At 37.2% G+C, this 72,089-nt stretch overlaps 3 protein-coding genes across 3 annotated transcripts; all 3 read right to left on the reverse strand.

Annotated features, from left to right (window-relative positions):
- Positions 1-13,951: 13,951 nt before the first annotated feature.
- Positions 13,952-38,574, reverse strand: LOC135204478 (uncharacterized). The gene is made up of 7 exons (XM_064234656.1): positions 38,342-38,574; positions 17,948-18,143; positions 17,286-17,456; positions 17,001-17,165; positions 15,762-15,836; positions 15,403-15,552; positions 13,952-14,727 (listed from the first exon to the last, which is right to left on the reverse strand). Exons 2-6 carry the CDS (start codon positions 18,114-18,116, stop codon positions 15,410-15,412), a joined length of 723 nt encoding a protein of 240 aa, XP_064090726.1. The 5' UTR covers positions 18,117-18,143; positions 38,342-38,574; the 3' UTR covers positions 13,952-14,727; positions 15,403-15,409.
- A 5,470-nt stretch (positions 38,575-44,044) lies between these two features.
- Positions 44,045-48,966, reverse strand: LOC135204480 (uncharacterized). Its single transcript, XM_064234658.1, has 5 exons — positions 48,802-48,966; positions 48,517-48,681; positions 46,227-46,298; positions 45,836-45,985; positions 44,045-44,876 (listed from the first exon to the last, which is right to left on the reverse strand). The coding sequence occupies exons 1-4, from the start codon at positions 48,911-48,913 to the stop codon at positions 45,906-45,908; spliced, it is 429 nt and encodes a 142-aa protein (XP_064090728.1). The 5' UTR covers positions 48,914-48,966; the 3' UTR covers positions 44,045-44,876; positions 45,836-45,905.
- Positions 48,967-62,382: 13,416 nt separating this feature from the next.
- On the reverse strand, positions 62,383-67,835 carry LOC135204773 (kelch domain-containing protein 10-like). The gene is made up of 8 exons (XM_064234944.1): positions 67,523-67,835; positions 67,015-67,115; positions 66,163-66,405; positions 65,686-65,817; positions 65,177-65,281; positions 64,902-65,019; positions 64,087-64,226; positions 62,383-63,090 (listed from the first exon to the last, which is right to left on the reverse strand). The coding sequence occupies exons 1-8, from the start codon at positions 67,566-67,568 to the stop codon at positions 62,800-62,802; spliced, it is 1,176 nt and encodes a 391-aa protein (XP_064091014.1). The 5' UTR covers positions 67,569-67,835; the 3' UTR covers positions 62,383-62,799.
- Between the last annotated feature and the right edge of the window lie 4,254 nt (positions 67,836-72,089).

Below are 72,089 nucleotides of genomic sequence, written 5' to 3' on the forward strand. Positions count from 1 at the left end.
TTGAATATCCTTCGGGTCGTAATTGTCGGAAGTATGTCCCTTTTTGTAGTCGATTCCGACAGCCGCCGGAGCGTTCCGCATTAAAACGAGATTAACGAGAGATCGGTGTCGGTCGAAGAGTCCATGAAATTCCTTTCACATTGTAGGCGGTTGTTACTTGACTGTAGTCATCCGCAGCGACGAACGATTTTTTGAAGTTGCTGTGAAACTCTCGTACTGCAGGATACTGTAACCGGTTCCATTAATCAGCCTGCAAGTGAAATTATACTTGTCACAAGGGCAAAAGTAAATTCAGACGACATCCAAATACAGGGGAGGGAGAGAGCCATTTAGACCAGACTTAACCCACATGAATTCGCTGATATTTCGGAATTCAAAAGAGTCCGCTGTACAAACTTTTTTTTATCCATGGCATTAACAATGAGTGAACCTATCCAGGTCTATGATGACTTGTAAAAATATCCAGAATTATAAAAAATAAATAGATATCATTACGAATCTCAAAGAAAATTCGATATTACTGGTAGTAAGTTACTAGACAAAGAAGTGGAAAACGGAGCTAATTGTAAGATTGCCAGGCAACATAAGAGTCAAAGAAAAGATTAATCATGATTCTATGTGGCCCTAACAAAAGTTTCATATTCAATTTTCTCGTGCGCATCCTCTGAGGTTAACTTTTAAAACATTATTTAATAGGTAGGAGATGCAACGAAAAACCCACTATGTAACTAATTTTCTATATAAACTTTGGGTTTTTCAAGAAAATGTGACATTTTCCATGAATGTTTTACTGAATTGTAATAGGCTAATGTTGCAAGTAAATATTTCATATATACATATCTTGATACTTCCAAATGTCTATGAGGTTCAGAAAAAAAAATTAATTCATTTTGTTGTTATAGAAATTCTATTTGCTTATATTGTTCATTAATTTTAAAATGATTACAAGTCCTTAACTAATTGCATTACACACGGATAAGAATATGTTATGTGGCCTGTCATGTGACCTATGAACCACATGTGAAGTTCATGAACTAAGCATTCCTTTCTCCAGTCAATCTGCTTTTGCAAGCAGAGACGACACACAGATGAAGCCTGTGTAAGCAGATTATTGAGGTTAAAAGGAACAAATGCTGATACGGCAATGATGACGTCGTCACTTGGCAGGAGATTGCTCTCAGCCAGCTAAGAGTTACGTTACTTGCTGTAAGAGATACGACTTTAGTATTTTCAAATTGATATTTTAGTGTTTTAATTCTCCACCCGCATGAGAAGAATGTCTGAAAAAAAAAACAACAGTACCAAATTGAACCAATATATTAGTTTCATGTTGGCATTATGTTAAATAAATATTCCTTATTCAAACTATATGAAAAAAGGTTTCCCATACAAATTCTATATATATTATTGAGCCCTGTATAAAAGATTCATATAGGATTATTCCATAGATAACATTTTCACTTCTAGACTTCCTGACTTTAAAATCTCTTTTATTTTATTTTATTTATTTTATTTATTATTAGTATTTATTTATTTATTTATTTAATTTTTTTTTTTTCATTGACTACGAATATAAAATCACCGGTACAGACAATTATCAGTAGATTTTGGATATGTGTTTGAACTTTTAGCTTATTTGTCATTACTAAAGCGTTAAGTTAGAGTTCAAATCTTTACGCATATATATTTGGATATTTAATTATCTATGGTTACGTTTTGCTTATTGATTTTATCGTGATTCCTTTTTTATTATAATTTGTAACCCTTCCGACTTCTTACGGAGTGTATTATATTGACTCCACTTGTATCCATATTTATTTTATTTTTTTTATATTTATTTATTTATATATTTTTTTTATATATATTTGATAATTAATGGTTGGCTTGAATATGTGGAAAAGTGTTCTAGCGGCGTACCGTATAAGGCTACTTGCGGCATCAATTCTATAGATACAAGATATAAATGATAAAGGTATTTAAAAACCGCGAGAACCGCTATAATCCGGTCGGATCCAATATCACGAGTTGTAACTCGTAAGACATTGACACTTCCTATTTAATTATCCGTTATTCTACCAAACCGATTGACTCTGGGTGATAAAATATATTATTGGTTTTCTTAATGGAAAGGAATTCACACAACGTGTTAAGGAGATTATTATGATTTACACACCCGAGTCTGAGATTATTGTGTTGAATTCCATATTTACTGATTTAGCACTCATAAATATTCCTAACGCACTCAATTGCGGTGTTTTGTTTTGGTGCTATTAATTCTATATAACGTGTCAAGGAACTATTAACACTAAGAAGTGTTTATTCCTCTGTCAGACTCGTAATTCTGTTAATAATTCTACGTATATTCTTTCAAGGATTGATTTGGCACAGGATAGGCTCTTAAAACTGACAGGTATCCTAGTGTATCCCTTGTTTTCATGACACGTGTTACAATTAGTTATGTGCTTTTTATATCTGTAAGCATTGTAGGCCAGTAAAACATGGATTTGGCTTTCTGTGACATAGTAGGGAACCCTGGATGACGGAATGCAACCAGTTTATGACGATTGGTATGAAAGAGATTATTACTAATACCTGGTCGTTAGTCATCCGCTGTGTTCTTCGGGTTTTCCTCGTCACAGACCTACATATAATATTACATTTGATTACATTATTCTGATAAACATACTTTTAAATATACTTTTGCTTTAGGGTTTCTGCTCGAAGTGTTTATTGTTTTTTTCCTAGCCACTGACCCTGTTTCCGTTTCGAAGTGTTTATTGTTTGGTGTTTATTGCTGCTGACTCTGTTTCCGTTCGAAGTGTTTATTGTTTGGGTTATGTCTGTTGACTCTTGCTTTGTTCAGTTTGTAACAGTTCTGCGCTCCAACCCAGATATTCAATGCTCGCGATCTCTTGGTTAAGGAATTTTTCTTGTTTAGATACGGTTTTAACAATAGGCACGGATGTTTCTATATTTTTTTTAGTCTAATTAATGGTTCTTTGCAGTATGGTGCGGGATTGCGGGATAATGCGTCAGCTATGATAATTGCTTTTCCCAGGTAGATATCTTATCTTGGCTCCAAAGACCTGAATGATCATTTGTCACCGAGTTCCTTTTGGACTGTGATTAAAGCCTTTGAAAAACTCGGTAAAGGACTCATGTTCAGTAAGGACTTTATCAGGATAGCCATAGATTATGAACTTAAAATGTACTAGTGAGTTAAAGATACCTAGCCCTTCCTTGCCTATTACTGCATATTTACTTTCAGAGGGCTTTAGTTTACGTGAACAAAAAGCTATAGGAAAGAACTGTTATCATATTACTGAAGTAGTATCCCTCTTACCCCTTGGTCTGAGGCGTCTGTTGCAATAAAAAAAAATTCCTTATTTAAATCAGGGATTTTTAAGTTAGGTAAGCTGCATTTTCCGCTTTTAAGATATCGAACGCCTGTTTGATGCTTTTCAGACCATAATAAATCTACGCTCTTCTTCGTAAGATCTGTTAAGGAGCTGTCATGATTGAAGAGTTACATATTTACATACGATTGTAATACCCACTACAGCGCCAAAGTGCTGTATCCCCTTTTACGTTAATAGGTACGGAAAGTTATGAATAGCCGACACCTTACCATGGACTACTTTTAGACCTTGACCAGACACATAAAACCTAGATAAACATGTTCGGTTTTTAAAAACTCACTTTTAGATATTTTACTCTGAGATTATTTGTCTTTGTCTCTGTAGCACTAGCTCTACTTTATGTGAATGTACTTCTAAGGTATTAGAAAAGATTACAAGATCATCCATATAGGCATGTAGGTTATCCCCTAAAAGTCTCCAAAACAAACCTATATTGTAATTGGGGCGCAACGTAAGCCGGAGGCATACGTAAAAAAAAAAAAAAAATTGATAATGTCCCCTGAGTGTGCTGAAAACGGTGTAGAGGTACAATCACTTAGGTAATGGTATCTGGTAAAAGCCTTTAAGTAAGTCCAAGTTGGTGAAAAAAATTATTCTAAGCTAACAGAGATAAGATGTCGTCGGTACATCGCACTGGAAACTATCGGAAGTCGTTTCCTTGTTTAAGCGACAGAAATCTACGCAGATACGCCAAGTCCGATCTTTTATGGCATGACGTTTGAGGGAAAAATTGGGATTATATGGGCTTGTTTGATTTCCTAATGGCTCCTATTACTAACATTTTTCAACTGCGTCATTTACCTCTATTTTGAAATTTCAGTGAGAGTCTATACGAAGGTACGTAAATAATGCTTTATGTTTTGTCCTTAGGACCGTGTTTTGTGTTAAATTATATCCGTTTTTTGTTTTTTCCCAGAGATCACTCGCTAGTGGAGAAACTTCCTGGTATTCAGGTAAAAGATAAAAAAAATTTCTGCTGAATCACCTCTGCTTGGATGACTTTACGGATATTACTTTAGATAGATTATCAGAGAGATTCATCCACGACTGGTTGGGCGTGATTAAAAGTTAGCAACAATAAAAAATGCGATTTATTTATAACTTCCGTATCCACGATATGTATACTTTTAGGGCTTTGTTCGCGAAATCGTTATATTTCAGTGTCGGGAAGGATTAAAATTTTCATTTCCCAGCAAAGTTCTTTTTACAAGCACTAAGACATTCGAGGGTGCATGCTTTCTCGAGATTTTGCGTGCAAATTGTGCGACTGCGGTTGTGGGAGAATTCTGTTGGGTCATTTGAACAATGTTACGATTTATGAGACAAATGTATAGTTCCTTTATATAAGTTATTATTTGATTAACTGTCTCATTTTTGTTCAAACGGATTTTAATATGTTTGAAGGTTTATAGGATTTTCCTTTGATAAACACGCCTTATTTTGCAGGATGTAAGATAATATTTTGTATACCCCTAGATGAATTTTACAATTACACTAGATACAGATCAATGTTTTATAACTATAGAGGTATCTGTAAACGCTCGCTTATCCGGACTTCTCATTAGGGAAGTTCGAACAACAGACGGTGAGTCCGTAAATACAGGATAATACGTGTACTAATGAAATAAATCAAGATATTCTAATTTTTACGGCGCGTACAGTCGGGCTTTATCCACACTACTTATAATACTTACGTATTAAAAAAAAAACGAAAACCTGCTCTGATTACTTTATACGGTCGTGTGTTTCATAGGAAAAATCCTTTTTAATTCAAAAAGATATCGTATTGTATGAACCAACATCGCTTTTCCCCACTCTGCTAGAGTCGCTTATTGTGTGGAATTTGCTTTGCTTTGAAAACTCGGCAGATTTAACTGACCTTGACCGCTTGACTAGGTGACACAGTCACCGAGTTTGCTTGTTTGATTCTGAACGGGCTACTGTTTCTATTTCTTTTTGTAATAATTAGGATTCTTCTCTTTATTACCAGCGGCAACCGATATTGTGTTTTTAGCATTATGTTGCTGGTTTAGCATTATGTTGCTGGTTACGTATAAAGCAATGAATGACGAACTATTAGGAACTGAGCGATTACTAATAAGACAAGTTATCACTACTGCATACAATATTAACTGTTTGTACTTCATTCTTTGCTAAAATTTGAAATAGTGAGGGATCCTGGTCAGCGCATTTAGCCTGATGAAAGTTTTTTACAGACATGTTATTCCTTGCAATCCAGCCATATTTTTAAAGTTGAGTTGAGTCATTGAGGTTCGATATTTTATATAACTCAAAAAACTCAAGGCTAAAACTGCGATCGGGACTTTGCAAAGGAGCATTTATTGTCATGACCCGAAATAGTGTTACCTCTAATTTATATAGATTTGTACGGGTGTTCCACTTGTTTTTTGTGTGTTTTCTAATCCCTACGGTGCTTAACGACCCTATCCATGCATCTGTATAAATACAGACGTCCAACTGCGTAAACGCCATATTCACGGTTTAATATGATTTGTTACGTAAGGGATTAATAATCACCCAAAATGATAAAATTAACCATAAGTATATGATTATGATATTTCAGTAGAACTTCTGGAAACAGACACTCAAAGCAATAAAAAACTCGCAGTAGCGAATCTCCAATGATGTAGATAATTCTGTAAAAAAGTAAGATTAAGAATGTCTCGTAACTTCAGCCACAGGAATAACGAAATTCGACCTGCAAAGGAAAACACTCAAAGTTACTCCAAATGAATAAAAAATTGTACTTAGCTTGCTTTTGTGGGAAGTCACGGTGTTCCGATAACGACACACGGCCTTGGTCCTCCTTCTCTATTTAGCGGATGACCTGGTTTGGCTTCAGTTTCCCCCGTGCGCGTTGTTTCGATGATTCGAGCCCTTGAAAGATCCGATGCTGCAGACGCGTTCGGTTCGTTTCTTGGAGTGCCGGAAACGCTCACTAACGATGTTTTCTTGAATGATTCTAATGAGAGACGAAGCTTGCGTTGCCGTAGGAAAAAGACACGTCGGTTTTGTTTCTTGAAGTTATTCACTAAACAATGATACTAAGTTGCTTGAAGAATCTGTTGCTTCCGTCGTCGTGAAGAGTTCTTATTGTTTTCTGAAGTCGCTCACTAACGATGATACTATGTTGCTTGAAGAATCTGCTGCTTCCGTCGTCGTTGACTTCTTATGATACATGATTTATTATTCTGGTTTTTCTTCGTAGGACGTTGTAGAGTTCTTCTGGTACGCTGGCCACCAATATTAGGGCTTGTGCCTTGTATGATAAGGCGCCCTATGAGGTAACAGGTAGTTTAGACTAGCGATAATCTATACGCTAAGTCGGTTGGTATTGCACTTCCATCTTCAATGGAGTGTCTGGGTTTGTAGATCACTTACGAAGTCGGTATTATCTTTACGACGATGTGTTAAACTAAGGTTCGGCGAGGTTCTTGTAGAAAACATTAAGTATAAAAAAATTATATATTTCTTTCTGAAGTTTTACATGGTGAAGATCAGATATGATTGTACAAGTCTTCTAATAACGATAGCTTGATCGCTTCTGCCAATGATGATGGCTAATCCTATTCCTCTACATGATAAAGCTTAGGTAAAGAGGTACAGGTCTTCTAATGACGATAGCTAACTCTGTTCTGCTTGTCTACCATCTCTGTTACAAGTTATGAAGGAACAGACAGTAGTTCGAAAACCATATGAACATACATACAAATGACATAGTTTCATACGAACACACAATCAAATGAGACATGCGTACAGATCACGTAGGCGGTAGTTGTCTCAAGCATGGGAGGCTTGGACTAATGTTTATAAACAATTGAATGACTACAGGTGACGCATGTTATCTTAGTAGCCAATCATACTTATTGTATACGTCATCTTTAGCCGTCTCTAGTCTGATCACATTCCTGCAAGCAATCTTTTATATGGACTAACATTTCCATTTTTATTATGGTAAACACTAAACATATATAATTACCATATTTTTATTAGATAAACATATTACATAGATTTAATACAAATATATCCTTCACTCGGAATGATATACAAGACATGCTTATACAAAAATAGCCCCAGATAAGATAGCAATATTGTATACATAACTCCCTTATGGATTTATTTCCATAGGTCAGACTATTCGGAATTTCATGACCAAAGTCAGGATATCAGAGGATCATTCGAAACACATATATATAATATGATAGTATCTATAATATACCATGATAATTATATATATATTATATATATATATATATATATTATATATATATAATATATATAGATATAAATATATATATATACATATATATATAAAGGTTTTTGCCACGAAGGAAAAAATGAAAAGCGAGATAGCCAAGCACTTTCGGTCTAGTGCGACCCTTTACTCAGGCACAACTGATTGTACAGAGGAAAAACAGTCAAAGTAGGCGTAATATCCAAACTGACATTACAAGATTAGCAATAAGGTCGATTTCACTCTACAGATTGGCGATTTTTAGGCAGCCACAACTTGGAGGATCACACACGTGGTCAACAGATGATTCATCCAGAAAACAATACGTTTTGAAAAAACAAGGAGGAATATACAACTTATTACCATGAAATTTACAAAAATGTTCCCAGAAAAATTAATGAAAAGACAAAAAAAAAGGATATAAATATATCGAGCAAGAGAGAGAGAGAGAGAGAGAGAGAGAGAGAGAGAAAATAATAACTACGTATATACATGTGGGACTAATTAATTAGTATTTTATTTTAAGGTCCTTCATTAACATTTTACAAATATACGGGTCCAAATGGTACAATCCCAGACTAAGATTGAGGTTGTTTTTATCAGTGATTTGTATAATTGCTGATTCCAGTAAATTTCCTGAAACATAATCATTAGATCTAGCAATTACAGAGGTATCACCTCAGGTAATACAATGAGATTTTTCACTCAGATGGATAAACAGTGCATTTGAAGTCTGGGCTGTTCTAACTGAATACATATGCTGCTTAATACGTACACATAAATTTTTACTTGACTGTCCAACGTAAAAAGATGAGCAATCCTTACAAGGAATTTTGTAAATGATGTTATTTGTTACGGGACTATTCTTAATTAGCATATCTTTAATTGTATTGTTATAAGAGAACACTACATTAACATTAAACGATTTAAATATTGATTTTATGGTTTCAAATCCACGAAAGTAAGCCAAGCTAAGTCCATTTTTAGGCATTTCTTTTTCATTACTAGCAACACTATAAAACTTTTTGTGAGCTTTTTGATAACATAAATCAATTATATGAGGTGGGTAGCAGAGATCGTTTCCTATCTTTTTTATGTATTCTATTTCTTGGTCAAGATATTATGGACTCGTGATACGCAAAGCACGTAGGAGCATTGAAGAAAAAATTGAAATTTTAGCATTAAGATTGTGGCAAGAATGAAAATGTACATATGTTAAATTATTTGTGGGTTTTCTATAAATACTGAATTTACATTGGAAAGGTTCTCTATGTATTAATACATCTAGGAAAGGGATGACATTTGTTATTTTCAATTTCAACAGTGAATTTTATGGATGGCACTAAATTATTCAATTTAGACAATAAATCATTTACATCGATGCCAACAGGTAAGACTACCAAGATGTCATCTACATATCTGTACCATTTTAAGAGGACAATTTTGATATTCGGGAGGTGTCGTCTTTCAAAAAATTCTATATATAAGTTTGAAAGGAGAGGTGATAAAGGGTTACCCATGGCCATACCAAATATTTGTTGGTAATATTCTCCATTAAAAATAAATCTGCAATCACAAATACATAATTTAATCAATGAAATCATGTGCCTAACGGACATAGGCAATTCATGCAATACAAGTTCATTACTTAAATATTCTAGCACAAAGTCAATAGGGACTTTTGTAAACAAGGAACATACATCAAAACTGACAAAGATATCGCTAGGGTTTAGTATAATGTTATTTAATTTTTCCACAAGATCAAGAGAATTCCGGATGTGTGAATTAGATACAGTTCCAAGTAGCGGGGATAACCATTTATTAAGAGATTTAGATAGTTTATAAGCAATTGATCCTACAGTACTAATAATTGGACGCATAGGTTTGTTTTCCTTTTGAGTTTTGACTAGGCCATATAAATAAGGTAATGAGGGACACTTTACAGTTAACTTACACAAAAGTTCTTTTTTATCTTTAAGAATTTGTTTGGTATTGATATTAAAGTTTTTTATTACTTGGTCCAACGGATTTTTTGCGATTTTTTGTAAGATATTTCATCTGCTAGTGAAGTATGCATGCGTGATATGTAGTCAGTTTTATCCAGAACTACTAAACTATTGGATTTATCAGCCTTAGTAATGTGTAAGCTATTATTATTCTTCAGTTCTTTTAAACTTTTTCTGTAGCGAGCGGGGAAGTTATTTTCATGATAGGCATGCGTAGCACTATATGTCATGCCCTTGATAATGTCTAAATGATTTTGTGGTAGGTCACAGTATTTATATAGAGATGTCGCTATTGATAAAGCTGAGGGTTTGTTACAAATGAAGAAAGACAACCCAAAGCCTAATGCACGCACCGCATTATCACTTATTTATCTGCTTGATAAATTCACCACACAATCTCTCTCTCTCTCTCTCTCTCTCTCTCTCCTCCCTTTCTCTCTCTCTCTCTCTCTCTCTCTCATATCTCTCTCTCTCTCTCTTTCTTTGAGCTTGATATATTTATATCCTTTTTTCGTCTTTTCATTAATTTTTTTGAGAACATTTTTGTAAATTTCATGGTAATAAGATGTATATTCCTCCTTGTTTTTTCAAAACGTATTGTTTTCTGGATGAATCATCTGTTGACCACGTGTGTGATCCTCCAAGGTGTGGCTGCCTAAAAATCGCTAATCTGTAGAGTGAAATCGACCTTATTGCTAATCTTGTAATGTCAGTTTGGATATTAAGCCTACTTTGACTGTTTTTCCTCTGTACGATCAGTTGTGCCTGAGTAAAGGGTCGCACTAGACCGAAAGTGCTTGGCTATCTCGCTTTTCATTTTTTCCTTTGTGGCAAAAACCTTTATTTATACATAGCATCACGTTTTATATACTTCGTGATCAAGTTATTCATATATATATATATATATATATATATATATAATATATATATATATATATATATATATATATATATATATATGTGTATATATATATGTGTATATATATATATATATATATATATATATATATATATATATATATATATATATATATATATATACATAAATAGCCACATGAAAGGTGAAAAATTAGAGGCCAGGTACCCAGCGCTTTCGTGTATTGCGTACACTTCTTCGGGGTACAAAGTAAAATAAATAAATAGAAACATAAACAAGAAAATTCCACAGAACAAAGATCAAAGCCATTAACAAGCAAATTATCGTTACAAATTGTCACTACCAAACAACTAAGAATACTTTAAAAGTGCTTAAGAACTGAAACTGCTGTTAGTACAACAGGCTGTTGCTAAAAGGTGACATTGTATTTCCCTACAATTTTATAAACAAGGTAACTATCTAATTTAAAAAGACCTGAACTCAGATTCATAAGTTGATCGTGAAAATGCTTAATAAAGGCAGATTCAATTATGTTTCTTTTTACAATATGGTTACAAAATATTACCTCAGATGCATTTTCCCAGTTTATACTATGGTTAAAATCATTCATGTGTACAAATAAAGCACTTGTCGATTGACCTGGTCTTACTGCGTAACGGTGTTTTTGTACACCACATTTATCTTGAAATTTTTCAGTAATTTCTGTATGAAAGAAAGATTTACATTATATGGCAGTGTCAAGATATTTTCTCTCACAATAGGCTCCCTATTGTTACTGGAATAAAAAAAATATTTCTAGCTTTCTGCAAAGATTTGTCAATTAAAAACTTTGGGTATTTCAACCTATTTCCTACGTCATAAATTTTACAATTCTTGGAGTCTAGGAATTCAGGACTTCATATCCGTAGTGCCCTTAGAAATATGCTACAAAAAATTGAAAGTTTTACATTAACAGGTTGGTCTGAATAATAGTGGATATAAGAACAGACATTGGTAGGTTTCCTGTGAACATCAAACACAAAGCTTCTATCCCTTCTATGAACCAAAACATCTAAAAACGGTAATGAACAATAATTTTCTTCTTCAACGGTGAATATAATAGAAGGTACCAAATTATTCAACTTGTCTGAAAATATGTTCAAATTTTCGCACATGGGCCAAACACAGAAAATGTCATCAACATATCGAAACCAAAGAACCGCCTTAGGGGTACTTGGTCTCTACTTTTTCACCTTCCATGTGGCTATTTACGTATGTATATATATATACTATATATATATATATATATATATATTATATATATATATAAATATATATAATGATATAGTATATATATATATATCATATATAGATATCATCCTCTGTAAGTGGTGAGCTATTGTAGATTAATGGTGTGTTCTGTGGGGGGCTTGTTTGGAAGGCAAAAAAAAAAAAAAAAAAAAAAAAAATTAGTCACGGCATGGAAAGACGAATATAACGCACAATTATGTCTCCATGGATACACTGTACACAGTAGGGAACTCACTCTCTCTCTCTCTCTATCTATCTATCTGTATATCTATCTATCTGTCTATCTATGTATCTCTCTATCAATCTATCTCTTTTATACTTTGCCTTTCTCTTTCTCCATCTCTCTCTGTCTCCCCCCCCCTCTCTCTCACTCACTCTTTCTCTGTATAAGGACCATCTCTCTCTCTTCTCTCTCTCTCTCTCTCTCTCTTTTTATAGATGCCATAATTACCCCAGTCGTGATTGAAGACGATTTGGAACTGTTCCCAAATTAGTGGTTCCTCGTACCTCTGAATTATTTCGACTCCGTTCCTGAGAAGGATTTGTCCAGTTCTAGATTTTTGTTACACTTCCATTTACTGCACTTTCCTACTTTTTTTTAAAGCTTGGTTTGAAGTGTATGTAGTGTATATACGATATATCATCGTCTCACTGTATTGCTTGCATTTATTTAATTTATTACAATTATTCTTTTACATTCAGTTCAAAATGTATCAGTTTTATGCAAGGGGCGATATATCTATATCTATCTATCTATCTATCTATCTATCTATCTATCTATCTATATATATATATATATATATATATATATATATATATATATATATATATATACATATATATATTAAATTACACGCGAGTCTGTCCAAACCCACGAACATCAAATAAGAGAAATGTGAAAAGAATATCTAATATAAAAACATTCAATTGTCAAAAATTAAAAAGAATAATGTTTAAACAAATTAAAATGTAAATTATTGAGGAAGGGGAACGACGTCAAACACCTACTACGGTCGGGATGGTACTCAGGGAGGGATTCAGTAGGGAGCTATTTGTACGATGTAAACAAAGGAAATATATTCGAATTTGATTATTTTTTAGATTTATTTAATGATTGAATTATAATTCATATTAAATTTATTATATAATTTGTTGATATATAAGTAAATATGTGATTTATTCACCGTATTAAAATCAAGTAGAATTTATCCATTTGTTATCCGCAAATGGAAGCCATTCGTTCCGACGATGTAAATAAACAAGTCATTTATGAATCATATTATTTAATGATTTTTTTAAACATCTTAAGAATATTTTTGAATAAATATATATAAAATTTATTTTATATATATCAGTTAATATATAATTCACGCATAAGAATATTTTCATCATTACATTTTCTTAATTACGGGAGTTTCATTAGATTCTCGCTTGACTAAAATAAGCTAACACCAACTCCGCATCAAATTAATGATAAGTAAACACAATCAATGTATTCATATAATAAATCAAAATAAATCCATGATTAAAATACATAATAGTAATGTATTTCATTGCTGCGTTATTTCCCGTATAACAAACTATATATTCAACCAGAGATCCTATTTTGATTTGCTATCAAAATAATTATCAGTTTATCTATGGCGGACAAATAACTTCTCTCTCTCTCTCTCTCTCTCTCTCTCTCTCTCTCTCTCTTCTCTCTCTCTCTCTCTAAAGATAACATGGTCCTGTGCCAGAGAAACTATACCTATGTTGTATTTACTTTAAATCTAGTGATTATATACCAATTAAGTTCAGGATTTAAAAAATAACTCTCTCTCTCTCTCTCTCTCTCTCTCTCTCTCTCTCTCTCTCTCTCTCTCTCTCTCTCTTTAATTAAAGATAACAGACAACATCCTGTATCAGAAAAAATATATATATTACAGTTACTTCAAATCTAGTGTTTATATATTTCAATTAAGTTCAGGATTTTAAAAATAACTCTCTCTCTCTCTCTCTCTCTCTCACACACACACACACACACACAAACACAAACACAGCTAGGAATAGAACATAGAAGATAATCAAAAGCACTTATAGTTTTATATAGTTATTTATTTTTAAAAAGTGTGTCTATGTGTACGTATATTGTCACATTAAAATCAAATGTACACAAACAAACAGTTATGTTTCATCAACCATTGATTAATGTATACATTCTTTTAATAATGACTAATAACTTGGAAAACTGAACATGAAGGCTTATACTACAATCTTTGCTTGTCACAGGAAACAAACCATGCTTGGCAATACCACACAATTGCTTTAGATTTTATTTAAAATATGATATACATTTAATTCTAGGTAACGACAACTCTATATGACTAGAAAAAAAACTGTGCATTTGTTTAAGGAGAGGTCACACAGCACTAGGCCTAGTTATAAACCAGGGTGATGGCACGCGTTTTAAAAGTGAACTTATAGTGAAATAGGGATCAGAGATTATATTTAGCTTAGGATGAGAGCCACTCTGTAATTAACTGGAAATAAAACACACACTTAGACTGTTAAAAACTCTAGTGAAACGATCACACAGTGAAAACACTATTATAATTTACACAACACTGCGGTTGGCTTTAGACAACTACACACACTGTTGTAACTACAGTAAAAAAAAAAATGTAGCCCTGTATTCAATCATGAACTGAAACAAACATTATTAAGTTAAGTGGGTGGGACAACACACTCAATTCTGAATTAAAACAACACTATTAAGTCGAGACTTATTGGGCAAGACGATAATGAGACAGAAGGTTTCCGGTAGAAATCAGCATCACAGTTGGGTTCTAGGTTAATCGCAGCATGGGTCTAGGTTGTTACAGCATCACACAGGTGGTTCTGGAGGGGTAGAGGGAAAGAGAGAGAGAAAGGTGACCCTGTGTTAAAAATGACAATACAATACGTCTAGCTAAATATAAAAAGCACTAAAAATGGCACTAGATTAAAACACAGATTCTCCTTTCCCCCAAAGCCCGTTTTTGGCATTCTTTGTTCTTAGGTTTTCTTTTCTTGAAAAAAACCCAAGTCTTAGTTACAGAAATCTTCATCAATTTTCCTTCAGGGGTGAAGGTTAAAGCAGAAAAATTGGTTGTTTGAAAACAAAAGCTAGAGGTGTGGAAGCAGCTCCCAGATTTCATGACCTAACCTGACATAATGTAACCTTTCATAATTCTTGTGCATTTGCCTCAGCTCAGCAGAAGAGCTTCAAGATCTGCTATACAGCTCTGCTTTCAGGCACTTGTTCAGAGCAGATCAGCTTCCTTGAGAGTTAGAGGAACAGAGGAAATTGCTATACGCCTTGAGACTTTGGCTGCTGTGACCAAAACTCCTCTTGTGGTGAGGCATCGTTCGATAACCTCCTGAGGCTTAGTAACCCTAAGCCATAGGAGGTTATCGAAGGCTCAGGTTCTGGTGGCACCGACAAAATCTGGGCTGCTAAAGAGCAGTATCATCCCAGCACGGAAGAGTGAGAGAGAGAGAGAGAGAGAGAGAGAGAGAGAGAGAGAGACTTACCTTCGGACTAATAGAAGTTTCTTTCGCACACAAAGCACAGTCCATCGTTACAGATGTGGTCCTCAACAATCCAGGAATCCCATTTGAACAATGAATAACAGTTCTCACTCCCTTTCGCAGTTATGGTGCCTGAGGTCACTGACATGTTTCCTGTGGGGGGAAAAAAGATGGAAACAGTCTGAGTTCCAGTCCATAAATCTGCATATTGGTTTATTAGCATCAGCAGAGTTTGAAAAGAGTAACATAGGGTGGTCGCGTGGTACGTGCTCGGAGCTGCGAACCATGTTCCAATGTTGTTTCATGCTGTTGGTTTTTCCTACTTACTGTATGCACAAAGCAAACGACTTAATTGCACATACCATTGATATTCATCCACACTGGATTTGCTGTGGGGCCCTCTCGGTAGAGTCCGATCCAGTATCTCGTTACTCCCTCTGTCCAAAAGAAATGTTTTGTGAGCTTTGATTTACACGAAAAACGAGTGTAGTTTGAAGAACAAGTTGTATTCATACTTCTGAGAATTTTGCATCATCAAGTTATGGTTATTGGATATCTGGATAAGCAATGGTGAAGCCTTCGTTCCCTCCAGAAACGGCTGAGGCCTATATCCGTTAACCCCCTATAACGGCAGACTACAAAGACAGTTCAGGAAAAACTTTAACAATATGGTCTTCAAATGAGTCTAGAAAGCAATAAACTGTGTTCCATAGTCTAACAGTCATGCCAGAAGAGCCAAGAGTTGCTAGAAACAGTCGCCTCTTCTGCAAGCACTCGGAGATTGGCTTATTTCCGTTGAGTAAGCATGGAAGGAGGTGGTGTCATGCATTATGATGACATGTATAGGGAAGTTTGCCTATTGGGTCTGCAAAGTCCTGTTTACCAATTTGACTCTCGCTGCATTTGTTAACAAAGCGACAACGTAGCCGGAATTTTGATTACAGGAGTAGGGAGCTCATCAGCAAGCAAAGAGGTGCTCTGCTTTGAGAAGCGGGGCAGTGTAAGGACGTGGTCTGGCTGCCTTTGCGTAAACGGGAAGAATCCCTAAGGAATGGACAGCATATACCGTAATACATCTTGGGTAGCGATCACCTTTTGTTACATGGGTTTTCTTTTAGGTAATTGTATTAAATTTGGTGTTAAAAATGTTATGGAATGTTACTTTAAAGTATTGTGTTTTGTGTTGATACTTTAATTTTGGTGTAATTAGTGTTCTGTCATTGTAAGAGACTTTTCTTTTGATTTCTTTTAGGTGTTGACTGCAAGTTACGTACCGACTATTTTATCCTGGTCTATTTAATTGTTTTAAACGATGCTGTGTGTTAATGTAATGGTTACGATTGTTTATTAGTTTGCATTTAATTGTTAGTTAGCTATTATTTTGGTTCATGTTAAGTCTAAGTTTTTTTTTTTGTAATAAATATATTTTTAAAGAAAATTGTTTCCTTTCTGCAATAATTACCATTGTCTTGTGTGTGAACCTTTTATGAAGGGAACGGTCTATTTTACCCTAGTGAATTAAGCCATAACAAGCTTCAACTATAAAATTCACGTGACAGGTGGCCTAGTGCAGGTGTTACAGAACTGCCTCAGGGACTTACTAATCTGACGGAGGGGAGGCGTCACTTCTTTAAGCTTTGGGATGGTTTCCAGAGTAGCCAGCTGCCCTCCTTCAGCCTTGCAGATGTTCAGAGCTGCAGAGAAGTTCCTAACCACCGAGCAATGCTCCTTGTAGAATCCGTATTGGCCCCGTGTGTAATCAGGCTCTGAAAGGGAACACAGCTAATGAACAGAGAGTGTGCGTTGACAGACGCGTTATAGCTACATCACGAGGCATTTAGCTCTAAGGAAGGAGTAAAAAAATCTGGTGGTTTTCCTCAACTTACTGAACCAGTAGAAAGTCGTGGCAGAGGAAATCCCTTGGCCTGGTTCTTGCAGTTCCAAATGGCCAAAGTAGGTCACAGAGATGAGGCATCGCGATGCGTTGCTTTCCGCCATCCTGAGCCACGTGGTGCTCGTGCAGTTAATGACCAATTGGCAAAAGTTTCTACACTGACCTGAAAAGCAGGTGTTTTAAATCGCAGAGGTTATAGGTCTACAGGAACATTTCGCTCAAAGTGATTTTAGCTGGAAGTGAGAGCAGTCTTACTACTTTTCTCAGCCACAAGTACTCTGGAATATTGAAATGTAAACTTCACTAAGTCTAGATTAAGTAAAAACTCTCATCAAGTCTAGATTAAGCTTAAAAATCTCAGTCTACATTAAGTTTAAAATTCTCGCCAAGTCTAGATTCAAGTTAAAGCAACAGAAAAATCGTGAAACACTGAATATAAAAGAAAGGAAGTTGATATCATCATAAACTTTTCCAGATTCTATAACCAAAACCTCTTATTTCTAACAGAGAAACAAATTAGTTTATACACTTTGAACCTCACCACAAAATCTGAAGGTACTATTTGCAATTCATAGCCGTATTTTGTACTCTGAGAGAAGCCACAGATACAAAAGACTATAAACAAACAATAAGAAAACTGGTGTTAAAACTCACAGGGCTTCTCAACTGTGACATTGTGCTTGATGTACTGTAGTGGCATGACCTTCCCAGTGAAGATGGTGGTTCTCATCACGTTGTAGACACCGTCGACGCTTGATGTCACCAGGTTGTATAACATTCCCATGGAAAGCAACGTCACCAGGATCATTGATGCTGCCCTCATCTTGTCTGTCTGAAGATTTCTGGGGACCTGTCGAGGGGGTTAAAGATGGAAGAAGTCGTGTTTTGGATATGGCGTACGCGCCACAACAGAATAGGAAGGGGAAGTCCGTGCACGACAAAAGTGAAGCCCTAAGTATCGTGAGGATTCAGATAATAGTCTTTTTTTGTGCCCTAATCTGACCCTATCCGGAACATATCTCAAACACTGCCCTCCCACAATCCTCTATATTATTCCTTCAGGGCATCTTTGTCGTCAGGTCACCTATCACGACCAAGCTTCCTTGATTTCTGTGTCTGTTCACCTAGTTGGGTTGCACTTTCTGTGGAGGTATGGTCCACAGGAACCTTACCCCAAAAGTTATAATGGTGCACCAGAATACTAAGGCTTATATGCACACACACACACACACATAGACAAGGTGATTATAATCATATAGAGGCACCTGACCCTCATGATGAACTACATTTCCATTATAGCTGTTGTAAATTTATTTGTACATATACATTTTCTAACCTTTAACGAAGTCACTGCTAAGAGCTACAAAATAACTATACCCAATTTTCTTTAGTATAAGCTCTGCAGAAAAATTAATATTATATTTGAATAACTTGATTAACTTTACTTAGCATTTAAATTATTTGATAGATAGATTTAATAAATAGATTTAACTGTCCCTTCAAATTATTTAAGAAATTATTTAATTGATTTAGGGAGTGATAAGAACCATTGACCTGACATAGGCCTTTTCGGGGAGTAGCATAGGCCGAGCGCGGGTTTTTTGCGGGCCTTGTTCAAACAGACGGCAAGGGAAGAAGGGCGACAACTTGTTTCGTCGACTTCGCCTTTAAGTTTAATTTACGTTGTGTAGGGTTTTAGAAATTAATAACCCTTTAGATAATTGGTTTGTATGATCTCCTTTCCTGTTTGTACCTATCCTATCCCATATATCCTATCCGAATATCCTTGTCTGCAACCAAAACTTAAAACGGCCATTCACTGATCGGTCGGCAGAAAAATTCGGTAAGTACCTAAAATAACATTTCTTGTCAACGTACCAATTTATTTCCACGAATGTAATTAGAGGTCGCTGGGTTTGCTGATTAAATATATGGGATTTGTTTTAGTTTAGGAGTGAATTAAGAGGTGTGTGTCCAAACTGGGTTAACTTCAAGGTAGGTCAACATACTAAATTTCCAGAAAGGCTAGACCGCCGTTATTGGACGGCTGATTTGAACCAACGGTCATTTCGTTAGGAAGCGATTTCGTCTTTTAACGTTTAACATGCGTATTTAACTTAACTTACTTATTTAAGACATAATACACTGTTTTTCTTTACCTTAACTAAATTTTGAGCCCTTTTATGTAGTTAGGCTATTGTCATATTGGAGTTTGTGAGAATTAATTAGGCATAGACTCAGATTGAACCATTTTACAGGGGCTTAAATAATTACATAGGCGTAGTATAAAAGTTAGTCAAAATTAGGTCTGTCTGTTTATTTAGCATTACTATTTGGGATTAGTTTACTTTAATTTTACTCTAACCGGGTCGGAATTTATTTGAATTCTGGGACCAAACTGAACTGCCCTGGGAATTTTACGGCCTTGGTTTGATTTATTCATAGTCCCTATTAGATTAATTGCATTTACCTAAATTACTCTTACCTGAATTTACCTAGCTTACTTAAACTTACAAAGCAATTATTAATCCTTTGGATTTTCTGGCACAGTTCTGAAAACTCGTTAGGCGCACGGAAGAATTGTGTGCTTAACAGCCCGTTTTATACCATTTACTAAATTACTAGAGAACACTCAGTGGAAGGAATTACCCTCGTAATTTTGTAGAGTATATTCCTTCAATATTCCCACTTAGTGAAACAAATTTCCCACAATAGCCTCCATAAACTAGGTTGCCAATACACAAAGTTACAGGTTGGTAGAAAACACAATCTTTAGCTCGGTTGCAAGTCACGTGAGAGCGACCCACTTGATCCAAATGATTAAAGATTATGACTGGAGGCATGCATGTATATTAAAGGAGAAAACAAATGTGTCGGTGAATTGTAAAACCTCAGTTTTTTTCGCTTAGAGACAAGAGAGGGCCTAGCGACAAGCCTTCCTCGAAGGCTTGCTGAAATGAAAGAATTGAATTGATGATTATGCATTGTGAGGCCGGAGAAGCTCGGGGTTGCTATGTGATTTTTAAGGTGTGTCCGGATATGTGCATGTGTTTGTGCGTGTAATGATGGGTCCAACCGCCTGACACTGGAGAGAAAGGTCACATTCTCCTGAGATAAGCGATAAGGACGGTTTGGAGGACTCGGGGTCAAGGAAGCCCATCGAAAGATGGGTTCATGGCATTATACTAGAGAATGGGATTCTCTAAAAGACATGACTATGTAAATGTAGTAATTAATAATTTGGGAGTTTGGGAGTGATTACTTAATCTAATTCAGGAGAATAGAATGACAATTTACAATCTTTTTGTGGGTCAGACTTAGTTCTTAATGTTACGTCTTTTAATCACTTTGTTCCATATCATGTTCAGCTAGTTTGGGGAATATAAGTATATTTTTGTATTTACAAGAATTCATTAGCCTAGCTATATCCTAGCTTGATATCGTTTGCAGAGAGATAGTCAGCAACTTAAGGCAAGAGAGTTGTCACCTGTTTTGTTATTTATTAACCAGTGGCAAACGGTCAAATATGCTAGGCAATATATATATATATATATATATATATATATATATATATATAATATATATATATGTATATATATATATAATATATATATACACACACACACATATGAATCTATATTTTGAAGACCAAAATAGCCACGAAAATATTGACGACAATAAGCAAGACTGGCGCCCTCGTCGTTTACCGCAAAATAATGATAATCGTGCAGACTTTCTTGCCATTGGGAGTTGCAAGTACAATGCCCCACTCATAAATAAAACACATTATTCACTGGCTTCCAGAAGCGCATTCATACGAATTTACTGACGTCACTGAATAGAAAAATATTCCGTTGCACGGGAATACACGTAGAACGAAGTATATAGATAATTTTGGCATGCAAGTTCGTTTTAATGGAACTTTGTAAAGCAGGTTAATACGCTTCGTATATCACTTTTCTGTTGTGGTTACAAAGCGTCTGTCTGTCTGTCTGTCTGTCCACCCTGAAGGAATATTGAATTACTGGAAATGCCAAGTGCTTTCGCCTTCTTACCAAAACATGATCACAGCAACCAAAGCTATACAGAGACATATTCAGTATTCATAGGAAGAAGAAAAAGAACTTGACGACCACAAAAATAGGAAGGTATCTATGTTGTCCAACCCATATTGTGGATATTCGTTACAATAAAGCTCTTAAGACCTATGGAGAATCGGATGGCATAATAGAAGTTTCCTCAAACACCATTTTATTGGATTTGCAACTCTTAAAAACCTTTTAAAAATTGTTTAATACAAATATATCCTTCACTCGGAATGATATACAAGACATGCTTATACAAAAATAGCCCCAGATAAGATAGCAATATTGTATACATAACTCCATGTATGGATTTATTTCCCATAGGTCAGACTATTCGGAATTTCATGACCAAAGTCAGGATATCAGAGGATCATTCGAACTCATATATGTATATATATATATATATATATATATATATATATATATATATTAGCTTGATGATGAATAATAGTGCCAAGACTAGGAAGAACATTCTTTAATATTACGAGCTTTCGAGGTTTAAAACCTCATCTTCAGGCTGAAAAAATGACAGGATGAGAAATCTCTAAAAATTACATTAAAATTAATTGTCTGATTAAAAGCTTCAGTAAAAAACATAAATAAACGAACATCACATACAAACTAAAAATTAAAATTACGAAAAAAACTAAACAAAGCGCAAATCATCAAAAACAGAGATAAAACAAAAATAAAATATATGAAAGGTAAACAAACTACACTCAAAAATAAAATAGCTAACGACCCACTTTTGTTGTACCTACTATGAAACTATATGATAGCTAGTTGAATACCGGACGAGTTGTTGTTCAATTCCGGTTTCAATTTTCTTAATAAACAGCGACTCTGAAATTAAAAGGTCCAGTCTATTTGAGCAAAAAGACAGTACTCTAAAATCTAGGTGAGTGAAAGGATGGTCCTGTGCTAAACTGTGATCCCTTATGGAGCAGAAAATGGTGGTTTAGAAAGAGGAAACCTATTCTAACGAAAGACCTCTGTGTTCCAAAATTCTGTGTCTAAGCCAGCGGGAACTGGATCCCACGTATCGCAGACCACACTGCGAACAGGTAAACAAGTAAACGACACTCGAATTAAGGTCCACAGGAAGAGCAGGCTTCTCCCTCAAAAGTGATCCTACAGTAAAAGGGTTAGTAAAAACAAATCTGAAACTAACTTGAGGAAAACTATGCTTAAGTATTTCTTGTAACTTTTTTCGTACCAAGTAGCTACTATGACCAAGGAAAGGCAATTTAATATACTTTACATCTTTACTAGCAGTACTGTACACCGGTCTGGGACAAAATTTCTCATGTAGAAATTGCAAATGAGACTTTTAAAAATTTTAATCGTAGAAAGGAGGGTGACAATCAGTTAAATAAAGACAGAATCAATATTTTACGCAATCTTAAGAACGATGATAGTATTGTTATTACAAAACCAGATAAGGCAGGGGTGTTGTATTGATGAATAGGTCTGATTATTTAGATAAAATGAATGAAATACTCTCTGATAATACAAAATTTAGGATGTTGAATGTAGATATTGCGGGTCACATTTTGAAATTAGAAGATAAATTAAATAGGATGTTAAGAAGTTTGAGAGATAAGATTGGGGAAGTTGCATATAGTAATTTATATGCTTCAGGGTCAAAGCCCGGTTATATGTATGGTCTACCTAAGGTGCATAAAATAGGAAACCCGTTGAGACCCATTATATCTTCAATTGGCACTTTTAACTATTACTTATCAAAGTTTCTAGTTCCTGTTTTAAAAACCTCTAACTTTTAGTGAGTTTAATGTCCCAAATTCTTCCAAGTTTGTCAAGAATTGTGTTCTTTTTCGATTTTAACCAAGATGTTGTAATGGCTAGTTTTTGATGTAACCTCTCTTTTTCCACAATATCCCCATTAAAGAAACAACTGACATTATTCTTAATAATATGTGAAATCCACATAACAACTTTTTGGACTTAGTAAATAGATTTTTTTTGCGAAAGTTATTACAATTGGCTACAACTGATGGCATTTTACTTTTGATGGTAAAAAATTATATAATCAAATAGATGGGTGTTGCTATGGGAAATTCCCTTGGACCTGTATATGCAGATTGTTTCATGGTTATTGTGAAAAGATTTGGATGTCTGAATGCCCTGTTGCTTTCAAAACCCCCCTTGTATTATCGTAGGTACGTGGATGACACTTTCCTTGTGTTTAGGGAACGTTCACACGTGGATTTATTTTTAGAATATTTTAATTCTCGTCATCCTAATATTTCTTTTACTTGTGAGACAGAACAGGATAATATGTTGTCATTTTTAGATGTTCAGGTACACAGAAATAGAGGTAAAGTTTCAGACTTCCGTTTTATAGGAAAAGTACTTTTACTGGCTTGGGATTGAATTATCTTAGTTTTTCACCAAAGTTGTTTAAACTTAATTCAATACGTACTACTGATAAAATAGAGCTTACAATGTCTGTTGTGATTTTAATTTATTTCATCAAGACATGGTCTTCCTCCAGAATTATTTTTCCGAAATTCTTATCCCGTATTTGTCTTTTACAAAGTTCTGAAAAATTTTCTACATGAGAAAGTTTTTTGTCCCAGACCGGTGTACAGTACTGCTAGTAAAGATGTAAAGTATATTAAATTGCCTTTCTTGGTCATAGTAGCTACTTGGTACAAAAAAGTTACAAGAAATACTTAAGCATATTTTCCTCAAGTTAGTTTTCAGATTTTGTTTTTACTACCCTTTTACTGTAGGATCACTTTTGAGGGAGAAGCCTGCTCTTCCTGTGGACCTTAATTCGAGTGTCGTTTACCTTGTTTACCTGTTCGCAGTGTGGTCTGCGATACGTGGGATCCAGTTCCCGCTGGCTTAGACACAGAATTTGGAACACAGAGGTCTTTCCGTTAGAACTAGGTTTCCTCTTTCTAAACCACCATTTTCTGCCATAAGGGATCACAGTTTAGCACAGGACCATCCTTTCACTCACCTAGATTTTAGAGTACTGTCTTTTTGCTCAATAGACTGGACCTTTTAATTTCAGAGTCGCTGTTATTAAGAAAAATGAAACCGGAATTGAACAACAACTCGTCCGGTATTCAACTAGCTATCATATAGTTTTCATAGTAGGTACACAAAGTGGGTCGTTAGCTATTTTATTTTTGAGTGTAGTTTGTTTACCTTTCATATTATTTTTATTTTTATCTCTTGTTTTTTGGTATGATTTGCGCTTTGTTTTAGTTTTTTCGTAATTTAATTTTAGTTTTGTATGTGATGTTCGTTTTATTTTATGTTTTTACTGAAGCTTTTAATCAGACAATTAATTTTAATGTAATTTTTAGAGATTTCTCATCCTTGTCATTTTTCAGCCTGAAGATGAGGTTTTTAAACCTCGAAAGCTCGTAATATTAAAGAATGTTTTCTCCTAGTCTTGGCACTATTATTCATCATCAAGCTAAGATTTCCAAGTAGCCGCCCAATTTACTGACTATATATATATATATATATATATATATATAAAGGTTTTTGCCACGAAGGAAAAAATGAAAAGCGAGATAGCCAAGCACTTTCGGTCTAGTGCGACCCTTTACTCAGGCACAACTGATTGTACAGAGGAAAAACATAGTCAAAGTAGGCGTAATATCCAAACTGACATTACAAGATTAGCAATAAGGTCGATTTCACTCTACAGATTGGCGATTTTTAGGCAGCCACAACTTGGAGGATCACACACGTGGTCAACAGATGATTCATCCAGAAAACAATACGTTTTGAAAAAACAAGGAGGAATATACAACTTATTACTATGAAATTTACAAAAATGTTCCCAAAAAATTAATGAAAAGAAGAAAAAAAAGGATATAAATATATCGAGCAAGAGAGAGAGAGAGAGAGAAATAATAACTACGTATATACATGTGGGACTAATTAATTAGTATTTTATTTTAAGGTCCTTCATTAACATTTTACAAATATACGGGTCCAAATGGTACAATTCCAGACTAAGATTGAGGTTGTTTTTATCAGTGATTTGTATAATTGCTGATTCCAGTAAATTTCCTGAAACATAATCATTAGATCTAGCAATTACAGAGGTATCACCTCAGTTAATACAATGAGATTTTTCACTCGGATAAACAGTGCATTTGAAGTCTGGGCTGCTCTAACTGAATATATATGCTGCTTAATACGTACACATAAATTTTTACTTGACTGTCCAACGTAAAAAGATGGGCAATCCTTACAAGGAATTTTGTAAATGATGTTGTTATTTGTTACGGGACTATTCTTAATTAGCATATCTTTAATGGTATTGTTATAAAAGAACACTACATTAACATTAAACGATTTAAATATTGATTTTATGGTTTCAAATCCACAAAAGTAAGCCAAGCTAAGTCCATTTTTAGGCATTTCTTTTTCATTACTAGCAACACTATAAAACTTTTTGTGAGCTTTTTGATAACATAAATCAATTATATGAGGTGGGTAGCAGAGATCGTTTCCTATCTTTTTTATGTATTCTATTTCTTGGTGAAGATATTATGGACTCGTGATACGCAAAGCACGTAGGAACATTGAAGAAAAAATTGAAATTTTAGCATTAAGATGGTGGCAAGAATGAAAATGTACATATGTTAAATTATTTGTGGGTTTTCTATAAATACTGAATTTACATTGGAAAGGTTCTCTATGTTTTAATACATCTAGGAAAGGGATGACATTTGTTATTTTCAATTTCAACAGTGAATTTTATGGATGGCACTAAATTATTCAATTTAGACAATAAATCATTTACATCGATGCCAACAGGTAAGACTACCATGATGTCATCTACATATCTGTAACATTTTAAGAGGACAAGTGTGATATTCGGGAGGTGTCGTCTTTCAAAAAATTTTATATATAAGTTTGAAAGGAGAGGTGATAAAGGGTTGCCCATGGCCATACCAAATATTTGTTGGTAATATTCTCCATTAAAAATAAATCTGCAATCACAAATACATAATTTAATCAATGAAATCATGTGCCTAACGGACATAGGCAATTCATGCAATACAAGTTCATTACTTAAATATTCTAGCACAGAGTCAATAGGGACTTTTGTAAACAAGGAACATACATCAAAACTGACAAAGATATCACTAGGGTTTAGTATAATGTTATTTAATTTTTCCACAAGATCAAGAGAATTCCGGATGTGTGAATTAGATACAGTTCCAAGTAGCGGGGATAACAATTTATTAAGAGATTTAGATAGTTTATAAGCTATTGATCCTGCTGTACTAATAATTGGGCATATAGTTTTGTTTTCCTTATGAGTTTTGACTAGGCCATATAAATAAGGTAATGAGGGACACTTTACAGTTAACTTACACAAACATTCTTTTTTATCTTTAAGAATTTGTTTGGTATTGATTTTAAAGTTTTTTATTACTTGGTCCAACGGATTTTTTGCGATTTTCTGTAAGTTATTTCATCTTCTAGTAAAGTATGCATGCGTGATATGTAGTCAGTTTTATCCAGAACTACTAAACTATTGGATTTATCAGCCTTAGTAATGTGTAAGCTATTATTATTCTTCAATTCTTTTAAATTTTTTCTGTAGTGAGCGGGGAAGTTATTTTCATGATAGGCATGCGTAGCACTATATGTCATGCCCTTGATAATGTCTAAATGATTTTGTGGTAGGTCACAGTATTTTTCAAACTTATATAGAGATGTCGCTCTTGAAAAAGCTGAGGGTTTGTTACAAATGAAGAAAGACAACCCAAAGCCTAATGCACGCACTGCATTATCGCTTATTTATCTCTCTCTCTCTCTCTCCTCTCTCTCTCTCTCTCTCTCTCTCTCTCTCTCTCTCTCTCTCTCTCTCTCTTGCTCGATATATCTATATCCTTTTTTTTGTCTTTTCATTAATTTTTTGGGGAACATTTTTGTAAATTTCATGGTAATAAGATGTATATTCCTCCTTGTTTTTTCAAAACGTATTGTTTTCTGGATGAATCATCTGTTGACCACGTGTGTGATTCTCCAAGGTGTGGCTGCCTAAAAATCGCTAATCTGTAGAGTGAAATCGACCTTATTGCTAATCTTGTAATGTCAGTTTGGATATTAAGCCTACTTTGACTGTTTTTCCTCTGTACGATCTGTTGTGCCTGAGTAAAGGGTCGCACTAGACGGACAGCGCTTGGCTATCTCGCTTTTCATTTTTTCCTTTGTGGCAAAAACCTTTATTCATACATAGCATGACGTTTTATATACTTCGTGATCAAATTATTCATAATATATATATATATATATATATATATATATATATATATATATATATATATATATATATATATATATATATATACATATATATAAAATATATATATATATATATAGATTCAATCAGATGAGAGCATTAAAAAGGGTCCAGGAATCCACCAAACATTGTGAAGAATATTTTATTAGGAACGTTTCATACTACTTCAGAGTACATCTTCAGCCTGTAATTATAAATTGTGACAATTTAATTAATAGTAAAATAATACATTAAGACTAAAATATCAAGATAATAAGTTAATTAAAAACCTTAGAGAACATTTAAAACAAACAATAGACTAAAACTTTAAGAAATATGTTAATTAAAATTTATAGAAAACATTTAAAACAAATAATGGAGAGGACCAAGTTACCTAAGAACAAATAGAGAAGGAATGATTTGAAAACACAGTTCGGCCCACCCGATCTCAGTTATGCTAAATACAACGTGGCAGCAGCCACGTTTGCATTTAGAGAAGGAACCAGTCGTTTGATGTATAATGACTCAAGTGTCGTTAAGTAATTGTTGGGAGTGCTGTCAATGATTGAGAAATGTGTTTTATCAATATTAATTTTACATATTTTGGCGTGGTTTCGGATATTGGATAATTCTGGGTTTGTTATCCTTTGTCCTGTTCTGTAGCTAACACCTAAGTGACTGGAATATCTTACTTTTAGTAACCGTTTGGTCGATCCGACGTAAATACACAGACAACCCGGATAATTAAATTTTATAAATGACGTCGGATCTCATGAACGGTGTAGTTTTCTTTGTGTGTAAAAAATGTGCCAATTTTTAATGGGTTGATAGGAATCAAGTTTAATTTTAAACAACCTATTTCACTTTCAATGATTTTCCTTATTCGCTCGCCTAATTTGTTTTTATATGTAACTAGCTTCTGAACATCATAGGAAGGAACTTTCTCAGAAAAATTATTATTTAAAATTCTATTTACTACATTATAAGAAGCATTTACTGGATAAGAATTGTTCATAAAATACCTCTTTAAACATTCAATTTCTTCGAGAAATAAATTCCAATTTGAGGTATATTTCATAGCTCTAAAAACAAGGGTTGAGATGGCATTAATTTTAAAATTCAAAAAACAAAAACTATAAAAATTATTACTCAAAACCGAAAATGTATGCTTCCTAAAAATGGTAGTGTTGAGTCTATCATCTTCCTTAACAATCTTTAGATCTGAAAATGATAGGCAGTTATAATGCTCGGTTTCCATAGTAAAATATATATTATGATGCTGGCTATTCACAAAATCCAAGAAGGCTTCACTTTGCCACTTATATTTAAATAATAGAAAAGTGTCATCAACATACCTTCGATAAAAGTGTGGCTTAAAATTAGAAGGGCATTCTGTTAAAAATTTTGATTCTAAAAAGTCCATAAAAATATCTGCAAATATAGGGGCCAACGGGACCCCATAGCCAAACCCTCGACCTGCATCATAATATAAATTTTACTATGGAAACCGAGCATAATAACTGCCTATCATTTTTAGATCTAAAGATTGTTAAGGAAGATGATAGACTCAACACTACCATTTTTAGGAAGCATACATTTTTCGGGTTGGTAATAATTTTTATAGTTTTTTTTTTGTTTTTTTTGATTTTTAAAATTAATGCCATCTCAACCCTTGTTTTTAGAGCTATGAAATATACCTCAAATTGGAATTTAATTTTTTCACGAAGAAATTGAATTTTTAAAGAGGTATTTTATTAACAATTCTTATCCAGTAAATGTTTTTATAATGTAGTAAATAGAATTTTAAATAATAATTTTTTCTGAGAAAGTTCCTTCCTATGATGTTAAGAAAGCTAGTTTGTACTGTACCATTCCTTTTGTTTTACAAATAAAAAACAAATTAGGCGAGCGAATAAGGAAAATCATTGAAAGTGGAAAAACAAAAGAAAAAGGTTGTTTAAAATTTAAACTTGATTCCTATCAACTCATTAAAAATTGGCACATTTTTTACACACACAAAGAAAAACTACCACCATTCATGAGATCCGACGTCATTTTATAATTTAATTCTCCGGGTTGTCCTGGTATTTACGTCGGATCGACCAAACGGTTACTAAAAGTAAGATATTCCCAGTCACTTAGGTGTTAGCTACAGAACAGGACAAAGGATAAACAAACCCATAATTATCCAATATCCGAAAAACCACGCAAAATATGTCAAATTAATATTGATAAAACACATTTCTCAATCATTGACAGCACTCCCAACAATTACTTAACGACACTTGAGTCATTATACATCAAACACGGTGGTTCCTTTCTCTAAATGCAACGTGGCTGCTGCACGTTGTATTTAGCATAACTGAGATCTGGGCCCCGAACTGTGTTTTCAAATCATTCACTTCTCTACTTGTTCTTATGGGCACTTGTCCATCATTATTTGTTTTAAATGTTTCTATAAATTTTAATTAACATATTTCTTAAAGTTTTAGTCTATTGTTTGTTTTAAATGTTCTCTAAGGTTTTTAATTAACGTATTATCTTGATATTTTAGTCTTAATGTATTATTTTACTATTAATTAAATTGTCACAATTTCTAATTACAGGCTGAAGATGTACTCTGAAGTAGTATGAAAACGTTCCTAATAAAATATTCTTCACAATGTTTGGTGGATTCCTGGACCCTTTTATATATATATATAGATATATATATATATATATATATATATATATATATATATATATATATAAATAGCCACATGAAAGGTGAAAAATTAGAGACCAGGTACCCAGCGCTTTCGTGTATTGCATACACTTCTTCGGGGTACAAAGTAAAATAAAATAAATAGAAACATAAACAAGAAAATTCCACAGAACAAAGATCAAAGCCATTAACAAGCAAATTATCGTTATAAATTGTCACTACCAAACAACTAAGAATACTTTAAAAGTGCTTAAGAACTGAAACTGCAGTTAGTATTACAGGCTGTTGCTAAAAGGTAACATTGTATTTCCCTACAATTTTATAAACAAGGTAACTATCTAATTTAAAAAGACCTGAACTTAGATTCGTAAGTTGATCGTGAAAATGCTTAATAAAGGCAGATTCAATTGTGTTTCTTTTTATAATATGGTTACAAAATATTACCTCAGATGCATTTTTCCAGTCTATACTATGGTTAAAATCATCCATGTGTACAAATAAAGCACTTGTAAGGACAACGCTTAATCAAAATTTTCTCTGTATGTAGTTCAACATTCGCATTGTTCTTACTTCCCTCCGCGAGAGCATTCAGCGGGCTTTCCGCCAATGTATATATCTTGTGAAATCATATTTTATGTACTTTTGTATTTTGTATTATATGTCTCTCAAGAAACACAAATCGGGTCTCGCCGACCCACTTTTATTCTCTCGCGGGTCGGTAACCACATTCCCGCCCGCATGCTGTATATTTGAATTTTCCCTTACCTGTAATAAAGTCAGCACACAACTACCTGCCTCTTTGTCCACACCTCACAACTGGTGACCTCCCGGTTTGGACGGTGACCCAAGCGGTTTTGGCTCAGCCATTAAGGGACTAACTACCGCCGCTCACCTTCAGAGATCTTTAACGGACTCACACGGCGCCTCAGTATAGATCTCTGAAAGCTCCTACCGTGGTAAAAACCAACGCCTCTAACGGACTAAATACGGCATACCTTCCCAAGGTGTGATCAGGCGTTCCTCAAACGGTTTGGCCCGCCATTCACGACTCTGTCGACCGTTTTTGTGAGAAAGGACAATGGGCACAGACAGTACCGCGCAAAAAACCCAGGCCTCCCCTGCCCCAACGACAGTCTCGCACACAGCCGCCGCTCAAGCTGTCAAATTACCCCCTTTCACAACAGCGAACCCAACCGCCTGGTTCTTCCAAGCTGAAGGGCAATTCCGGATTGCAGGACTCACGGACAAGGTACTGCAGGCTGACCTCGTTGCAGCAGCCCTCCCGACAGAGGTGTTCGACCGAATAACTCCCTGGCTGACGGGTCGAGCACAAACCGAACCTGTCACACTCGATGAGATAAAGACAAGGCTCGTGACAGCCTACTCCACACCCATCGCTGAAAAGGTCGCCCCCGCCCTCGGCCTAGTTACGAACCCCATGCGCGGCGCCGACCCACAGGATGCCTGGGACACGGTGATGGGCCTCGTCCAATTACCCAAAGTAGGTTCCGATGGGAAAAAGAAAGAAATCTGCCTGAGCCGCGAAATATTCCTGCGGCAACTCGAGCCAGATGTCCGAAAACAGCTGACGGATGCATATACCCTTCACGACGACGAACTACTGGAGAAAGCAAAAAAACTGACATTGTCGAGCAATGCTGCAAAGCTCGCCGGCCCCCGATCCTCCGTGTGCCTAGCCACAGAGAAGGGAGAAGAAGACGACGACCCAACGCAAGAGATCGGCGCCGTATCCCAGGGGAAGTACTCCCACATGCAGCGCGGTGAAAACTCCTGGTGCCGCTACCACCGGAGGTTCGGGAGATACTCCAATAGGTGCGAAAGCCCCTCCACCTTCCAGCAGTTAAAAAACGGCGACGGCAGACAAAACCAAAGCCGCCCGTGGCAACGGCCTCGTCGGAGCCACACACCGTAGGGTTCTATGTCTGCGACGCGATCTCCGGCCGGAGGATGCTGGTGGACACGGGCGATGCACTCGATAGTCCCGCCGTCAGGAAAAGACCGTAGCCACGAACCTGACAAAACAACTGCCCTCATCACTGCAAACGGGACCCCCATCCATTCCTACGGCACGAAGTCCCTCGAGATATCCATCTTGGGGCGCAACTACGTCTGGAAGTTCACCATCGCTGACGTCAGGATTCCACTACTGGGGGCAGATTTCCTGGCGCAGAACGGCCTCCTGGTTGACGTGGGCCGCAAATGCCTCCTTGACACGGGGACATGCCGTTCCCTACCACTCGCAGCAGGCCCGGGGGCCCCCACAATTTGCACCGTCGCCTCCCACAAGCATGGCAACCTCCTGCAGGAATTCCCTGAAGTCTTCAAACCGGAACTTCGTCAGGCGGCAGGGACACCGCCCAAGCACGCGAAGTTCCGACGACTCCCTCCGGGCCGCCTCCAGGATGCAAAGCGGGCGTTCTCGGAAATGGAACGAATGGGCATCTGGAAGAAAGCGTCAAGCCCTTGGGCTTCGCCCCTACGCATGGTACGGAAACCTGATGGCACCTGGAGGCCCTGCGGAGACTACAGGAGACTCAACCTCGCTACGATCCCCAACCACTACCCCTTGCCAAACATGTAGGATTTGACCGGGGCCCTCCATGGAGCAAAAGTCTTCACGAAAATGGACCTCTTAAAATCTTATTTTCAGGTTCCAGTGTACCCCGAGGATGTCCACAAGACCGCCATCATCACGCCTTCTGGCTCCTACGTCTTCCATTACTGCACCTTCGGCCTGAGAAACGCAGGGGCCACCTTCCAGTACCTGATGGACAGCATCCTGGGGGACCTGCCTTTCTGCGTCTGCTACGTCGACGATATCTTAATTTTTTCCAGGTCCTCGGAGGAGCACCTACACCATGTCCGAGCGGTCCTGAAGCGCCTGCAGGAAAACGGGCTGGTCGTAAGATTCGACAATTGCACCTTCGGTGCCGAGAGGGTGGACTTCCTCGGCCACGAGATCTCCGCGGCAGGCGTGCGCCCCATGGCCTCGAAGGTAGGCGCGGTGCAGAAGTTCCCAACCCCAACCACGGTCAAGTCCCTGCAGGAATTCATCGGGATGGTCAACTACTATCGCTGGTTCATCCCCGACGCCGCCCGCACCATGTCCCCTCTAATGCAGGTCCAGAAGGGGAAACCAAAGAACCTGACGTGGGAAGCTGAACAAGAGCAGGCCTTCAACGAGACGAAGAGGGTCCTCACCAGAGCCGCGACCTTATGCCACCAAGACCCTACTGCACCCTTACGCCTCACTACTGGCGCCAGCAACGTCGCCTGCAGGGCTGTCCTCGAGTAGATGGCCCAGGGCGGGCCCCAGCCACTCGTCTTCTACAGTAAAAAACTGTCACCCGCCGAGACGAGATACAGCACGTTCGACCACGAGCTCCTGGCGGTGTACCAAGCAGTGCGCCACTTCCGCTACCTCCTCGAGGGCGCTCCTTTCACGATCAGAACAAACCACCGCTCATTGGTGCAGGCCTTCACCAAGGTGGGCGACGCTTGGTCAGCTAGACAGCAGATGCACCTGGCAGCCATCGCGGAGTTTGGCTGCACCATCCAGTACGTGCCCGGCGAGAAGAACCCCGTGGCAGATGCCCTTTCGAGGATAGAAATCAACGCCGTGTACCTCGGGATCGACTACGAAGACCTCGCCCGGGAACAGGCCGCCGACCTGGCCCTCAGGTGGGAAGACGTGCCCTTCGGACACGCGGGCATGACGCTCCTCTGCAACATCAGCACAGGCCGCCCGCGCCCGCTGATCCCAGCCTCCCGAAGGAAAGCCGTATTCGACATCATACATGGACTCTCACACCCCTCGGGCCGGACTACGATGCGCCTCCTGATGGAGAAGTTTGTCTGGCACGGAATTCGGAAGGATTCCCTCGAGTGGGCCAGGACCTGCGTGCCTTGCCAAACTAGTAAAGTCAGTCGGCACACAGAATCAGGCGTGGGGGAATTCCCACAGCCGAAACGAAGATTCGGCCACATTCACATAGACGTCGTTGGCCCCCTGCCCCCGTCGGGAGGAGCCAGATACCTCCTGACGATAATCGATCGCTCCACCAATGCTGACGATGCCGACGTCTCCATCGCCAGACTTTGGGAATCCGCCGGGAGATTCACGCCCTGTATCAAAACCTTCTCCGACAGGACCAAACACTTCCTCCCGAAGGCCCTATCATCATGCAAACACGTCTTCATCAGGGACGACGCCCGCCGCCCGCCGCCCGCCGCTAACGAGACCCTACCGAGGCCCCTTCTGCGTCCTACGACGCACCGACAAGGCATACCTCATATCCATAAATGGTCACGAGGACTGAGTCACAATCGATCGCCTGAAACCAGCCTTCCTTATGGACAAAGAGTCCGCCGACGCGGATTCCATAGGGCGCCTCAATCTTCCTCGGAAAGAAGCGGCTCCATCGGTCGCCAAACCTCCCAGTCGTAGCCGCGGCCGCCCTCGGAAGACGGTCGAACCCCTGAGGGTCACCTCAGGGGAGGCATAACGTCCTCTGAAATCCCCGAGGATCTACCACAGCAGCTGATTTCGTGCACCCGAGAGTGCCTCCGCCGGCCCGCTCGCTTCCGTGAGTAACGGTCGGAGGTACAAAGAAATCAGCCAACAATTATGCCTAATTATTGTCTTAAGGGGGGAGTATTTGTAAGGACAATGCTTATTCACAATTTTCTCTGTATGTAGTTCAACATTCGCATTGTTCTTACTTCCCTCCGCGAGAGTGTTCAGCGGGCTTTCCGCCAATGTATATATCTTGTGAAATCATATTTTATGTACTTTTGTATTTTGTATTATATGTCTCTCAAGAAACACAAATCGGGTCTCGCCGACCCACTTTTATTCTCTCGTGGGTCGGTAACCACATTTCCGCCCGCATGCTGTATATTTGAATTTTCCCTTACCTGAAATAAAGTCAGTACACTACTACCTGCCTCTTTGTCCACACCTCACACACTTGTCGATTGATCTGTTCTAACTGCGTAACGGTGTTGTTTTAGACGGTAATCTAGTTCTTTACCAGTTTGACCAAGGTATTTGTAATTACAGCCAGCACCAGGAATCGTGTAAATACAGCCACTAGTTTGTTTTGGGGAATTACGCACAATGATATTTTGAAGTTTTCCTGAATTTTTGTATACCACATTTATCTTGAAAGTTTTCAGTAATTTCTGTATAAAAGAAAGATTTACATTATATGGCAGTGTCAAGATATTTTCTCTCACAATAGGCTCCCTATTGTTACTGGTATAAAAAAAATATTTCTAGCTTTCTGCAAAGATTTGTCAATGAAAAACTTTGGGTATTTTAACCTATTTCCTACGTCATAAATTTTACAATTCTCAGAGTCTAGGAATTCAGGACTGCATATCCGTAGTGCCCTTAAAAACATGCTACAAAAAACTGAAAGTTTTACATTAACAGGGTGGTCTGAATAATAGCGGATATAAGAACAGACATTGGTAGGTTTCCTGTGAACATCAAACACAAAGCTTCTATCCCTTCTATGAACCAAAACATCTAAAAACGGTAATGAACAATTATTTTCTTCTTCAACGGACAGGATTACCAAAATTGTGCGTTTTAATAAGACCATACATATATAGTTGCACTTTGGGAGGAAAACTGTTTGACTAGAGTATCATTTCCTTTTAAGACACTTTTTAATATCTTATTGAAGGTTTTTTTTTCTTAGTTCTGAATAAGTTACATGAACTGACAAAAGATTGTACATTTTTCTAACATACTCATCCTCATCCATCATTACCAGAACCTGGGATTTATCAGCCTTCGTAATATGCAGGTCCTTATCATTGTTTAAGTCAATGTAACACTTTATAAAACGTCTAGGAATACTAGTTGGGATTGGTTTCGACATGGCACCGTCAACAATACCTTTACAAATATTAGGTTTATCACTAGACTAACTACTATTCCTTTCCAGATTATTAAATGAATTATAGCAACATCTACATAATCAATTACTGAAAACTTACAAGATAAATGTGGTATACAAAAATTCAGGAACACTTCAAAACATCATTGTGCGTATTCCCTTAAACAAACTAGTGGCTGTATTTTACACGGATTTTTCCTGGTGCTGGCTGTAATTACAAATTAAAACTTTGGTCAAAACTGGTAAAGAACTAGAGTACCGTCTAAAACAACACCGTTACGCAGTTAGAACAGGTCAATCGACAAGTGCTTTATTTGTACACATGAATGATTTTAACCATAGTATAGACTGGGAAAATGCATCTGAGGTAATATTTTGTAACCATATTGTAAAAAGAAACATAATTGAATCTGCCCTTATTAAGCATTTTCACGATCAACTTATGAATCTTAGTTCAGGTCTTTTTAAATTAGATAGTTACCTTGTTTATAAAATTGTAGGGAAATACAATGCCACCTTTTAGCAACAGCCTGTTATACTAACTGCAGTTTCAGTTCTTAAGCACTTTTAAAGTATTTTTAGTTGTTTGGTAGTGACAATTTGTGAAGATGATTTGCTTGTTAATGGCTTTTATCTTTGTTCTGTGAGAATTTTCTTGTTTATGTTTCTATTTATTTTATTTTCCTTTGTACCCAAAGAAGTGTACGCAATACACGAAAGCGCTGGATACTTGGTCTTTACTTTTTCACCTTTCATGTGGCTATTTACGTATATATATATATATATATATATATATATATATATATATATATATATATATATATATATATATGTTTGTGTGTGTGTGTGTGTGTGTGTGTGTGTGTGTGTGCGTGTGTTTGCTAGATTTCCCTTTCTCCATAATAAATAAATTTAGGAAAAAAATGGCATCAACCTATTCAATGAGCAATTGCCTGCCCTTAATTTGAAACTAATTCCCATAAACCCCCAAACTATCGGCTCACTCTTCCATGTCAAGGATAAAGATCAGCCCCCTTTTTTTTTTTTGCCTCCGGTGTCGTTTTATAAGTATAATTGTCCCAGATGTGATCTCGGCACTTACATCGGTTTGCACCAGGAGGCTGCTAAAAGTCCGAATTTCCTTTCATCAAGGAATGTCGACTATCAAATCCAGAACAATCTAACATAAATCACAGTAAAAGTTGCAAAAACACACATAGATGCCAGTCATTTTAATATTGTAGGAAGAACCCGACATATAGACGAACTAACCACCCTTGAATCAATAATGATTAAGCTAACTGACCTTCTCTTGACCACCAGTCGTCTTCCACCCAACTGTTTTATTGCCTAATTACCTGTTGTTTTTGTTTACACTCCCCTTCCATAACAATTCTTCGTGTCCAGTTCTCCTGACGCTACCGCTGTGGGCAGGTGTCTTGTTCGTTCTATTATTATTATTATATTATTATTATTATTATTATTATTATTATTTTTTTTTTTTAATTAATTTGTTTCTCTGTATTCGCTCCTAGCCCTATGCTTGTTTGGAAGGCAGAAAAAAAGAAAAAAAAAAAATTAGTCACGGGAATGGGAAGACGAATATAATGCACAATTACAATTAATGTCTCCATGGATACACTGTTTAATACACAGTAGGGAACTCACTCTCTCTCTCTCTCTATCTATCTATATATTTTCTAGTATTATTATTATTAGTTTTTTAAAGAATTTGTTTCTCTGTATTCGCTCCTAGCCCTTTGCTTATTTGGAAGGCAAAAAAAAAAAAAAAAAAAAAAATTAAGTCACGGAATGGGAAGACGAATATAACGCACATACAATTATGTCTCCATGGATACACTGTACACAGTAGGGAACTCACTCTCTCTCTCTATCTCTTTTATGCTTTGCCTTTCTCTCTCTCCATCTCTCTCTGTCCCCCTCTCTCTCTCACTCACTCTTTCTCTGTATAAGGACCATCTCTCTCTCTCTCTCTCTCTCCTCTCTCTCTCTCTCCCTTTTTATAGATGCCATACTTACCCACGGCGTGATTGAGGACGATTTGGAGCTGTTCCCAAATTAGTGGTTCCTCGTACCTCTGAATTATTTCGACTCCGTTCCTGAGAAGGATTTGTCCATTTCTTGACTTTTCTTACACTTCTATTTACTGCACTTTCCTACTTCTTTTTAAAGCTTGGTTTGAAGTGTATGTAGTGTATATACGATATATCTTCGTCTCACTGTATTGCTTGCATTTATTTAATTTATTACAATTATTCTCATACTTTCAGTTCAAAATGTATCAGTTTTATGCAAGAGGCGAATTTGACAGGATTAATATATATATATATATATATATATATCTATATATATATAATATATATAATATATATATATATATATATATATATATATATATATATTAAATTACACACGAGTCTGTCCAAACCCACGAACATCAAATACGAGAAATGTGAAGAGAATATCTAATATAAAAATATAAAGTTGTCAAAAATATAAAAAAATAATGTTTAAACAAATTAAAATGTAAATTGAAGAAGAGGAACGATGGAATGACGTCAAACACGTACTACCGTCGGGATCGTTCTGAGGGAGAGACTCAGTAGCAGTGTTGCCACTGGATCCGCATATGAATTCCGTCTGGTTCCGACTGGTGGTAACGAAAACGGCCTTTAAACGGGTATTTGTGTAAACTTGACTTTCATTTCATGGATAACTAAAGGAAATTAGAGCAGCTATAAATTGCATCCCATTCATATTGAATGGAGCTGACAAATGTCATGATGAAAATGAATGTAATTTTCATCACATAACATCCATCACTCTAACGAAGATGATTTTATATTTTTTATACATTAAAAAAAATACATTAGAAAAATACATGTATATATATACGTATAGACAACAGTATATGAACGAGATAAAAAATGTTGACATAACAAAGTAGATACAGCACATAACACATCTTTAGCATGGAATATTTCAAACAATTCTTAAGTATAGCCTCTCAGGCTACCAGATTCTAAACAATAATAAATATTTGGAGCATTATAATGTAAGGTCAACATATAACAATAAATTAGTGACTGATATAACAGAATAGATAGACTGTAACAAAAATAAAATTTTCTTTGGCAAAAGATATTTCAAATGTCTCCCAATTATTACTTACAAAAAAATGCTAATATTAAAGGCAAAAAACTTTTCAAATACTGGTTACTGATCCTAAAGTATGTCTTCCTGTTCTTCCTCACCATTCTCATGTTGTTCTGGGCTTTTTTGTACTACCTTAATCATCTTTGCAGTAAGTTCGAATTGCACACAGCCATCCTCTCTCTCTCACGGTTTCCGACACAGTTGCGAAAGCTGCTTGGGTCGAGGTGGAAAGCCTGTTCCTAGTTTTGGTTTTATCAAATTCGTCTTCGAAAATATTCTTTCGCCATCTGCATTTGACGTGGGTAGGGAAACAATATTCAGAGCAAAAGTTTGAATTCTGGTTGGCCAGTTTCATTCTTTACATTTGCAAGATAAAGGAAAAATGCCTCCGCATTATTTGATGCTTTTATATCCTCTGGGATGTCTACATTAGGTATATGTCTCCATTCATAATCAAATTTCTGAACATCACCTGAATATATTAGTGGGACCTCCAGGACTAACTCGGACAGTGTTAGCATACTTAGTAATTTCTTATACAATTTTCGACAGATAGTGTACTGCATAACTGCAACAAATTCCGAGTTTAAAGAAAACCTCTCCTTTATTTGAACACAAGCTGTTACCATGAACTGTCGACACCTGCTTTTAATATCAGCAATCATTATCTCATTTGCAGCTATATTCGGTTCTTGGAATGATTTGTGAACATTAGCACCTAAGAGTACTTGATTCAAACGGAAGAGAAGTAAACAAAACTGAAATGACAGAAAAAAATAAGGAAAACAAAGAACAAGATAAAAGTATGGATGCAGAGATACTCATTGATATTACACATGAGGCAATCAAGCAGTATACACACGAATAAATAATTTACAACATGACAACACAAAAGAAAATCCCGAAGAGGCTCTACCCAGATCTGCACACTGATGGGAAAGAGGAAAAAATAGACAAGAAAGACAAAGTCTGCAACCTTTTGAAAAGAGGGAATTGCAGATTCGGAGAAAGATGTTACTACAAACATCCCAAGGTATGTCACAACTATGAAATCTATGGTAAATGTGCATACCTAGATGGCTATGAGGATGATTGCAGAGATCTACATCCAAAAATATGCAAAAACCTAAAAGAAGGAAAAGGATGTAAGTTCGACAAAAAATGTAAATATATGCACACTGTAGCCATAAATCAAAATCAGTTAAATAATCAATCAAATAATAAAATCCAAAATAAGAAAGAAACAAATAAAGAGAGGAGCAAAGAATATGAGGTGAAGGAAAAAAGCAAGCCATCACCGCGATATGGTGTGTCAGCAAAGAATTTCCAAGCTTCAGCTCCAAGATACAGCTCAAGAGATAAATACTGTATTTACGATACAAGAGGATATTGCAGATACGGAGAAAATTGCAGTTTCAGACACAAAATGAATAATTATGATGAAGGAAGATAAAATATTATGGAAAAGTTGGATTTTTTAATATCAGAATTTCTGGAAATGAAGAAAAGAACAACATACCAGAACAGGAAAGAGACGTAGGAAAATCCTCATTATTACCCATACTAAATGAAGGAGAAAACACGCAAACCATCATAGTGATGAATGTGCAGGGTTTAGTTACGAGTAACTCAAAAAGAAAAATAGAGTACTTAGAAGAACTAACCCAAATTGAAAAGAAAATAGATATAATGAATATAAGTGAAACCTGGTATTCCCAAGAGACTGGGAATGACGATCAAATAAAATGGTTCCAAACTTATAGATCAGATAGAAAAAATAGGAATCAAGGGGGAACTGTGACATATGGGAAAGACAAAAAAACAAGGAAAATATATGAGAAATATAGTAACTCAGAATGTGAACTAATAGCAGTAGAATTTGAATCTGAAAAATTAATGAACATAGTAATATATAGACCCCCTAATACTAAAGAGTTTGACATAATAATAGAAAAATTGGATGATATATGTAGAAATCACAAGGACTGGACTATTCTCCTATCTGGAGACTTCAACTTTCCTTTCGTAGACTGGAAAGAACGAATAGGAGATTGTGGATGTACTTATACATATAAAAAAGAGAGTAATAGTAGTGCAGAAGATAAGAGGCAATTCGAAAAGCTATTAGATATGCTACTAGAATACAACATTCAACAAATAAATCACCTGCCAACAAGAAAGGAAAATACTTTAGACCTAGTATTTGTGAACGAGATGAATTATGTTAAAGAAATAATAGTTTATAATGCGAGTATTTCAGACCATAATGTCATAGAATTAACAGTCCATTCCAAAGCAAGTGAAAACAGACATAAGCAAGAAAATTAATGAAAAAGTGGGAAGGATATGGAAAATACAACTTCTACAGTAAAAATATAAAATGGTCAGAAATAAATGAAAAATTAAACAAAGATTGGGATAACATTTTCGTAAGTGATGATATAAAGGTAAATATGGAGATATTATATAAAATATTAGAGAAAATAGTGGATAGATATATACCGAAGAAGAAAAGTAAACATCAGTTATGCATATCAAGAGACAGAAGTATCTTGTTCCAGAAATCAGAAAGTGGTAAAAAGGTCTTGCAAAAGAAAAAAATGCATGGAAAGTGATAGAACTAAAAAGTAAGATAGAAAATGAAGAACAAAAGATTATACAATCAAAAGAAAATGAAAAACGGGACTTGGAAGAAAATACCCTAGTAAATATCAAGCAAAACCCCAAACTATTATACTCGTATGCAAAAAAGATGAATAAAAGAAGAATAGAAATAGGCCCTCTAAGAATTGAAAGAGATTAACGAATGAAAAAAGGAAATATGCAACATATTGGCAGAACGATATAAGAGAGAATTCACTCCTAGAATTGATAATGAAGATAATGATATAGAAGTAAGGGATGAAAATAGTGAATATTTAGCAGACATAGATATTAATGAAGCTGATATTGTGCAGGCTATTAATGAAATTAAAAATGGAGCTGCAGCAGGGCCTGATGGTGTTCCTGCTATTTTGTTAAAGAAAGTAGTTCATTCTATCGCAAAGCCACTTGCAATATTATTAAGACAAAGTGTAGATACAGGCAAGATTTATGATGAGCACAAATTAGCATATATTACCCCTACTTTCAAAAGTGGATCAAGACTAGAGGCAAGTAATTATAGGCCTGTGAGTCTAACATCACATATTATGAAAGTGTATGAAAGGGTAATGAAGAAAAATATTATGAAACATTTAATAAAAAATAATTTGTTTAATATAGGACAACATGGTTTTGTACCCAGAAAAAGTACACAAACCCAATTGTTAGTCCACCGTGAGAACATATGCAAAAATATGAAAAGCAGAAATGAAACAGATGTGGTTTATCTAGACTTTGCAAAAGCTTTTGACAAGGTAGATCATAATATATTAGTGAAGAAAATTAGAAAACATAATATAGTGGATAAAGTAGGAAGATGGTTAAAAGAATTTTTACACAACAGAAAACAGATAGTTATTGCAAACGATAAGAAATCAGATGAAGCTAAGGTAATATCTGGTGTGCCACAAGTGTTACTGCATTACTGTGTTATTATGATTGCAGACATAGACAGTAATGTTAAGGACTCGGTAGTGAGTAGTTTCGCCGATGACACAAGAATAAGTAGAGAAATTACTTGTGATGAAGATAGGAATGCGCTACAAAGAGACCTTAACAAAGTATATGATTGGGCAGAGGTAAATAGGATGGTATTTAACTCTGATAAATTTGAATCAATAAATTATGGAGACAGAGAAGGAAAGCTATATGCATATAGGGAACCTAATAATGAGACAATCACAAATAAGGAAGCAGTTAAAGACCTTGGTGAGATGATGAATAGGAACATGTTATGCAATGATCAAATAGCAATTCTATTGGCAAAATGTAAAGCAAAAATGGGAATGTGTTACGGCACTTCAAAACAAGAAAAGCTGAACACATGATTATGCTTTATAAAACATATGTTCGTAGTCCACTTAAATATTGCAATATGATATGGTACCCACACTATCAAAAGGATAAGAGAACGCTACATGATAATTCTGGCATGGAAACAGATAGAAAGAATAGCCGAAAACATCATGGAGCTAAATATATCAGAAAGAGCAAGTAGAGGTAGATTAATAGTGCCCAAAACTATACCAGGAAAAATAAGGAAAGCACACAGGACATTAATCCACTATGCACCAGCATCGATAATGCAGCGTCTATTCAATGCGTTGCCAGCTTATCTGAGGAATATATCAGGAGTGAGCGTAGATGTGTTTAAGAATAACCTCGACAAATATCTAAGCTGCATCCCAGACCATCCAAGATTGGAAGATGCAAATTATACCGGAAGATGTACTGGCAACTCTCTGGTAGACATTAGAGGTGCCTCACACTGAGGGACCTGGGGCAACCCGAACAAGAAGTAAGGTCTGAAAGGTAAGGTCTCTCTCTCTCTCTCTCTCTCTCTCTCTCTCTCTCTCTCTCACACACACACACACACAGCTAGGAATAGAACATAGAAGATAATCAAAAGCACTTATAGTTTTATATAGTTATTTATTTTTAAAGTGTCCATGTGTATATTGTCACATTAAAATCAAATGTACACAAACATCCAGTTGCGTTTCATCAACGATTGATTAATGTATACATTCTTTTAATAATGACTAATAGCTTGGAAAACTGAACATGTAGGCCTATACTACAACCTGAACATGTAGGCCTGTACTTCAACCTTTGCTTGGCTTTACCACACAATTGCTTTAGATTTGATTTAAAATATGGTATACATTTAATTCTAGGTAACGACAACTCTATATGACTAGAAAAAAAACTGCATTTGTTTAAGGAGAAGTCAGACAGCACTAGGCCTAGTTATAAACAAGGGTGATGGCACGAATTTTAAAAGTGAACTTATAGTGAAATAGGGATCAGAGATTATATTTAGCTTAAGGTGAGAGCCACTCTGTAATTAACTGGAAATAAAACACACACTTAGACTGTTAAAAACTCTAGTGAAACGATCACACAGTGAAAACACTATTATAATTTACACAACACTGCGGTTGGCTTTAGACCAACTCACACACACACACACAAACTCAAACACACTGTTGTAACTACAGTAATAAAAATGTAGCCCTGTATTCAATCATGAACTGAAACAAACATTATTAAGTTAAGTGGGTGGGACAACACACTCAATTCTGAATTAAAACAACACTATTAAGTCGAGACTTATTGAGCGAGACAATAATGAGACAGATGGTTTCCGGTAGAAATCAGCATCACAGCTGGGATCTAGGTTAAGCAGCATCACAGTTGGGTTCTGGGTAATAGCAGCATGGGTCTAGGTTGTAACAGCATCACACAGGTGGTTCTGGAGGGGGAGAGACAGAGAGAGAGAGAGGAAAGGTGACACTGTGTTAAAAATGACAATGCAATATGTCTGGCAAAAAAAAGCACTAAAAATGGCACTAGATTAGAACACAGATTCTCCCAAAGCCTTTTCACTTCTTTGTCTTTTCTCTGAAACAGTTTAGTTACAGAAATCTTCATCAATTTCCTTCAGGGATGAAGTTAAATCAGAAAATTGGTTGTTTGAAAACAAAAGCTAGAGGTGTGGAAGCAGCCCCCAGATTTCATGACCTAACCTGACATAATGTAACCTTTTGGCCTTACCTGGTTAGAGCTTATAATAGAGGTTTCTTTCATATTTGCCTTCCCTCCCTCATGCAGCTCAGGAAATGGTGGTATAAAAACCAGTCACAATCCCTCCTTGAAGTATAGATCATAGCACCTCTGACTGTTGGGTGCATCAGACAAGGTGCACATCCTCTCCTATTTCAGCCTATGCGGAGTAAATCACAAGATAAGGCTGCGCGCTTGGGGTTTAAGGGAAGTTTTCTGTGCTCTTCCAGTTCTCAGTATGGGCTGCTTGGCTGGAAAGGACACAAAACTTGCTAGCCAGCTGTCTAAGTCTCAGAGATACACCCCACAGTGAGGTGGATGCTATTCTGAACAAGTGCCTGAAAGCAGAGCTGTAAGTAAAGAAGATTTGCTATACAGCTCTGCTTTCAGGCACTTGTTCAGAGCAGATCAGGTTCCTTGAGAGTTAGAGGAACAGAGGAAAGTGCTATACGCCTTGAGACTTTGGCTGCTGTGACCAAAACTCCTCTTGTGGTGAGGCATTGTTCGATAACCTCCTGAGGCTTAGGGTTAACAAGGCTCAGGTTCTGGTGGCAACGACAAAATCTGGGCTGCTAAAGAGCAGTATCGTCCCGGCACGGAAGAGTGAGAGAGAGAGAGAGAGAGAGAGAGAGAGAGAGAGAGACCTACCTTCGGACTAATAGAAGTTTCTTTCGCACACAAAGCACAGTCCATCGTTACAGATATGGTCCTCAACAATTCAGGAATCCCATTTAAGCAATGAATAACAGTTCTCACTCCCTTTCTCAGTTATGGTGCCTGAGGTCACTGACATGTTTCCTGTGGGAGGAAAAAAAGATGGAAACAGTCTGAGTTTCAGTCCATAAATTTGCATATTGGTTTATTAGCATCAGCAGAGTTTGAAAAGAGTAACATAGATTGGTCGCTTGGTACGTGCTCGGAGCTGCGAACCATGTTCCAATGTTGTTTCGTGCCGTAGCTTTTTCCTACTTAGTGTACGCGCAAAGCGAATGACTTAATGTTCCAGTTTTGTTTGATATCTTAAAGTAATTGCACATACCATTGACATTCATCCACACTGGATTTGCTGTGGGGCCCTCTCGGTAGAGTCCGATCCAGTATCTTGCTCCCTCTGTCCAAAAGAAAAGTTTTATGAGCTATGATTTACACGAAGAACGAGTGTAGTTTGAAGAACAAGTTGTATTTATACTTCTGAGAATTTTGCATCATCAAGTTATGGTTATTGGATGTCTGGATAAGCAATGCTGAAGCCTTCGTTCCCTCCAGAAACGGCTGAGGCCTATATCAGTTAACCCCATATAACGGCAGACTACAAAGACGGTTCAGGAAAAACTTTAACAACATGGTCTTCAAATGAGTCTAGAAAGCAATAAACTGTGCTCCATAGTCTAACAGTCGTGCCAGAAGAGCCAAGAGTTGCTAGAAACAGTCGCCTCTTCTGCAAGCACTCGGAGATTGGCTTATTTCCGCTGAGTAAGCATGGAAAGAGCTGGTGTCATGCATTATGATGACATGTATAGGGAAGTTTGCCTGTTGTGTCTGCAAAGTACTGTTTACCAATTGGACTCTCGCTGCATTTGTTAACGAAGAGACAACGTAGCCGGAATTTTGACTACAGGAGTAGGGAGCTCGTCAGCAAGCAAAGAGGTGCTCTGCTTTGTGGAGTAGCGGGGCAGTGTAAGGACGTGGTCCGGTAGCCCTTGCGTAAATGGGAAGAATCCCTAAGGAATGGACAGCATATACCGTAATACGTCATGGGTAGTGATCACCTTTATCTCTCCATGTGTTTTCTTTTAGGTAATTGTATTAAATTTGGTGTTAAAAATGTTATGGAATGTGACCAAAGTATTGTGGTTTTGTGTTGATACTTTAATTTTGGTGTAATTAGTGTTCTGTCATTGTAAGAGACTTTTTTCTTTTGTTTTCTTCTAGGTGTTGACCGCAAGTCACGTACCGACTATTTTGTCCTGGTCTATTTAATTGCTTTATACGATGCTGTGTGTTAATGTATTAGTTACGATTGTTTATTAGTTTGCATTTAATTGTTAGTTAGCTATTATTTTGGTTTATGTTAAGTCTAAGTTTTTTAAATATGTATTAATGTTTTAAGTCTAAGTTTTTTAAATATGTATTAAGGGGGAATGCACAGACATATCATATACTTCCCATGGAGACAGAGTCCGAGCGACAGCTTAAGAAAGCTGATAACTCTTTTCTGGGATGGTGTGACATTAAGATGCTTACGAAGCAGGTCAATGGTCATCCTGTAGGTATGTGAGTTCAAGAGAAGGTGACTTTGAAACCAGTTGAAAGCAGTTTCTGGGTGTGGACGAAGGGCGTGAGTTTGTCTGTACGTGTACGAGCTATGTCCGTTCTTAACGGAAGGTAACTAGGCAGAAGGATGGAGACAGTTACGGGGAGAAAAGGCAAGATGCCGGGATAGCTCTGCGAAAGTTATATTTGTTTCAGTGTTGACATTCTAAGCTACAATGGGTGAGTTATTGTGATTTAGCCAAAGATATGGCTTACTCTGTTATTGACATTTTGTAAAGATGTTCTATTTCATTTAATCTTTTGACTTTGTCGTTACAATTGTGTGTGCTCACTAGTGTGTTCTCCTGTCTTTTAAAAAGGCGGATCTAGTGGAGGGGACTAAGTGTCCTAGTGGAGGGGTCTAAGTGTCCTGGTGAGGGGACTGTGTTTTGGAGAAGAGATAATTGGTGTGTGACTAATTACTGATTAGGACTATTAATATACCGGGGGGTTGTCTGTGAGACTTGAACTATGAATTATCATTCTATTAATTTATCCTGCAAGAACCTGAATTATTCAATTAGTACTTTGCTTTGAATAAACGTATATTTTGCAGCTCCGACTCTGATTTGGTGACCTTAGATAATGGAGTGGAGGTTGAGAGAGAGAGAGAGAGGAAGGCTATTGCCAGTGATCGCCTTGAGAGAGAGAGAGAGAGAGAGAGAGAGAGAGAGAGAGAGAGAGAGAGAGGGGAAAGGAGCTGTTGGGTATCAGGAGAGAGAGAGAGAGAGAGAGAGAGAGAGAGAAGGGACAAAGTGTTACCAGTCCGCCTGCCACTCTGGCTAAACGCATACCAAAGATGAGAAATACGGGGGCAATGCTCCCGTGTTTATAAATATATTTTTAAAGAAAATAGTTTCCTTTCTGCAATATTTACCATTGTCTTGTTTATGAACCTTTTATGAAGGGAACGGTCTACTTTACCCTAGTGAATTAAGCCATAACAAGCTTTAACTGTAAAATTCACGTGACAGGTGGCCTAGTGCAGGTGTTACAGAACTGCCTCAGGGACTTACTAGTCTGATACAGGGGAGCCGTCACTTCGTCAAGCTTTGGGGTGGTTTCCAGAGTAGCCAGCTGCCCTCCTTCAGCCTTGCAGGTGTTCAGAGCTGCAGAGAAGTTACTAAGCACCGAGCAATGCTCCTTGTAGAATCCGTATTGGCCCCGTGTGTAATCAGGCTCTGAAAGGGAACACAGCTAATGAATGGAGAGTGTGCGTCGACAGACACGTTATAGCTACATCACGAGGCATTTAGGTCTAAGGCAGGAGTAAAAGATTCTGGTGGTTTTCCTCAACTTACTGAACCAGTAGAAAGTCGTGGCAGAGGAGATCCCTGGGCCTGGTTCTTGCAGTTCCAAATGGCCAAAGTAGGTCACAGAGATGAGGCATCGCGATGCGTTGCTTTCCGCCATCCTGAGCCATGTGGTGCTCGTGCAGTTAATGACCAATTGGCAAAAGTTTCTACACTGACCTGAAAAGCAGGTGTTTTAAATAGCAGAGATTATAGGTCTACAGGAACATTTCGCTCAAAGTGATTTCTGCTGGAAGCGAGAGCAATCTTACTACCTTTCTCAGCCACAAGTACTCTGGAATATTGGAATGTAAAATTCACTAAGTCTAGATTAAGTTTTAAAATCTCACCAAGTCCACATTAAGCTTAAAACTCTCACCAAGTCTAGATTAAGCTTAAAAATCTCAGTCTACATTAAGTTTAAAACTCTCGCCAAATCTAGATTCAAGTTAAAGCAACAGAAAAATCAGTGAAACACTGAGTATAAAAGAAAGTAAGTTGGTATCATCATAAACTTTTCCAGATTCTATAAACAAAGCCTCTTATTTCTAACAGAGAAACAGATTAGTTTATACACTTTGAACCTCTACAAAATCTGAAGGTACTATTTGCAATAAATAGCCGAATTTTGTACACTGAGATAAGCCACAGGTTCAAAAGACTATAAACAAACAATAAGAAAACTGGTGTTAAAACTCACAGGGCTTCTCAACTGTGACATTGTGCTTGATGTACTGTGCTGGCATGACCTTCCCAGTGAAGATGGTGGTTCTCATCACGTCATAGACACCGTTGACGTTTGATGTCACCAGGTTGTATAACATTCCCATGGAAAGCAACGTCACCAGGATCATTGACGCTGCCCTCATCTTGTCTGTCTGAAGATTTCTGGGGACCTGTTGAGGGAGTTAAAGATGGAAGAAGTCGTCTTTTGGATATGGTGTACGCGCCACAACAGAATAAGAACGGTAAGTCCGCGCACAACAAAAGTGAAGCCCTAAGTATCGTGAGGATTCAGAAAATAGGCTTTTTTTGTGCCCTAATCTGACCCCATTCGGAATATATCTCAAACACTGCCTTCCCACAATCCTCTATATTATTCCTTCAGGGTATCTTTGTCGTCAGGTCACCTATCACAACCAACCTTCCTTGATTTCTCTCTCTGTTCATGTAGTCGGTGTGTTGAAGTTTTTGTGGAGGTATGGTCCACAGGAACCTTACCCCAAAAGTTATAATGGTGCACCAGAATACTAAGGCTTATAGACACACACACACACATAGACAAGGTGATTATAATGATATAGAGGCACCTGACCCTCATGATGAACTATATTTCCATTATAGCCTCCATAAACTAGGTTGCCAATACACAAAATTACAGGTTGGTAGCAAACACAATCTTTAGCTCGGTTGCAAGTCAAGTGAGAGCGACCCACTTGATCCAAATGATTAGTGATTATGACTGGAGGCATGCATGTATATTAAAGGAGAAAGCATATGTGTTGGTGAATTGTAAAACCTTGGCTTTTTTCGCTTAGAGACAAGAGAGGGCCTGGCAACAAGCCTTCCTCAAAGGCTTGCTGAAATGAAAGAATTGAATTGATGATTATGCATTGTGAGGCCGGAGAAGCTCGGGGTTGCTATGTGATTTTTAAGGTGTGTCCGGATATGTGCATGTGTTTGAGTGTGTAATGATGGGTCCAACCGCCCGACACTGGAGAGAAAGGACACTCCTGAGATAAGCGATAAGGACGGTTTGGAGGACTCGGGGTTGAGGAAGCCCATCGAAAGATGGGTTCATGGCATTATACTAGAGAATGGGATTCTCTAAAGACATGACTATGTAAATGTAGTAATTAATAATTTGGGAGTTTGGGAGTGATTACTTAGTCTAATTCAGGAGAATAGAATGACAATTTACAATCTTTTTGTGGGTCAGACTTACGAGAATTCATTAGCCTAGCTATATCCTAGCTTGATATCGTTTGCAGAGAGATAGTCAGCAACTAAAGGTAAGAGAGTTGTCACCTGTTTTGTTATTGATTAACCAGTGCTGAACGGTCAAATATGCTCGGCAATAGGTGGTGGCAGTGACTAATTAAAAAGCTTTTTATAGGCTGTAGGTACATTTCCGAAGAGACTGGTGCTAGTTAGGCATATATTTTTTTGGGGAAAAGGGCTATAATTATGTCACAGGCAACTTGGGGTTTCTTTGCTGAGTTAAGGGTTTTAGTGTTCGAGGCGGTGGGTGTCTCTCTCTGCGTTAGGGTCAGTGTAGTTAGCTAGTGCTTTGTGAAAACTGGTGTTCCGATGTTTTGGGAATCAAAGTTTAATTTTTTGGCATATTAAAGTGTTTACTGGGTGTGGTGAATAAGTTATGGACATTTGCAATGGGTATACAATTTTGGGTTTTGGTCATATGAAGTTGTGAGTGTAATTTCGTTGTTTCCTTTCTTTCTTTTTGTTTCTCTTTTTATTGGTGATTAATTTGCTCAAAGTGTATTTTTGTTTTGAAGTCTCTCGAGATTTGATGGATATTGGGGAGTTTTTGTAATAACAAGGGCGAGGATTTTTTGGTTACGCCTTAGAGAGAGAGAGAGAGAGAGAGAGATAGAGAGAGAGAGGCGAGTGACTGAGTGAGAAAGGAGAGAGAGAGAAGGTCAGTTGCTAAGCGCCTGGGAGAGAGAGAGAGGCAGACGGGCGGATGATTTGCTGAGTGAAGCAGTTTCGTTCTTGAACTCCCTTTTTTTTTTGTTATCTCCTCCCTGTTTCTTTATTTTTGTGTGTTATTTTGGCGTGACCTTGTACTGTATATAGCAGCTGTTTATGGGGTGATTTACTGGGCGCAGTGCATGTTTTTTTTTTTTATCTTTTATTGGGGGATGTTTGTATTAATTTTTCTGGATTGGGATTTGTGTGTATATAAATACATTAATGTTATTGAGGTCGGGAAATATCATAAAGCATAAAAGCTTTCGTAAAGATAGAAAAATGCTGGACGCAAGTGGTAAGACGACTCTGCTTCATCACATTACAGATGTTAGTGCATGCGTGAGACCATTTCGTGGGATTGTAGATGGAGTTTTTTCGCAGCCAGTACAAATCTTTATTGAAGGTGTCAATAATTATTTAAGCGCAAAAAAGATAACAGATGGTGTAGAGGCATTTAGAGAGGCGACAGCTCTGTTAGATTTCAATAAGGGTGATCTCTCCCATCGTTGCAGGGGTTTTCAATTTGCAAAATGTCGAACCTAGGCTGATTTGCAAGCCTTTTTAAGAGCAGCTTATGGCTCAAAGGAACACGAGGATATGGTGAGAGATCTCAGAGGGCTATATAAGATACAGAAATGCACAACTAGCCTCGTAGAACATGGTTCAAAACTTTTTGATTCAGTGTCAGAATGGATAGAAAAATTGAAAACATCTAAATGGGTTACAGGAGGTAGTGTCTCACTTGACAATTTACATAAACTGATCCATTTTGCAATGCTCTTGCACGATTCACCGGACGCAATAGTGGATAGTTTTGATGAAAAGATTGAACCTACATCAGACGAAGAATTAATTTATGCCCAAATTGAGAAACATATGTCTAAATGTCCCACTGTAGATAGTACATTTTTTAATGGGACAGGCCCGAGAGATAGGGTGCAAAGAGACAGAATTTTCTTCTCCCCATTTGTGTGCAAAAGTTGAATAAACAAAAGATTGATCGATCAAAGGCAACAGCAGTTGCGTTGCTTCAATTGTGGTAAACCAGGGCACCCAAAGAAAATGTGTAGAGTTAAATATTGTGGAATGTGCAAGAGTGCGGATCACTATTGGCAATCTTGTCCATCTCAGATATGGAGTGATGATAATATGAGAACTTCCCACATAAGAGGGCAAAGGGATTGGCAAAATTTTTGGAAGGCCGATCAACAAAAAGGGTACAGGTGATTAGTACGTGCCATTGTGGTCTCGTGAGGGACGCCCCAGACCCCAGGCCTATAGTTTATGCAACAGTGGAGAACGTTGATATCCCAGTATTTATAGATACTGGCACTAGCGTGAACTTGATGGATCACAAATTGTATCAATCCATGTTTTCCCATTACCCTTTGAAACCCTCAATGGAGACAGTGTGTGATGTGCAAGCCCATAGATTAAACGCCCTGGTTTGTGTTCAAATACAGTTTACTTTCGGTGACAGAGTATTAATAGAACCATTTTTGGTTATAAATGGGGTTGCATTGGGCAACAGACTTTTGCTGGGTCATCCTGCATGTAGGAGACACAAGATTTTGATCCATGCGGGTGTTAATGGGATAACAGTTGGAATACCTGGTGTTTTTCTTCCTTATGAGGACGTGAATAGAACTGAGGATATGGAGATTATTGGAAAAGGGGATGTGTTTGGCGATGCTAATGGTGATGATACTGAGGTTGTAGGGAGTGGTAATATTAAAACCCACACTGGTGATACGGGGAATAACTGCGGTGAGGCTATGCGGCATATTGGGGTTCACGGTGGTAACAATTTTGGTGAATGTGACAATGATATTATGGGTGGTGATACTGATACTAATACTGATGTTATTTCTGATACTAACAATGGGGTAGATGTAATGAGAACCAAGGGTGGTGATGTTTATGGGATTGTGGAAAGGGGAGGTACTAACCACTAATACAAAGGTGTTTTATCAGAGGATGTTGTTTTAATGCCCAATTCAAAGACACTGGTATAGGTCAAATTGAGGGAAGTGAGAAAACCTGCAGATGTGTGTGTTATTGAAAATAGCGAGAAGCTAAGAGGGATTATCAGCACGGCATCAGTGAACAGTGTATCTAAAAATTGGGTTACATGATTAGAATTATTAAACTGTAATGATACAGTTAGGAAATACCAAAAGAATACATATGTATTGGATCTCCAAAATTGGAGTAGTGATAGTGGTTCAGTGGCTATCATAGAGGGGAAACCTTAGTTTTCAGAGGCAGAAATGCAATCAAGGATACAAATATTTAGAGAACATTTAGCTAATGCGGATTATAGTGAGCGTGTTGAAGCGATAAGCGAGCTCTTGGCAGAATTTGGGGATACAGTAGCCTTACAAGGTGATAAATTGGGGTTGACTAATGTGTTAGAGCATAAGGTAAATTTGGAGAGCAACACAAAACCTATTTATATTCCTGCATACCGCATACCTATCAAAATCAGAGAACAGGTAGAGAAAGAGGTCAATAGATGGGAGGAAGAAGGAATCATTAGGTCTAGTGTGTCTCCCTACAACTTTCCCTTGTTAGCAGTGCCTAAGGAGGACGGTTCTGTCCGTGTATGCGTCGATTTTAGACGTTTAAATGAAAAGGCAATCCCTGACCGTTATCCAGTCGCGTGCATACCAGATCTTTTTGTTGAAATCGGGGGACATAATTTTTATAGCTCAATTGATTTGGTGCAGGGATTTTTGCAGGTCCCTCTTAGCGAAAGTAGTAAGGAATATACAGCTTTTTCAGTGCCCAAGGGACACCATGAATTTACGCGAATGCCGTTTGGTTTATCGGGCAGTCCGATAACTTTTACCAGGTTGGTAAATACAGTTTTGCACGGGTTATTGGGTAAAAATGTTTTTGTATATATGGATGATATTTTAGTAGCCATAGAAACGATCGCAAAACATCTGGAAGTGCTTACAGAAGTACTTAGGAGGCTTAGATTAGCGGGGTTGAAAATTAAGCTAGCTAAGTGTTCATTCTTGAAAAAGCAGATCACATATCTAGGTCACGTCATATCTAAGGAAGGGGTTAGAGTAAATGAAGATAAAGTCAAAGCAATAGCGAATTTTCGCACCCCGAGATCAAAGAAAGAGATTAAGTCATTCCTGGGTATCACCGGTTCCTTTAGGAGGTTTGTGAAAAGGTTTTCTAATATAGCAGCTCCCCTAACAGATATATTGCGGGAAGACGTTCAATTTCAATGGAAGGAACCCCAGGCGGAGAGTTTTCAAAAGCTCAAGGATGCGTTAATGAATCCCCCCATTCTGAAGTTTCCAGATTTAAGCAAACCATTCACATTAGTGACTGATGCCAGCCAGGAGGGTATAGGTACTTGCCTTATGCAGAAGTTTGATGGGAAATTCCATCCCATTGCCATTTATAGCAGGAAGTTCAGGACAAAGGGCTGCAATGAGAGATCAATAGCTACCATAAATAAAGAAGCCTTTGCAATAGTGTCAAGCTTGGTTCATTTTAAAATGCTACTGATGGGGAATAAAGTAGAAGTCCTTACAGACCACAAGCCATTATTAGATCTTTTTAATAAACCCGAATTGTCGCCTAAAAGAGCTCGATGGTTTCTAACTATCAGAGATTTTGATGCAAAACTCAAATATATAGAAGGCAAATTAAATGTAGTTGCGGATGCCCTTAGTAGAAGCTTTTATGACACGGAAGGATTTCAAATTGCGCAAGTCACTAGCGAATCTATACAATGGGATATTGCTCTCATAGAGCAAAGGCAAGATGAAGACGAGATTCTGGCAGACGCAAAAGCGTTTCTTAGAGGGGAATTAGTCAGGAAACGTTATAAGTTGCCTTTTTTGGGTTTGGAGTTTGAAGGTAATCCATTGGTCAGGAAAATTAAATATAAATTGAGAACCAGTGAAAGTAAAGGAGATACGACACAGATAGTAATTCTGAAAGTCCTAATTCCAGTGGTTTTGGATATAGCACATTGCAGGTTCGGTAGTCCACACTTGGAGATAGAAAAAAACGTATAATGAGGTTCGTGCTAAATACATTTGGAAAAACATGGGGAAAGATGTGGAAAATTTTGTGAAAAACTGTACAGTATGCAACGCATACAAACCTGCGAGGATAACTTCATGCAAATTAGGGTCATATCCGATACCAAGTAGACCTTTTCAGAGAATACATATGGATATCCTGGGAAATTTTTGTGAGTCTAGAAATGCGAATAAGTACTTGTTAGTAATAATAGATGAACTTACAAGGATAGTAGAAATTTTCCCACTTAAGCATAAAATGGCTGAATAAGTAGCTATAGCATTTTTCAATGGTATCATTTGCAGAAATGGCTCACCCGAGGTTCTATTGACCGACAATGGCAGAGAATTTGTGACCAAAACTTTGGAATGTTTAGCGGAAGTCATGGGGATACAGAAAGTGACAATTATTCCTGAAGCTAATGGGTTGTGTGAACGAGCGAACAGGAAAGTGCTCGAAGGTCAAAAGGAAGACTGTAGGCAGTAATGATAAGAATTGGGACAGATATATTGATGTTGTTAGACATAGTATTAACACTATGGTTAGTGATTCCATTAAAATGTCTCCATTTGAAGCTTTGTTTGGTTGCCCAGCACGAGGCACATTTGATCTGAAAACTATACCTCATCATGGGGAGGATACGATCGAATCTTTGATATCTACAGCGAGAGAGAGACATGCTTGTCTCAGCCGTAATCTCGAAGCCGCGACCAGAGAGATAGTAGAGAGAAGAAATAGTAAAACATCTGATCCCAAGATCAATGTTGGAGACAAGGTATTTTTAAAAATCGACGTGAGAAACGAGCTGAACTACAAATTAGGCCCGAAATTTGAAGGTCCTTTTAGAGTCATTGAGGAAAAGATTGGAAACAGATTTGTAGTCTTAGAGGAAAAAACACATCGGTCGTAATTAACACATATCAAAACTCAAAAGAGTTGGTTGTGGTAATTAATAGAATGTCGCGCAATTGCATTTTTTTTGTCTGGTTTTTGTAAATTAATGGTGAAATGTTTTTAATGTTTTTCTTCCCCTTTCATTTCTTCTACTATTTTTTTTCTATTATGTCCAAACTGCGGCGTTTTGGCTTAGTAAGATTCAGAGATCAATATTTTACGTGGAAAGTTGGTTTGAAAATATGGCGAATTTTTGTTAAAGCTGCGAAACGTGATGATAAACACGTGATAATTCCTATGTGTATGGGGTTTTGGAGCTGAATTTTTGCGGTTCTTTTTTGGGGCTGGTGGGGGGGGTGGGGGGGGGGGGGGGGGGGGGTGGCGGTTATTGGGGTTTTATGGGTTTTGGTGAAGAGGTTGTATTTATTTCACTAGTGGTTATATTGCGGTATATAATGGGTGGTTTTCCATTTTGTGAGATTTGCAACTCTTAAAAACTTTTCAAAAATTGTTTAATACAAACATATCCTTCACACGGAATGATATACAAGACATGATTATACAAAAATAGCCCCAGGTAAGATAGTAATATTGTATACGTAATTCAATGTATGGAGTTATTTCCAATAGGTCAGACCATTCGGAATTTCTGACCAGAGTCAGGATATCAGAGGATCATTCGAACTCAAAGATATATATATACATATATATATATATATATATATTATATATATAATATATATAATATATATATATACACTCTGTAGGTGAGCCATGTAGATTAATGGTGCGTTCTGTAGGGGGCTTGTTTGGAAGGCAAAAAAATAAATTAGTCACGGCACGGGAAAGACGAATATAGGGTACATACAATTATGTCTCCATGGCTACACTGTACACAGTAGGGAACTCACTCTCTCTCTCTCTCTCTCTATCTATCTATCTATCTGTCTCTATCTATCTCTCTATCTATCTATGTCTTTTATCCTTTGCCTTTCTCTCTCTCTCCATCTCACTCTGTCCCTCTCTCTCTCTCACTCACTCTTTCTCTGTATAAGGACCATCTCTCTCTCTCTCTCTCTTCTCTCTCGCACTCTCTCTCTCTCTCTCTCTCTCTCCCTTTTTGAGCTGTTCCCAAATTAGTTGTGAGGAATTCCTCTCACAACGATTTTATTTTCTAATGTTTTTGTGTATTCACTTGTTTCGGTGCTATTTGTCTTTTATTATAGTTATTAGTGTCCGTCTCATAAGTAATTATTGATTGATTTTCACTGCGTATTGCCGTCTGTCAGGTAATCGACAGACAGGAACTATGTTACTGTATTTGTATGTTATGTAAAAACCAAATATATTTGCATGCCCATATATTTTGTAAAATATGTACGTCTATATTGCATGACATAATAAGGGAAAAAGAACCATATTTACTCGAGAATGACACTCTTAACATTGTTTTATCTAATTTTGCTATGTTCTAGTACGTAGTATCTGTGGTGTGGTTAGCACCGAAAAGATGGTTTTACACAAAGACGAAGTCTTTTGACATAAACGTCAGTAAACGTTTTAGTAACGCAGTATAATTACTGTTTTAGTTATGATAATTCATTTGTCCTTATATATATATGAAATTGCTCTTGGCGAGTGTATTGCGCATATCACGTATGGTAAGAGTTGGTGTCATTGGGTCTTGTTTGTGCCTCTCGCCAGAGAAGCCATTAGGAGAGGTCAAGAGATCGGGAGGGGAATGGAAGGGTAGTAGTAGTTCGCCCCTCTGATCGCTCCTTTGCATGCCCCTCTAGGGGTGCGTATAGTACACCACTGTACGGGCGTGATATCGCCCAAAATTGTATTGACACACACCACCAATGAATTCACTACATTTAATAAATATGTTGAAGTTGCACACTATTATATTTGGAATTTATTTTTGACAACGAACTTGTTAATTATTGTAGAGTTTTTTATGTTCATGAAAACCCTGTAAGTCAGTTCTGCATTCGTGGTAATTGTATAACTTGTCTCTTTTCCACAACAAAACCCGAATGCAGGACGGAACGAACGGCTTCTTGGCTCAACTTTTGAGATGACCTGTTATCTAGTGTTGTGTAGTGATGTGTGTGTGGATTTAGAAAGGGCGATTGCCCTGATTCTTTGAATTTTGTCATAATTTGTTTCATTTGAGTGACATTGATTTACAATTCCAATTGAGTGATTAATTTCATTTGTCACTTATATGTTATTACGCTTTGATATGTTTAACTTTTAGTACTTAAATTTATTTTAACTGTAAATTTATCAAATGCGTTTCAATACCCCTCGATTTTATTTCATTTTTCCTGTTTCAGTTATGTGGATGGTGAATATAAATTGATCTGATAAACCTTTATTGTGTTCATACTTTAAGGTTATGCAAATAACTTTTAGAAACGAGATAACACAGCTCTCCTCTAAGGTCTGAAAATCAACCAGTGAGTACTCGCAACATTTAAACAGAGAGAGAGAGAGAGAGAGAGAGAGAGAACCTCTCATCGTATCTCGTATTGCGATTTATGATCTGAGTTCATGTCTACAAGGACTGCTCAGTAAGTGAAAGTACTTAATTGTGGTACTATTCATTAATGATATTGGTGTGTTATGCTCGTTCATAATGAATTGGTTTGAGAGATACCTTCCCGTAATTTAGAAACCGCAAAGGGAGTTTTGTGGAGTTGTTACGTAAGGCTTTTAGCGGTTTTTGACCAAGTAACAATGTTAAGCATATACAGTCCACTATAAGTCCATCTTTTTCGCCACAATAACTAAAAATTACCAATTGTAATAACAGTAATAATATGACAGTTGTGAAAAAGGTGAATATAAGAAAATACGTAGAAAATATAAAATTACGGAGAAATGTGTGTAAAAACTGTAAATAACAAGAGAATGAAGTGAAAAATGAAAAAAAAAATTGTGTAAAAAAATCTAACAACACTTGTTTAATTTATTGTAAATATGTATTTACTCACCTAATAAAGCATCACCTAAGGAAGCTGCCGCAGGACGACCTCTCCTTTAGACTGTCCAATGTCGTACTGAAAGAAAGAAAAAATCTTCCAGAGTACCTTTGGTCCAGATAGGACTAATTAATGCCTGCCTGCCTGCCCTGCCAGACGCAGGCGCAGACGGTACGACAACTTCAAATAAAAGTCTGTCGGTATAAAAGTATAAAATTGTGTAAAACGTTATATTTGCCTTATGGAAAGTTGTATTTTATATGATGGTTTATATATAGTAATTACAGCACGTATAAAATTACGACTGACGTAAATTTTCACTACAGATTGGCTGTCACTTATCGTACGCCTGGCAGCCTCGCTGAGCACACGTAAACAATGGCGCACAGTTTGGTTGGTTAATTTTTCAGTTTTCGTAATAATAATAATAATAATAATAATAATAATAATAATAATAATAATAATAATAATAATAATAATATTATTATTATTATTATTATTATTATTATTATTATTATTATTATTATTATTATTATTATTATTATTATTATTATTATTATTATTATTATTTAAAAGATAAATGGAATCATACAATGCATAGGTCTGTGTAAACGTTGCCACTCTCTCTCTCTCTCTCTCTCTCTCTGAGAGAGAGAGAGAGAGAGAGAGAGAGAGAGAGAGAGAGCTTTAGCAACAGAACTGACCTACCCCATATACCCAAACTCCTTTTAAACCAGATACCCCCTGGAGAGAGAGAGAGAGAGAGAGAGAGAATACTAGGCTAAAACTGCATTTTGGTTTTATTCCAAAGTCAGGAAGAGAGAGAGAGTAGTAGTAGTACCAGGCTACAACTCTGCACTTTTATCTTAATTCAAAAAGTCACAGAGAGAGAGAGAGAGAGAGAGAGAGAGTAGCTTTACGCAACAAAACTGACCTACCCCATGCTCAAACTACATAGCCCTCCGGGCATATATAGCTGGGCATACCACGGCATTCCAGTTTGGGTATGCGATGAACGTCCATAGTAGTAGTGGTGGTCTTTTATGTAAGTGGTTTACATAAAACATACCCCGTTCCTCGGCCCACGAATTTCGGGCCCGTTTTTCCTGGTGTCCTGTGTCAGATTGGTTCACTCGTCTGGCAGATTGCTTCGCGAGCCATATCTCTCTCTCTCTCTCTCTCTATTCTCTCTCTCTCTCTCTCTCTCTCTCTCTCTCCCTGATTCTCTCCTAGAAATATATATAATATTATATATATATATATATATATATATATCTATATATATATATATATAGATATATATATATATATAATATATATATATATATCGTTTGCAATCAAAGCTTAAGGCTTAGGGTTATATTACTACTTACTCTCTCTCTCTCTCTCTCTCTCTCTCTCTCTCTCTCTCTCTCTCTATCTATCTATCTCTATCTTTCTCCGTCTCTGCCTCTCTCTCTCTCTCTCTCTCTCTCTCTCTCTAGAGAAAAATAGTATAGTAAAGAGTAATGAAAATAGCAACGGTAAAAATCACATTCAGTCCTGAAGGATCATACATAGTCAACCTTCGTTACATTCAGGTACAGGAAAAGTATCGTAATTTTTTTCCCAATTTCGGTCCTGCAGGAAAAGCACCTTTTTTTAATTGGCCTATTTTTTACAATTAAGATTCTCCAGTTCAACACTTTTTTTTATTTTTTTTTTTATTTGATTCTGAAGGCAAAAAACACCTTTTTTAATTGGCCTATTTTACAATTAAGATTCTCCAGTTCAGCACTTTTTCTTTTTTTATTCTGATTCTGAAGGAAAACACTTTTTTAATTGGCCTCTTTTTTTTCAATTAAGATTCTCCAGTTCAACACTTTTTTTTTATTTTGATTCTGAAGGAAAAACACTTTTTTAATTGGCCTATTTTTACAATTAAGATTCTCCAGTTCAACACTTTTTTTTTTATTCTGATTCTGAAGGAAAAACACTTTTTTAATTGGCCTATTTTTTCCAATTAAGATTCTCCAGTTCAGCAACTTTTTTTTATTCTGATTCTGAAGGAAAAACACTTTTTTAATTAACCTTTTTTACAATTAACATTCTCCAGTTCAACACTTTTTTTTTATTTTTGATTCTGAAGGAAAAACACTTTTTTTAATTGGCCTATTTTTACAATTAAGATTCTCTCAGTTCACCCCTTTTTTTTATTCTGATTCTGAAGGAAAAATTTTTTTTTTAAATGCGGTAACTTTGTTTTTTTAAATTAAGATTCTGCAGTTTAAAGCAGCTTTTTTAGATAATAATAATAATAATAATAATATAATAATAATAATAATTAATAATAATAATAATAATAATAATAATAATAATAATAATAATAATAATAATAATAATAATACTTATTATAACAACAATAACAATAATTTGTATTTTTATTCTAGCACAAAAAAAGGGCCAAGAAAATAAATTGATATATTTTATTACTTTTATTTCAAACAATTACAAACAAAAGTATTTTTTATTCCTTTTTGTAGAACAAACACTAAAAACCATCAAAGTTTAGGCCAACATCCAGTAGATACCCAATGGTTCTCGTGGGTACTGGAAATACCAAAACCCAGTGGCTCTCATGGGTACTGGAAGCATCATTATCCAGCGGTTCTCGTGGGTACTGGAAACGCCAAAATCCAGCGGCTCTCTTAGGTACTGGAAACACCAACATCCAGTAACTCTCTTGGGTACTGGAAACGCCAAAATCCAGCGGCTCTCGTGGTTACTGGAAAAACAATACCCAGTGGCTCTCTTGGGTACTGGAAACGCCAAAATCCAGCGGCTCTCTTGGGTGCTGGAAACACCAACATCCAGAGGCTTTCTTGGGTGCTGGAAAAACTCCAGTAGCTCTCTTGGGTACTGGAAACGCCAACATCCAGCGGCTCTCTTGGGTACTGGAACCCCATAATCCAGTGGCTTTCTTGGGTACTGGAAAACTCCAGTAACTCTCCTGGGTACTGGAAACGCCAAAATCCAGCGGCTCTCTTGGGTACTAGAAACCCCATAATCCAGTGGTTTTTCTTGGGTACTAGAAACCCCATAATCCAGTGGCTTTCTTGGGTACTGGAAAACTCCAGTAACTCTCCTGGGTACTGGAAACGCCAAAATCCAGCGGCTCTCTTGGGTACTGGAAAACTCAACACCCAGTGGCTCTCTTGGGTATTGGAAGCATCAATACCCTAGTAGATCTTTTGGGTACTGGAAACGCCAATACCTAGTAACTCTCTTGGGTACTGGAAGCGTCAACATCCAGCCGTTCTCTCCGACACTGGAAGCGCTTGAGATACAGACTCTGGAAGCGGAGGAGGAGTTCCAGACCTCAATGGCAGCCCTTACGTTCCTTCGGCAACTTCTTGAGCCTCTGGATCAGTCTTCTGGGAACTCCGGCAGCCAACAGCTCCATGGAATTAGCCTCACGGGATTCCTGGAACACCTCCTGATCCTCCCCGCTGTCCTGGAAAGGCACTGTGATGGCCGGACAGTTGGTGGTGAAGGCCTTCCAGGCGGCTTCCAGCAGCGGAGGGGCCTGGAGCCTCGCGCGGAAGACGGCTGAGGACCGCTCGCTGGAACCAACCACCGAGGAGCCTCCGTAGACGATCAAGCTGCCGTTCTGTTGAGAGCGAAGGGAAGTTTTTTTAATAACAGTCTTTTAGAGGTTACTCAATTATGCTTAGGCCTATTCCAGAGGGAATATACTACAAAGGTCACACAGTAATGCACAGGCCTAACTATTCCAGACGGATTATACTATAAAGGTCACTCAGTGGTGCAGAGGCCTAGCTATTCCAAAAGGAATATACTACAAAGATCACTCAGTAATGCACGAGCCTATTTGGAAGTGGATGTTTTATAGGCCTATTTGAATTAGATAAATATGTCTTGCAGATTCGACAGTTGGGCGGTTCTATAGGCCTATCTTTAAAAATTAGCGTTATATTTATATATTAGATTATTTAAATAATAAAATTTAATCTAATTACAATACACACACTCTCTCTCTCTCTCTCTGGGAACGAACAATAAAGGAGTATCATGACACCGAAGTCTTGAGGGGACCGTTCATTAAGTAGACGTTGCCGGATAAAAGGCGCACAAAACGGTCCGCAGATTATCCGGCTCCCCGACTCAAACACTTTAATTAGTAGCTTTGACTTGCATTCTCTCTCGTTCAAGTGAATGAGAGTTTTGTATAGTGAAGGTAAAAATGGATTCATTAAAGAGATAAACGTTATCTGCTACGGAGGACGTGACGTGTTAAACGTACCCGACAGGAATCCGGAGAGCGACCTTTTGGCGTAACTTAAGCAAACCAGTTTACCGAATTTTTAATGAGTTTTTTTTTTGTCGTTTTTCTATTGTTTTAAAAGGGCGTGGAGGTAAGTTACTCACACAAATAGAGAGAGAGAGAGAGAGAGAGAGAGAGAGAGAGATACTGGACAGTATACACATGCAGGTCTATAGGGCTAGTTGGGAAATAATTCGAAACTCAGTACTATAATAGCTGATATGTTTGCTAAATGAACTCTCTCTCTCTCTCTCTCTCTCTCTCTCTCTCTCTCTCTCTCTCTCTCTCTCTCTCTCTCTCTCTCTCAGAACGAGGACTTACGGGAGAGAAAGCGGCGTCGTGGAAATACAGAGGAACTGGTAACACCAAACTGGTTCGAGACCAAACCAGTGTCAGGAGGTCGAGTTTCCACACGTCGTCGAAGACTTCGCTCCCGTTGGCGCCCCCGATGACGTAAAGATCTGTAAAAAAAAAAAACACGCCGGGATCTGTATTAAACGGCCGGGATTACGATGATTAAGGTTATATTGATCACTGGGAAGCTGATCGTGATTATCATGATCGGTTCTGAATAGAATTTTAAGAGAAAAATGTCAATTTTTTTTTTCAAGGGCTAGGCCGACGCTTGCTTTTTGATCTGTAAAAATCATCAACGCCATGATCTGTAAAGAGTGATCGTGACGATGTAATGATTATATTGATCATTGCGGAAGGCGATCGTGATTATCATGATCAGCTTTGAAGATGAATTTTGAGTGGAAAACGTCAAAAAAGAAGGATTTTATTATTTTTCTTTATAGCTAGACCAATGCTTGTTTTTTCATCTGTAAAAATCACGCAAAGATCTGTAAAGAGTGATAGTGACGATTAATGATGATATTGATCAATGCGGAAGGCGATGGTGATGATCATGATCAGCTTTAAGGCGAAATTTGGGGGAAAAACGTAAAAAAAGATAGATATTTTTTGGAGCTAGACCGATATACTGCCTTTTTGGAGGAGACTTCTTAGAGATGCTGACTTATATAGGTAATATAATAATTATACCACTATTACTACTATAACTACTACTGCTACTACAACTACTACTATTAAAACCACTACCACAACCAAACAAACGAGTATAGTCTCCGTACCGGCTCCTCTCTGGACGGAAGCGTGGCACTTCCGGGGACTCGGATAAGCATGACATTTCGGGTCCGGCTTCGTCTGCTTCAGGGACCAGCTTCCGGTCTGGATGTCCAGCACGGGCACCTGGAAGCATATATGTATGGAAAAGTGAGAAAGATTCTCTCTCTCCTCTCTCTCTCTCTCTCTCTCTCTCTCTACTCTCTATCTTCTCTCTCTCTCTCTCTCTCTCTCTCTCTTCTCTCTCTCTCTCAGTGACTAAACTAAAAAAAATTATACGAACCTCATCCAGTGAAAAGACACCATCGGCTGCCGAGCCACCCACGACCACGATATGCCCCTGGACCACCCCAATTTCGGCCTTGTAACGCCCCGTGGGTTCGTTCCCCTGTTAAAAGAGACGAAAAAAATCAACTCTAGAACGAATTGTATAGACGAAAACGCCCAAAAATAACTCTTTATAACGAATTATATAGACCAAAACCACCATTTAGAGCTAAAAATAACATTTACTAGAGCTATATACAAAGATTCAGATCTATTAGACCAATATACAGACCTTATCCTCATTTCCGGGTCGATTTTGACCTCGCTGAGAGGTCAAATTAGGTCAAATTTACATTGTAGAGGTCAGGCGAGGCCATGCTAGACCTATATACACATTTAAAGCAAAACAAAATAATCTAGCAGACCTATATACAAAGATGCAGATCTATTAGACCCACACAAGGACCTTGACCCCATTTCGAGGTCGATTTTGACTTAGCGGAAAGGTCGTCAGGTAAAATTTACCTTGTAAAGGTCAGACGAGGCCAGACACGTCCATGTGCCGGTGGGGAGGTGATAGGCGTGCGCCTGCAGGGAGAAATGGTAGCCGGAGGTTCCTCCCACCGTGTAGACGTAGTCACCCATCCTACGGAACGCCTGTGGGCACGTGGGATGTCTAATTACGATTCAGAGAATAGGATTCTGTCTAAAAAAAAGGATGTATGTTGTATTTTAACGGCTTAAAAATGGACTAATATAGCCAAAAATAGACATAGAGAATAGGATTCTGTCTATAAAATGAAGTATATCGTAGTTTAACGGCTTAAAAATAGACTAAAATAGACGAAAATATACATAGAGAGTAGGATTCTATCTATGAAATGAAGTAGACTGTATTTTAGTGGCTTAAAGATAGACAAAAATTAGACAAAAAAAATAGACAATTCTAAGTCTAATATGGCACTATTCGGAAACCATCCACTATAGTACTATTATACATACCTGTCCGTACATCTCCTGAGGAGCCTCGCCTTCCGAGGGCACAACCCTCCATTTCCCCGACGCCCTGTCGCAGGCGTGGACCTCTTTGGACATGACGCTTCCGAAGGGGTAGCTGGTGCCTCCGAAGGTGACCAGATCGCGCCCAAAGGACGCCATGCAGTGAGATATGCAGGTTGTAGGGGCTTCTTCCCCGGGGCCTGATAGCTGTTCCCATTCTCCCGTCGAGAGGTTGAGTCTCCAAGCCTTTGGGGGGGAGAGGAATGGAGAAAGGGGTTCTATATATAAATTAGCATTGAGGTCGAGGTCATAATGACCGCCGGAGTATATGATTCGCTCGTCTTTCACGAAAGACGAACGGAATACATCGGTTAAAACCTCCGGCGTTCAGACCGGTTCGTGGTTTGGTTTTGAATTTCTCACCCCAACCCACCCCCAACCCCCAACCCCCAGTCGGCGGCGTAACGTAACCCCTCGACCGCTGAGGATATAATCTGTCTATAATTAAAGCAGATAAATGATCGTTTATTTCATCATTTAAATCAATTTATTCATACATTTCGTCGAAAAACAGCTACAATCACCTGAGATGAGCTTGGGACTATATATATAAGACGAATTAAATAATTCCCTTGCCAGTGGGCAAAGCCAGAAATTATCCCCCCAACCCCTCCCCCCTTAAAAATGATCGTTTATTATATAATTTGAATAAATGCATTCATAAATTTCCACTAAAACAACTACAATCTCTGCCGAGTCAGATCGTCCAGTCCAGTCGTGCACACCTGGCATGAGCTTAGACATACAATAATCCCCCCCCCCCCCGCCCCCTCCACAATACATTTCGTCTCTTACCTCTGCCAGGGCACCCTCTGTGGGATGGAAGCCCCCGAAACTGTACAGGAAAGAGTCCGTGCAGGATATCCTGTGTCCGCTGCGTCCTAGGGGAGATGGTCCTGCGAATCAAGCCAGATTTAGGACCACATTTATATAGATGGACCATATTTTTTTCTCATAAACCTCAAAAAAAAGGCCAATGTGGGTATGGGGTAACGTAGATACCCTTAAATAGCGAGTAAATAGGGGGCATGTGGGCATAGTTGAACGCAGGGATTATCATAGAGGATTTAAAGTAATCTTTTCAACAGCTGAATCAATTCCTCTGTCAATTTCTATTCGTTTTGTCAGTAAAGTGTAATAATAATAATAATAATATAAAAATAATAGTAATAATAATAATAATAAATAATAATAATAATAATAATAATAATACATAATAATAATAATAATAATAATAATAATAATAATAATAATAATAATAATAATAATAATAATAATAATAATAATAATATAAGCAACTCACCTGAGTTCCATGTCTGGATCTCTTCCATGAAGATTTCGGAGTCCATGTCGATTTATCTCTCTTTTTCTCTTTATCTACCTTTCTCTCTACCTCTTTCTCTCTCTCAGGCGGGAGGACACGAACGTATCTTCCGGATTTCCAGCGGTGAACCGACACAGAACGTACGGGCGGAACGTAAGAACTGTAAATGTGAACGTAACTTAAGTGGATTAAGAGAGGCCTCTGGAATGTAAACAAAGATGGCTTCTTCTCTTAGAGCCTGAGGGAGTCTCTCTCTCTCTCTTCGCTGTCTCTCTGAGAGTAAGTTGGTTGTGTGGCCTGATGGGGCCTTATATATATGTACAGAGAGAGAGAGAGAGAGAGAGAGAGAGAGAGAGAGAGAGAGAGAATCCCAGCGTTGCCAGGACTCATGAAGATTTTGGCAGGAGGTCGGGAGCTTTACTATGGATCCTGAACGAAAGATTCCGGGAGAGAGAGAGAGAGAGAGAGAGAGAGATAGAGAGAGAGAGAGACTGTAATACGCGGAACTTTCTCCTGTTACAGACAGGCCTAAGCAACGATTATATAATATAAACAATAAGAAAAAAAAACGCAATCAAAAGGGGTCTATCTGAATTGAGGCGACTGGTTTTAAGCAAACCAAGCGATAGAACGAGGCCTTTTTAAAGCTTTTTAAAGAGAGAATACTTTTTTAAGAATCACTTATAAGTGTCAAGTAATTCAAGGAAGTAAATGAGACTACTTGATAGATAACCGGACGAATAATTGAACAGAAAGACATTTGACCTTCATCTGGATTCTGGACGTTAAACAACTGACAATCAAGTTCCACTGAGGAAAAACGTGGAATTATTATTATTATTATTATTATTATTATTATTATTATTATTATTATTATTATTATAACAGAAAATGAACAAAAACTCCAGACGCCGCGAATAAAAAATAAATAAATAAATAAATAAAAATACCTAGGCCGATGTAGCACCAGAGCGCCTCTTAGCAACTGTCTCTCTCTCTCTCTCAACTGCAACTCGATCTGCAGTGATGCAATATGTAACCCGAAGTTGCAATTTCAGATTGCATTGCAACGTCGAGACCGCAACTCCTTTGGAATAACCGAAACATAGTTTTAATATTGAATTACTATAAAAACTTCATCTTGTATAGGTCTATAAGTTTGTGTTTGACAAAGGCCTAACTTATTGCGTTGGAGGCCTAATTATCATACGGTAATTATCTGGTACTTAGGTCCGTGAAACGGTTTAGATGCTTTATCGAACGGTTTTTTTTAAACCGTTCGAGATAAACTTGGTTCAATAAAGAAGGTTTTTACGAAAGCAAAATATGTATTTTTTAAGCCTGACTTACCGTTGGAGGCCTAAATGTTAAGGTAGTTCGGTCCGTGTAACTGTTTAGATGCTTATCGAACGGTTGGTTTATTTCAAATCGTTCAGGGTAAACCTGGTTTAATAACGTAGGTTTTTACGAAAGCAAAATATGTTTTTTTAGGCTCAGTTAACTATGGGCATAACTTATAGCGTTGGAGGCCTAATTACTATATGGTAATTAGGTCCGTGTAACGGTTTAGATGCTTATCGAAGTTATTTTAAACCGTTCAGGATAAACCTGGCTTAATAACGCAGGTATTTTCGGAAGCAAAATATGTTTTTTTTTTTAACCAGTTAACTATATAGACCTAAATTATAGCGTTGGAGGCAAATTTATTACTATATAATTATTTGGTAATCAGGTGCGTATGACGTTTTAGATGATCAACGAACGATTTTTAAACCGTTCATGATAAACCTGGTTTAATATCGTATAGGGTTTTACGAAAGGAAAATGTGTGCTTTTTTTAACCGGTTAATTAACTACATAGGCAAAACTTATAGCGTTGGAAGCCTACATATTATACGGTAATTATATGGTAATTAGGTCTGTATAACGGTTTAGAAGCTTAACGAACGGTTTTTAAATCGTTCAGGATAAACCTGGTTTAGTAACGTTGGTTTTTACAAAAGCAAAATATGTTTTTATAGGCCCAGTTATCTATAGGCCTAACTTGGCGTTGGAGGCCTAATTATTATATGGTAATTAGGTCCGTATAACGTTTTAGATGCCTAACGAATGTTTTTTTTAAAAACCGTTCAGGATAAACCTGACTTAATAACGTATTGGTTTTTACGAAAGGAAATTGTTTTTTTCTTTTTTTTAACCAGTTCGGTCTAGAGAGATATGGCTGGTTTTTCGAAGCTCTGTAAACGTGTGAAATAAATTCTATTGTAAATATAGTCATTTTAAGAGCGTGAACGACGTTCTATTGTAAAAAAAAAAGCGAATAGAATAACGTTTGGTAAGAGAAAATAAAGAGAAAATAAGAGAAAATACAGGAAAAATAAGAGAAAATAATCGCCTCGCCAAACATCAAAATTGCAAAGTTTAATCGAGACGCCATCTATATACGCGAAACAGGTTTTAAAATTATTCCACGGCAGATCAACCTGAAATATTATAAGCGTTCCCCTTTTTGGGGTTGGGGAGGGGTTTGGGTAGACCCATAAGAGATACTATAAGGTTACAGTAGGATTCTATGGGGCCAAGGGTACTACAGGTTGCCAGTTTGTAAGATTCCCTTTTATAGGTGATTGAACTGCAGGAGACGAGATCTTGTGGCTGACGAACCCAACGCCCCTGGAGAGAGAGAGAGAGAGAGAGAGAGAGAGAGAGAGAGAGAGAGAGAGAGAGAGATGGATGTCCTACAGAGATAGAGAGAGAGAGAGAGAGAGAGAGAGAGAGAGAGAGAGAGAGAGAGAGAGAGATGGATGTCCTACGAGAGAGAGAGAGAGAGAGAAAGAGAGAGAGAGAGAAAGAGAGAGAGATGGATGTCCTACAGAGAGAGAGAGAGAGAGATGGATGTCCTACAGAGAGAGAGAGAGAGAGATAGAGAGAGAGAGATGGCTGTCCTACAGAGAGAGAGAGAGAGAGAGAGAGAGAGAGAGGCTGTCCTACAAGAGAGAGAGAGAGAGAGAGAGAGAGAGAGAGAGAGAGAGCTGTTCTACAGAGAGAGAGAGAGAGAGAGAGAGAGAGAGAGAGAGAGAGAGGGAGAGAGAGAGCACAATCATCACCTGATATATATATATATATATATATATATATATATATATATATATATATATATATATATATATATATATATATATCAGGTGATGATTGTGCTCTCCTCTCTCTCTCTCTCTCTCTCTCTCTCTCTCTCTCTCTCTCTCTCTCTCTCTAGAAAAAATTGGATGATATGTGTAGAAATCACAAGGACTGAACTATTCTCATATCTGGAGACTTTAACTTTCCTTTCGTAGACTAGAAAGAACGAATAGGAGATTGTGGTTGCATTTATACATATAAAAAGAGAGTAATAGTAGTGCAGAAGATAAGAGGCAATTCGAAAAGCTATTAGATATGCTACTAGAATACAACATTCAACAAATAAATCACCTGCCAACAAGAAAGGAAAATACTTTAGACCTAGTATTTGTGAACGAGGTGAATTATGTTAAAGAAATAATAGTTTATAATGCGAGTATTTCAGACCATAATGTCATAGAATTAACAGTCCATTCCAAAACAAGTGAAAACAGAGATAAACAAGAAATGAAAAAGTGGGAAGGATATGGAAAATACAACTTTACAGTAAAAATATAAAATGGTCAGAAATAAATGAAGAATTAAACAAAGATTGGGATAACATTTTCGTAAGTGATGACATAAGAGTAAATACGGAGATACTATATAAAATATTAGAGAAAATGGTGGAAAAATATATAACGAATAAGAAAAGTAAACATCAGTCATGCATACCAAGAGACAGAAGGATCTTGTTCCAGAAATCAGAAAGTGGAAAAAAGTCTTGCAAAAGAAAAAAATGCATGGAAAGTTATAGAACTAAAAAGTAAGATAGAAAATGCAGAACAAAAGATTATGCAATCAAAAGAAAATGAAAAACGGGACTTGGAAGAAAAAACCCTAGTAAATATCAAGCAAAACCCCAAACTATTATACTCGTACGCGAAAAAGATGAATAAAAGAAGAATAGAAATAGGCCCTCTAAGAATTGAAGGGAGATTAACAAATGAAAAAAATGAAATATGCAACATATTGGCAGAACGATATAAGAGAGAATTCGTCCCTAGAATTGATAATGAAGATAATGATACAGAAGTAAGGGACGAAAATAGTGAATATTTAACTGACATAGATATTAATGAAGCTGATATTGTGCAGGCTATTAATGAAATTAAAAATGGAGCTGCTGCAGGTCCTTATGGTGTTCCTGCTATTTTGTTAAAGAAAGTAGTTCATTCTATCGCAAAGCCACTTGCAATATTATTAGATTTATGATGAGCACAAATTAGCATATATTACCCCTACTTTCAAAAGTAAATCAAGACTAGAGGCAAGTAATTATAGGCCTGTGAGTCTAACATCACATATTATGAAAGTGTATGAAAGGGTAATGAAGAAAAATATTATGAAACATTTAATAAAAAATTATTTGTTCAATATAGGACAA

Source organism: Macrobrachium nipponense, chromosome 47 (assembly GCF_015104395.2).
Source record: "Macrobrachium nipponense isolate FS-2020 chromosome 47, ASM1510439v2, whole genome shotgun sequence".
Taxonomy (NCBI): domain Eukaryota; kingdom Metazoa; phylum Arthropoda; class Malacostraca; order Decapoda; family Palaemonidae; genus Macrobrachium; species Macrobrachium nipponense.

Bases quoted from the DNA above. Each gene is read 5' to 3' on its own strand.
- LOC135204480 (XM_064234658.1), bottom strand. From the start codon at position 48,913: ATGGCGGAAAGCAACGCATCGCGATGCCTCATCTCTGTGACCTACTTT. The intron at 46,299-48,516 runs GTAAGTCCCTGA...TCTTTTGGACAG, and splicing joins GGCTCCCCTGTATCAGACTA to AGGGAGCAAGATACTGGATC. The intron at 45,986-46,226 runs GTATGTGCAATT...TTCCTCCCACAG, and splicing joins AGTGTGGATGAATGTCAATG to GAAACATGTCAGTGACCTCA.
- LOC135204773 (XM_064234944.1), bottom strand. From the start codon at position 67,568: ATGGACTCCGAAATCTTCATGGAAGAGATCCAGACATGGAACTCAG. The intron at 65,282-65,685 runs GTAAATTTTACC...CTCTTTTAACAG, and splicing joins CCTCGTCTGACCTTTACAAG to GGGAACGAACCCACGGGGCG. The intron at 63,091-64,086 runs GTAAGTCCTCGT...CGCTCTCAACAG, and splicing joins ACGACGCCGCTTTCTCTCCC to AACGGCAGCTTGATCGTCTA.
- LOC135204478 (XM_064234656.1), bottom strand. From the start codon at position 18,116: ATGAGGGCAGCATCAATGATCCTGGTGACGTTGCTTTCCATGGGAATG. The intron at 17,457-17,947 runs GTGAGTTTTAAC...CCTGCTTTTCAG, and splicing joins TGTCACAGTTGAGAAGCCCT to GTCAGTGTAGAAACTTTTGC. The intron at 15,837-17,000 runs GTAAGTCCCTGA...TCTTTTGGACAG, and splicing joins GCCTCCCCTCCGTCAGATTA to AGGGAGTAACGAGATACTGG.